Raw genomic sequence first — 72,089 nt, 5'->3', positions numbered from 1 at the left:
TCCAACTTATGGAGCCGTCTTTTCCTCTTCAAGACCTGCTCTCCGGGCACCAGGGGAACAGCAGGAGCATACTGGTTGTAAGTTTTCTCTTGTCTTTCCCTAGCTTGACAGAGACTACGCTCCACGCTCTCCTGTACTTTCCGGTACTGCTGCTGCCTCTCTGTGTCCCAGTCTGCTTCTGGTGAAGTGTCCTCGGGTGTCAGGACTCCAATCTCCAGGTCAACAGGTAGCTTACCAGGTCTTGCCCTCATCAGGTAAGCCGGGGTACAGTTAGTGGAACCTACCGGGATGTGGTTGTATAGGTCCACTAGGTCGGGCAACCTCTCGGGCCACAGACTGCGTTCTTCCAGGGGCAATGTTTTTAGAAGATCTATCACCACCTGGTTCATTTTCTCAGAAAGTCCATTAGTTTGCGGATGATAGGGTGTCGTCCTTATCTTCCGGCAGCCATACAGAGTGCAGAATTCTTGGAAGACCTCCGCTTCAAAGGCAGGTCCCTGATCCGTCAACACTTGGTCAGGGTACCCGTGTGGACGGCAGAAATGCTGCTGGAAGGCTCTAGCTGCTGTTCGAGCTGTTAAGTCCTTGACGGGGACGACAACCAAGAACCGGGAGTAGTGATCCACGATGGTTAGTGCGTAGACGTAGCCACTTCTGCTTGGGGTCAGTTTTACATGATCCAAGGCTACCAGTTCCAACGGCTGCCGGGTGACGATGGACTGCAGGGGAGTCTTCTGGCTGGCACGGTCCTTCCTTCTTAGGTTGCACGGGCCACAGTCTCTGCACCACCTCTCGATGGTTCCTCTCATGCCCACCCAATGGAACCGCCCGCGCAGCAGGAACTCCAGCTTCTTCCATCCGAAGTGCCCAGCTCCGTCGTGGTATGCCTCCATCACCATAGCTGCGTCTCTTCTTGGCACCACTACTTGCCAGATTAATTCATGCGTCCGGGAGTTAACCATTCTGCGGCACAACTTCCCCTTATAAAGGAACAGTCGACTCTTCTCAGCCCACAGTTGCTTGGCTTCCTCCGGAGCGTCTGGGTCAAGGCGTGCATCTGGCCGAGTCAGCATCTCCTTTACCAGTCGGACGGCAGGGTCACTGTCTTGCGTCTCCGCCCAGTTGTAATGAGGTAAAGGGTTGAACGTAGTGGATTTACTCCTTACACGGTGGGAATACTGGATAGTCCCATGACGGTGGAATGCAGGGAGTTCAACTTCTTCCAGTCCCTCTGAGTCTTCCCCTACGTCCGGTAGATTTGGCATCCTGGACAGGGCGTCCGCGTTGGTATTGGAGCGTCCTGCCCGGTATTTGATTGTAAACTCATAGTTGGACAAACGGGCCATCCATCTCTGCTCTAGGGCACCGAGTCTTGCTGTGTCCAGGTGTGTCAACGGGTTGTTATCCGTGTACACGGTGAACCGGGAAGAAGCGAGGTAGTGCTTAAAGCGTTCGGTGACTGCCCACACCACTGCCAGGAACTCTAGCTTAAATGAGCTGTAATTTTCAGGGTTTCTTTCGGTGGGTCGCAGTTTTCGGCTGGCGTAAGCAATTACCCGTTCTTTCCCCTGCTGAATCTGGGACAGTACGGCTCCTAGCCCGATGTTACTGGCGTCGGTGTAGAGGATAAAGGGCTGGCTATAATCAGGGTATGCCAGGATTTCATCCCCCGTGAGGGCCATCTTCAGCTGGCGGAAGGACTCTTCTTCCAGCTTCTCCCATCTGAAGGGTGGCTTCTGGTTCTTGGCCTTCCTGGACTGGCCTATCAGGAGGTCCTGCATAGAAGCTGCCTTTCTGGTGAAACCGGGAATAAACCTTCGGTAGTAGCCTACCAACCCGAGGAACTGCCTCACTTCCTTTACGCTGGAGGGGCTTGGCCATTCCTTAATTGCGGTGATCTTATCAGGGTCGGGAGCCACTCCGTCAGCACTCACCACGTGTCCCAGGTACTGCACCTTTGGCTTCAGGAGGTGACACTTAGAGGGTTTCACCTTCAGGCCATAACTTGCCAGGGCTTCGAACACTTCCGCCAGGTGTTTCAGGTGGTCCTCATAAGTCTTGGAATATACGATGACATCGCCCAGGTACAGCAGGACCGTCTCGAAGTTTCTGTGTCCCAGACAGCACTCCATTAATCGTTGGAAGGTCCCTGGTGCATTGCAGAGTCCGAACGGCATACAAGTAAACTCGCTAAGTCCCATCGGGGTGGTGAATGCGGTCTTCTCCCGGTCCGCCTCTGCTACAGGAACCTGCCAGTACCTGCTAGTGAGATCCAAGGTAGAGAAGAAGTTAGCAGATTTTAAAGCAGCCAAAGACTCCTCTATCCTTGGTAAGGGGTACGCGTCCTTGTGTGTGATTCGGTTGATTTTCCGGTAATCTACACACATTCTCATGGTGTTGTCTTTCTTTTTGACTAAGACTAGTGGGGCTGCCCAGGGGCTACAGCTATCCTTGATTACCCCAGCCTCCTTCATGTCTCTAAGCATCCCCTTGGCGTGTTGGTAGTGCGCAGGGGGTACGGGTCGATACCTCTCTTTTATGGGAGGATGGTCTCCCGTGGGGATGTGGTGTTCCACCCCCTTGACTCGCCCGAAGTCTAACGGGTGTTTACTAAACACTCTCTCGTACTCTTGAACCACCCGATAGACTCCCTGTTTCTGATGGGAGGGAGTGGAGTCAGTACCCAAATGTAGTTGCTGACACCAATCCTCCATTATTTTCTTAGAGCCGTTACCTTCCTCCGGGTGAGATGGAGGCAAGGGTTCCACAGACTGTATAGAATTTTGGTTGATGGTGTATAATTTGGCTAGCGTGGCATACCGCGGTAGGTACACTTCCCTCTTCCCGATATTTATTATGCGAACGGGCACCCTCCCATGGTGTACATCAACCACCCCCCGGGCTGTCAAAATGGTGGGCCTACTGTCTGAATAGGCTGGTTCTACCATTGCTTGGTAATCTCTACCTCTCAGACCAATAGCTGCCCGGCACCAAATCATCATTTCACTTTTTGGGGGCATGGCAATAGGGAAAGGGTCACACATTCTCACGCTACCAATCTCACCGCCGGAGAGTTCCACCTGTTGCCGTCGCATCAGTGCCCGGATCTCTTTCTGGGGCACTCGCTGCTCGCCGGAGCTGGCGTTCTTGGCAACCTGCTGTAAAATGAAAATCACCTCTGCAAGACAATTTTCAATCACATTAGTTCCTAGTGTTATCTTTGGGTGACTCTCGCGCTTGTCAATGTCTACAATGATCAGTCCCTGTGCTGCCAGTTCGACTCTACCGACTTTAATGGTCATCTCTTTGAATCCGATCTGTGGCACGGGTTGACCATTGCTGGCGATGATACTCAAGTCGTCGTCGGGGTAGCGGGTTATATCCGAGTTATTCCAGTACTGCTTAAAGAGCACGTACGGGATGGTGGTGACCTGTGACCCGGTGTCAAGTAGGGCACTCATAGGAATGCCATCCAGTACCACAGGCAAGACTGGACGTCCTCCCACATATTTGTCACGCCAGTTCGATGGGCCTGGTGATCTTATTCCTGGGGGTTGGCCCTCTACCCCAGGTTGTGCCAGTTTAAAGGACAGTACCTTGCCATATGTCCGGGTTGATTGCAGCGGCGGCAGATGGGTTGTCCGTCCTCGTTGTACCGGTCGCTGGGTCTTCCTCTGGCCGGTGGGGTCCTCCTTGGTCGACGCCACGGGATGTCCTCCGGTCCGTATGCCAGCTGGATCTTCCCTGGAGCAGAAACCTGTAACGACTGCACAGTTCGGGTTAGCGCAGCAACGCTTTTAGCTAGCTCTTGGACCTGATGGTGCAGGTCTGGAGCCGGGTCATTGATCAAAGCCTGCGCATCAGCTCCCACAGGCCCTGCCGACAAGGGCGCCGCCTCCTGGTGGTAATCGGTAGTAGGGCGCCTGTGGGTCACAACGCCACCCGGTGCCGGTTCTCGGAGCACCCGGATGGCTCTGTCCTTGAACTGTGCAAAGTCCAGATGAGGATCCTGTAAGGCCATTGCCCGCAATTGGGTTCGGTGGGCATTGCAATATAAACCCTCTATAAATTGTTCAGTCAACAGCCTGTCCTCGTCTCCCACGCTGTCGGGGTCGGTCTGCTTAATGGCTCTCAGGGCCTCTTGTAGGTTTAGTGCATAGTCCCTTATACTCTCATGTGCTCGCTGCTTGCACCCATAGAATTTAAGCTTAATCTCGGCTGAGGTGCGGGTATCAAAGGTGTCCCTCAGCCGGGTTAGTATCCCTGCGACAGTCCTCCTCCCAGGTGGCCAGGACTTTACCTCCCTTTGGGCTGCCCCGGTTAGTTGGGCCACCAGGATGCTCACTTTTTGCTCTTCTGTGAGGGGGTACACCTGGAAGAGGCTATCCAGCTTTTCTCTAAAGTCATTCAGGGTATGTGACTCCCCTGAGTATTGGGGTAGCCAGGCTGCTCCCGGGATATAGGGCATGGTGAAAGGCATGACTGCAGCAGCGCTGGCGCTGGCGGGGTTGAGGCAGTGAAGCTCTCCTCCGTATCCGACATCTTCCTCCCCCCCCAGTGGACCGTGGCCTACCTTGCGATGATCCTCTTCCGTAGGCCGCGGCTCCGCAGTGGATCGTCAGGGTCGAGGACCTTCCGTCGCGCTCCTGTGACGTCGGCGTCTGCTGGGCTCCTTCCAGGACCTTACGCAACGTCCGGACGTGAGGCGGGGCTTCAGTTCTCGCGCGCCTTCGGAGTCCACGCCCCTCTTCTTCCCGCGCGGCGTCTTCAAGATGGCGTCCAACGGCGGGAAAACTCCACGGATGGCGGGAAGAAGGCAGAAGATGGCGCCGGATGGCGGGAAAACTTCGCGGATGGCGGGAAGAAGGCAAAAGATGGCGCCGGATGGCGGGAAACTTCACCACTGGTAAGTTTGAACAGTCTTTTTCAGGCACGCAGTACCCGGTGGTTGCGGGCACGAAATCCTGCCGACTATGCCAAAAGCTGACGCGCCCCTGGGCCTGTGCTGAGTAGCGTTGCGCACGCGGGAGCTTACTCGGAGCCGGATCTGTTGAGGGTTGTAGTCTAGTGGCGGTGACCCGGTCCGTGCCCAGGGAGTCAAACTGAGCGGCGATGTATTAGCGGTAGATGTTGGACGACTACGCCACCCGTTGAATGCAGCGAAGGAGCTGCCGCTGCAGGGCAGACCGCTGAGGCCGGTGGTAGGATTGTGCAGCATGATAGTATCACCCCCAACGGGAGGGGTATGGCCTCAGGGCAGCCGACGTGGATGATGGGGGTAGCAGGAATCACTCAGAGACGATGCGGTGTAATTCAGGGTCTTTACTGGTGATAAAGATAGACCCTCCCGGAGTACTGGCTAGCGATCGGGGCCTGGTCAGTCCTTGAGCAGATGGGATCTCCCCTGGCCAGGCGGAGTTGTAGGCCTCCCAAACTGACTGTACTCTTCTGGCTACCTTGCTAGAGGCGGGTATAAGTAGCCCACGTCCCTGAGTGTACCGTGTGGTGCTCACCCGTATGGCCGGTGACTCGGGGCCTTCTAGTGGCTTCCGCTCCACGACGGCGGTGCTGGTCCCACGCGTGTGACCGTGCCTTCGGGTTTCTTGGCCAGAGGACCTGAAATCCCCTGCCGGGCGGTTTCTGCTGCTGGGTAAAGATTAGTCCCCACAGCCTCGGACTCCGGGTCCGGTGATAGCTTCTCAGTCAGGGCGAGCTCTGCAGCTGCCAGCCCCTGACTCCTTATAGCACTGCTCCCACAGAGCTCCTGATGTTCTTTTCCTAGATCTGCTTCTCTTCTCTGTCTCTACTTCTTCTCTACTCCTAACCCTGCCTCAGCCCTAGGTTTATATAGGGGAAGTTCTTCCCCTCCCAGGACTGGGCAGGAGGTGTGGCATGCACAGGATCCCTGACCAAGAGACCTCCCACCTGCTCTCAGACATAACATTGCTATTATTGTGGAAACCAGACCCCTGGGGTGCCACACATACAGTACAGATGAAAAGTTTGGACACACCTTCTCATTTAAAGATTTTTCTGTATTTTCTTGACTATGAAAATTGTACATTCACACTGAAGGCATCAAAACTATGAATTACCACATGTGGAATTATATACTTAACAAAAAAGTGTGAAACAACTGAAAATATGTCTTATATTCTAGGTTCTTCAAAGTAGCCACCTTTTGCTTTGATGACTGCTTTGCACACTCTGGGCATTCTCTTGATAAGCTTCAAGAGGTAGTCACCGGAAATGGTCTTCCAACAATCTTGAAGGAGTTCCCAGAGATGCTTAGCACTTGTTGGCCCTTTTGCCTTCACTCTGAGGTCCAGCTCACCCCAAACCATCTCGATTGGGTTCAGGTCTCGTGGCTGTGGAGGCCAGGTCATCTGGCGTAGCCCCCCATCACTCTCCATCTTGGTCAAATAGCCCTTACACAGCCTGGAGGTGTGTTTGGGGTCATTGTCCTGTTGAAAAATAAATGATGGTCCAACTAAACGCAAACCGGATGGAATAGCATGCCGCTGCAAGATGCTGTGGTAGCCATGCTGGTTCAGTATGCCCTCAATTTTGAACAAATCCCCAACAGTGTCACCAGCAAAGCACCCCCACACCATCACACCTCCTCCTCCATGCTTCACGGTGGGAACCAGGCATGTAGAGTCCATCCGTTCACCTTTTCTGCGTCGCACAAAGACACGGTGGTTGGAACCAAAGATCTCAAATTTGGACTCATCAGACCAAAGCACAGATTTCCACTGGTCTAATGTCCACTCCTTGTGTTCTTTAGCCCAAACAAGTCTCTTCTGCTTGTTGCCTGTCCTTAGCAGTGGTTTCCTAGCAGCTATTTTACCATGAAGGCCTGCTGCACAAAGTCTCCTCTTAACAGTTGTTGTAGATATGTGTCTGCTGCTAGAACTCTGTGTGGCATTGACCTGGTCTCTAATCTGAGCTGCTGTTAACCAGCGATTTCTGAGGGTGGTGACTCGGATAAACTTATCCTCAGAAGCAGAGGTGACTCTTGGTCTTCCTTTCCTGGGGCCGTCCTCATGTGAGCCAATTTCTTTGTAGCGCTTGATGGTTTTTGTAAGTGCACTTGGGGACACTTTCAAAGTTTGCCCAATTTTTCGGACTGACTGACCTTCATTTCTTAAAGTAATGATGGCCACTCTTTTTTCTTTACTTAGCTGCTTTTTTCTTGCCATAATACAAATTCTTACAGTCTATTCAGTAGGACTATCAGCTGTGTATCCACCAGACTTCTGCACAACACAACTGATGGTCCCAACCCCATTTATAAGGCAAGAAATCCCACTTATTAAACCTGACAGGGCACACCTGTGAAGTGAAAACCATTTCCAGTGACTACCTCTTGAAGCTCACCAAGAGAATGCCAAGAGTGTGCAAAGCAGTCATCAAAGCAAAAGGTGGCTACTTTGAAGAACCTAAAATATAAGACATATTTTCAGTTGTTTCACACTTTTTTGTTAAGTATATATTTCCACATGTGTTAATTCATAGTTTTGATGCCTTCAGTGTGAATGTACAATTTTCATAGTCATGAAAATACAGAAAAATCTTTAAATGAGAAGGTGTGTCCATACTTTTGGTCTGTACTGTAAATGTTTCAGATCACAAAACAAATGTAAATATTAGACAGAGATAACACAAGTAACACAAAATGCAGTTTTTAAATGAAGGTCTTTATCATTAAGGGAAAAAGAAATCCAAACTTACAGGGCCCTGTGATCTGAAACATTTAAGTGTGACAATTCGAACATGCAATAGAATAAGAAATCGGGAAGGGGGCAAACACTTTTTCACACTACTGTATATACAAAGTGACAGGTTATCTTTAACACAACCAAATATAAAGTTCAAACTTCACAATTTGAGTTTGAACTTTAATGAGATATAAATTCTAAAATACCAAAAAGATTCTAAAGAGAAAAATAAAAAAAAAATAGAAAATCCCCTTAACGTTGTTAACGTAAGCAGCGGTAACTTTCAGGTGATGTTTCCCAGGTTTATTTCTCTGCGCTCAGGAATATTCCCCTTCTCAGCGGCTGATGATTGAGTTCACTGTTTGGTTAGAAGTCGGAGCTTGACCTGGAATCATCTGTATAAATAAATCCGGCTGCTCGCGCATCCTTTATGATTACACCACCTGAAGTCAGGAACGGAAAACATCTTAAGTCACTTGAGCAATTTTCCTGATTTTAATTCATGCGTAGAATTTTCTTCATCACCACAGGGAACTAATCTGCAACATGTTTCCATTTGGTGCATTGAACTCCTCATCCCTTCTGCTCTAAAGAGGCAAATTACTTCTACACATTGCGTAATGAATGAACCAAAGGGCTGAAAGCTAAGCTTTTAAAGGGATCATCGTGTTTTTTTTTCCTTTTAAAAGAGATTTTTTTTTTATCAGAAACTTCAAAGTGTGATCGTCGTTTCAGGAGAACTTGCAGCAAAATGTCTGTGTCTGCCTCTTGCTCCTCCCCCTTTATTTCTGTGTCTTCATTTAACTCCTCCCTCCTTCCCTGCCCATAGAATTTTATGTGCACCAACTGTCATCTGCTTTCTCAGTAATGGGCACATCTGTCTTCACTGAGGTGAAGGATGGGGGGAATTTAATGGCAGCTTACTATCCTCCTTAAAGCATGTATAGCTGTAACAGGACACCTGGCTCAGTAGGTGGTCCAGCCACATTAACTAGTATCTAAGCTCCTACAGGAAGACCTCCTGTGGAACCCACGCTGTGTAATTGCTTTGTTCAGTCAAATAGGATTTCATAAGGAGATTTAAGAAGAATATGGAGCTATCGTAAGTCCTAGCCACACACTGGTTACATTTTTGAGATTTCTGGAAAGGGCCGAACACCTTCCAGGGTCTCGATCTGTTCTAGCATCCCAGGGTGGGGCGAGACACAGAACAGTTAGTAGGAGCCAGGTAGTGAAGCCATGTGTGGTCTCAATGCATAGCAGGGGCCTAGCCAGATCTGATGGCGCCAAAAACTCCTCCCTAGAGCTGTCCATTAAGGAGTTATGACCCATCTTAGATTTTGGAGTTTTTAGCTGCTAGATGCAAGGGGAGGGGATTTAGGTCCAGCCCAGGTGGCAGGAGGGTAGTGACCCCAAGGGGTTAAATACTTGTGTAAAGCATGACCTATTGCTTTTTTTTCAGGGGAGGTCACAATGACATATCGAGTGAGGTGAAGTCAAGTAACAGAGGGGACCACAAACCTCCCATGTGGCAGCCCCTCACCCACAAGCCAGGCCTTTCATCTGACTGGTAATTGACTCTTATATTCTGCATACTTTGTACTACCACTATTTGTATTTGCACATCTGACCATTATATATACAGTATATATAACCCTTGTGTATATAGTGTATTGTCTAGTGTGTCCCTAAGGTGATTACATATATAATTTAACCTTGGGCTGCTCTTTCATTGTGATCCACGAATCCACATGTCCGTGTTCTCGGCTTAACTTTCCATGCTACCGGGGCTGGTTTGTAGCCCGATATAATCCCGTTAACGGACTGGACTTATATATAGCGACAAACTGGTGGTGGCTCTACCGGGCTGACCAGGTACTGTTTCACTGGTGCTAGTAAAAGGGGCCTCTCAGCCTGTCAGGGTTGTGAGCGAGTGTGGTGTCACATCAGCGACTGCATTGGCCACATCCTCTTATGTGTTTAGAGACCGCAGGCTCCTTGTTCTGTGATGTTAAAGCTGCTGCTCCTATCTCACTCATACTGAAACTCAGAAGCTGCATCTCCCTCCTCCCCCTCCTGAAGAAATTTGTGGACTTCTATAACATGTAACATGTGGTACAATGAAAATTCAGTCCTGCTTTCCTGTCTTGTGTTCATTAGTTGTCAGGTCTGCAGGGGAGGGGCGTCTTGTGACTCTTAGATATGATTGACCTAGAGGATCAATAACAGACGTGACATTTGTAATTAGTCTTCCAGTTTTTTGTGAGTCCTTTTGAAGGGCCATTCAGTAATCACAAGAGCACCAACTAGATAGTATTGTGTTAAGTGTATAGGGGCCTTTAAAAAATGTCCTAAAATATTATTTAGAGAACCCAAACATTAAGTACAAATCATGTAGAAATTAAACTTCTAAGGACAATTTAATGATAGGGGATGTATCCTACTCTCTTCAGCACAAAATAAGAAAAAAATATTTTTGGAAATAACTTTTAGTAACAGAAACAGATTCTTATTTTAGTTACTGGCAGGATCAGAGGCTTTGTTCTCCTTTAATTTTGGACATATAGACAGATTGTACCTGCACCCGCTCCTACCTTCACCCGCAGGCATGAGAAGCCCTGAAAGAGCAGCTAGTATCAGAAAAGCACCTATTATTTAAAAAGCATTTAAATAAAAATTGACATTTTTTTATATCTTGATGTATGTTAATAAAGCAAAATTATGAATCTTGCAGTTTTCATACTGGCCACTAGGGCTAGTTTAGACCCATATTTCCTGTCCTACATACGAATCAGGTGATGTCACAGCTCACCTCCTCCTCCTTCTGTACAATGACTGATAACACCTCTATATACAGCTAATAGCCCAGGATCCACAATTCACAATAGATATGTCACAGCTCACCTCCTCCTCCTGTACAATGACTGATAACACCTCTATATACAGCTGAGGATCTACCATTCACAATAGATGATGTCACAGCTCACCTTCTCCTCCTGTATAATGACTGATAACACCTCTATATACAGCTGATAACACAGGATCCACCATTCACAATAGGTGATGTCACAGCTCACCTCCTCCTCCTCCTGTACAATGACTGATAACACCTCTATATACAGCTGATAACACAGGATCCACCATTCACAATAGGTGATGTCACAGCTCACCTCCTCCTCCTCCTGTACAATGACTGATAATACCTCTATATACAGCTGATAACACAGAATCCACCATTCACAATAGGTGATGTCACAGCTCATCTCCTCCTCCTGTACAATGACTGATAATACCTCTATATACAGCTGATAACACAGGATCCACCATTCACAATAGGTGATGTCACAGCTCACCTCCTCCTCCTGTACAATGACTGATAACGCCTCTATATACAGTATATAACACAGGATCCACCATTCACAATAGGTAGTGTCACAGCTCACCTCCCCCTCCTCCTGTACAATGACTGATAACACCTCTATATACAGCTGATAACACAGGATCCACCATTCACAATAGGTGATATCACAGCTCACCTCCTCCTCCTGTATAATGACTGATAACACCTCTATATACAGAAGATTACACAGGATCCACCATTCACAATAGGTGATATCACAGCTCACCTCCTCCTTCTGTACAATGACTGATAACACCTCTATATACAGCTGATAACACAGGATCCACCATCCACAATAGATGATGTCACAGCTCACCTCCTCCTCCCTTCACAATGATCTTTGCACACACTCATTAGATGCTCCAATACAATAGATAAGATCAGAGTCTGTTCATTTCATCGTAATATTTTTTGTGGATTTCCTGAAACAACATGAAATTAAGTCTAAAAAAAAGCCCCAGTGGTCGGTGTGAGAATTGTAAGATGATTTTTAGTTTATTTTATATTTTTAATACAGATTAAATGGATGGAAACAGATATATGGATAAGAAAGCACTGCCAAAAAAACTGTTAACACACAAACCTTATTTATACAGGTTCATATCCCTTTAAGAAAGTTTGTATTTTGTTTCGGACATTCCTCCTTCAGCATTTTTGCAATATCTTTCATTACTTTCCCATTCTGCTGCTGAGCCAAATTACCAAGCGTGTGAGTATTTTACTTACTTAAATGACTTTCTTCAGCCATGAATTTTACATTAGAAAAGAAATACAATGATTTGCAAAGCGCCATAAAAGCGGTGATAGCAATCAGGACGTGTGTTAAACAAATCAAGGCCCTAAGAGTAATGTAAGATAAACATGTAGCGATGGATCGGAATCGCCTTTGTTCTGCTGAGATTTGAGGACGGCTCAGGAGTCGCTTCAACACTCGGTTATCGCCTCCGAGATCTGATCACGTCGCAGACAGATTCCCTCTCAGACACAGTAAATTGTGATGAAAAACATTTCTTTTGTCCTTTATTCTTCAGGTAATGTGTAAGATGGAATAAGTGCGGAATAGAACACATCCACTCATCTTGGGGGCAACTCCAGACGTATGTGGACTCTCTTGGGTCATACCCTCTGTTACTCCTTTATCAGCTTGACAAGTATAGAAAATGCCTGTTGGGCTTTTATAGATTGATAAGGACATAAAAGTTCAGGGGACAAGAGCTTACGTAAGGTGGACTCCACCAGTAGCCTGTATGAGGTCCATGGAGAGAAGAGCCCCACGTCTTGTTGGTCCCTTCCACTTGTTTATGCTACAACTGAACACTGAAACATTGTGGATGACCAGTGACTTTTGCAGGATATACTGTACAAGTGACAAGTGGGTGGAAAACTGAACCAAGAGTCATATAAAGGGAAAACAAAAACTCACCCTGGGTGGAAAACTCTAAAGGGAGAATAAATCAATGGCGCGAGATACTGTAATAGCGAGATACTGTAATATCCCACTATCTGAAGAAGAGGTACTGTGCACTCGGAAGCTTGTCATATTGTTTGTGGTCCAATAGCTTGAAATCCGTGTTCTCCAGCTTTGGTTTCCATTAAAAATCATGTCAGATTCAGATCTATTTGTTTCTCACCAATTATCTTCCACTGATACATTGATGATCTTTTGAGGATTGTCGGCCACACTGTGACGACAGCGCCGTCCTCCATCCGCAATCACAAGCTGCAGTGTCTCTTCACGAGGAGGACAGACGGTGATTATTGCCCATTGTCTCCTTTGGTTTTACAACTGTAACCGCATAATGTTCTACTCGGTTCTGCATTTGTCTTTTCTACATAGAATCAAGCGCACAATGCAAGAAGAGACGGAGAATCCCTGAGTTATAAAGTGAATGGAGACAAGAGAGGGGGCACAGCATGGGGTCACCCTGCAAATTATGGATAATAACACGAAGGAAGGAAAGAATTCGACTAAAAAGGCAATAATGTAAAGAGGGAAAGTACGAAAAGCATCACTGATACAATGTGACTGATACAATGTATACCGAGAGGGAATGTTTCAAACCTTTTCAAACTTTCAAAGCAGCCTTGATAAAAGACCACGCAGGTCTGAAACATGTTGCCTGGGAGCGCAGCGGATATTTATTTTCTGCCTTTTTAATATTTGTGCTGTTGTGTTCAACCATTTTTTGTGCCTTTTATACTACTGGATCAATAAAGCAATTCTTTTAAGAAGATGTGAGTGCCGGCTATCGTTTGGAATGTTGTCTTCAAACATTCACATCATTTTACCATTTACATTAGGGCTTGTTCACATTTAGCAGCATTTTTATGTGTGTTTTTTTTACCTTCATTTTACAGTAACAGCAAAATGAATCTCATTCACACAGTGCATTTTTTCTCTTTGTGTTTTTTTTTGGCTCACCATGTCAATTATTTCAGTGTTTTTTTTACTGCAGTTTTTTCCCCATTGAGATTAAAATGACTTAGCACTAAAAACATGATTTTCCGTCTGGAATTTGCATTCTTCATGAAGTATAAAAATGTATGAAAAATGCTATGTGTGAACTTATCCTTAGCAGTTTGCCACATAAGCGCTGTGCACTACCCCTAGACCCATAAATCTCTACAGGTTCCCATTGTCCAGATTGAAGCCCCCTTCTAGTCATGGTTACCCCTTGATGTTACTATACAGCCCCCACTGAACCTCGATGCACAGTCGCATAACTTGAAGCTCATGGGCCCCAATGCAAAAGCTCCAATGGGACCCCCAATTTTTGCAAGTATTTATCAGCAATGTTTTTTTTATAGGGACTTTTTGGGCCCCTCAAGCTCCAAGGCCCCGTTGCGATTACAGCCTCTGCATCTATTGTGGTTTGGTCCCTGTCGATGCACAACCACATCCCCCGATGGTCATTAATGCCTGGTCCTAGTGCAAACCTCCTGCCGGCCTTCATCCTTCAGTCGGACGGTGATATTTCTTCCCTGCTGATATACAGAACCGGCCCTGATTTAGATGGCAGCACGGGGAGCTCATTCCCGGTAGTCCGCCGGCTGTTACAGGAGAGCGCTCCGATTCCACAGTGATAATTACCTGATTTCATCTTCTCGTCTCGAGGCGTCTTACTCACATTTGTAGCTTTATGTTTCCAGGCAGATGACAAATTCATATTTAATGCAGGAGCAGGAGGGATCAGCTCATGGAATAAATGCATTTTCATTATGTTTGCAGAATCTGAGCACCTTCGATAACTATTTTCTGTGATTTATCGCGACATTGAGAACGGAAGGAAATGAGGCAGAATGAAGATTAATGATGGGGTTACGGCGCTGCGTGCGCCATATCAATGCAGTCCCTGCGGTAGGAGAGGTAGGGATACATCTGTGCCCGGTTCCTCGCCAGCTTGTTTGGGAATGCCTTTTTCTGACTAATTCATTACATTTTTATCCTGATTTGAGCAATTATCTCTTACATGACTGCAGTCCTCCCAGGGTTTGTGTTTTGTTGCATCGTCTATTATGCATTAGAGCACAATGTCTGAGGATTAATCATGTATCAGCTCATTATATATTTAGCCTGAGACGAGGTAACGAACCTGAAAATAATCCTGCAGCTCCAAAACTAGATTTCAAGTTTAGAGGAACTTTCCTGTATATGACAAGATGCCACGACCCTTCTGCTCCGGCTACAGATCAACTGCATGCTCCACGCCTCAGAAAGGGAACCGAAAAGGTCCCCTTGTCACTGCCTCCTCCACCCCTAGAGCCAGCGCCACATGAATGTGATAAGCGCGCAGGTCTGGCCCATGCAGGAGTCTAACTAGAGACAAAATACAGGTTGTAGGCTTTCCTTATCATGGTGGTCAAGTATCGCCTTTGTGACGAAAAAGTGACATCTCCGCATATGTAGACAAAATTATTCGATTTGTTATTGCAAGAATAAGTCATATCTGAAAAAAAATATAGAAACATGTGAATATGCTAAGAAACTAAGGTAAGAAATCCTAAAAGTGTACATCTTACCCAGAGAGCATTTATAAAAGTAGATGATGCAACTGGAATTAAGATGACGTAATTCGAGCTGAGTTGGCGTTTTTTGATTGGCCGCCCTAAGATGATAGAAGGCTGAAGGCTCAATAGACTAAATAGAGGATGTAATAGACGAGCTACTAACAATGCAATAATGAGCAGGAAATAATAAAGACACAATGTTTCTAAAAGCAGCATGAGAGGTGTCATAAGTAATTGCAACCTCCTCTGGATCTTGAAAATTAGAGCAAATGAGCAAATTTAAGCATCAGATTCATTTTCAGCATCACAGCATTAGTTGAGTTCAATTGTTTTAATCTCTGAACCAATTTGGCTGTAGAACAGTGTTACCTGGTAAATGTGAACGGACAGCTTTATGAGAGAGAGAAGAAATTCTACAATGAGTACTCACTTCTCACCAAATGTCTCAGAAATGCAGGAAACAGCGGTCACCAGCACAGTCTGCTGCTACTTGTATGGATTTTATTCCAACATAAAACTTTTCATATTAAAAGTTATATATTGTTAGAATATATTTTTACTTTTTATTTTTTCTTACATTAATTTTTTTGTAACTAATTCATTATTCACCCCTAGTCCTAGCCCTAACCCTAAATTTAGCCCTAACCTGGTCCTAACTCTTGTCCTAGCTCTAATCTTAGTCCTAACCTTAATCTGATCCTAACCCTAACCCTAGTCCTAGTCCTAGTTATAGCTCTACCTAGTCCTTGCCTTAATCTGGTACTAGCCCTAATCTGGTCCAAGCCCTAACCCTAGTCCTATCCCTAACCCTAGTCCTATCCCTAACCTAGTCCTAGCATTAACGTAGTCCTAGCCCTAACCCTGGTCCTAGCGCTAACCCTAGTCCTAGTCCTAGTTATAGCCCTACCTAGTCCTTGCCCTAATCTGGTTCTAGCCCTAATCTGGTCCTAGCCCTAACCCTAGTCCTATCCCTCACTCTAGTCCTAGCCCTAATCTTAGTCCTAACCTTAATCTGGTCCTAACCCTAACCCTAGTCCTAGCCCTAACCCTAGTCCTAGTCCTAGTTATAGCCCTACCTAGTCCTTGCCCTAATCTGGTACTAGCCCTAATCTGGTCCTAGTCTTAACCCTAGTCCTATCCCTAACCCTAGTCCTATCCCTAACCTAGTCCTAGCATTAACGTAATCCTAGCCCTAACCCTAGTCCTAGTGCTAACCCTAGTCCTAGTCCTAGTTATAGCCCTACCTAGTCCTTGCCCTAATCTGGTACTAGCCCTAATCTGGTCCTAGCCCTAACCCTAGTCCTATCCCTAACCTAGTCCTAGCATTAACGTAGTCCTAGCCCTAACCCTAGTCCTAGCCTTCACCTTAGGCCTAAAACTTGTTAAGGTTGGATAAAGAGTGTGAAAATGTAACATTTATTATAACATTAGTTCTTCCTTTTTTTTTTTTACAGGGGACAATGTTTTGAATTTTGGACTCTTCCACCAGCAGGTCTCTGTCTCTCATCTCACAAAATTACAAGTGGGAGGAGAGTCAGAGAGCTGAGAGAGAGCACAGCACAGTGCACATGATGCAACACTGCCTTTCTTTAGCCTCTGTCATCTCAGTTGCTGCCTATGCATAGCCCAACATTACAGATCTGCTGCTCTGCATAGGCTGTGACCGAGATGATAAATGTACCCATTGCATTATACCGAGAGCTTGGTCATCTGGGTTCAGCAGCGGATGATAAACTGTTCTCGATTGCTCCGCTGTTCATAGGAACTGACAGAAGCAACCGAGAAGACTGCCCCTGGCAGCTTTACTCATGTAGCTCACCATCCATCTGATGCTCCAAGAAGAAGTGGCAGTGGGGGCAGGCGTAAGATTTTATCCCCCCTGTAGACTTTGGCACCAGAGACACCCACCACTGTGCTTCTTCCCCACGTTATGCCACAGCTTTGGGCTGCTCCATGCGTGAAGGATTGGGTGTGACTGCTGCCTCGGAGCCGCCTGCTGCTGCTCCCCTATATTTTTCTTTACAATTCTTCTATTTGCTATAAGATGCCATGTTTATTAATTGGTTTGTTTTGTGCTTTTTTGTCCGCTTTTTACTTTGTATACCATTTGACATTGAATCGTATTCATGAACTCACAATGATCGCAGCACAAAGTGCGTGATTATTTCCTAGGCAGCGGCGTGCTTGGAGTCGGTGGAAAGTCATTGTGTATTAATAGGATAAACTGTACTGAGGCTTCCAGTGGCTCCATTGTTTAGTTACTGAGAACCTAAAACTTTATAGTAAGAGTAATTTGAGGTCGTCGGAGTCGATCTTGTCGCTTGCGGAGTCATTGTAATATTTAATGGTTGCAAATACATTATCTTAATTGTAAAGCAAATGTAACGAGCGGGAACAGTTGTACCACACGTCCCGGATTGTGTCGCTCATAGTGGCAGAAACAGCAATTTTATGTTATTCTCGTTTTCTTTTTTTTAGCATTTGCAATAAAATACTGAAATTCTGAAAAATCAACAACTTTCAGAAAATCATTTAGTCCGTGCTCTGGGCATTCTGGTGAGGAAGTCGCAGCCCCGGCCATTGTGCGGGGTGGACGAAAACATGAGCAATAGCTCAAAGTACCAGTATAGTAAGAGAGGTCAAGTATATTATGTCACGTGCACCAATGAATACATTTGTTACAATATGTGCTGTTTTTACGCATATTTTGACTATATGGCAGCACAGGGGCTCAGTGGTTACCTCTGTACTATATATAGGTTAGCATGGTGGCTCAGTGGTTAGCACTGTACTATATATAGGGAAGCATGGGTGTTCAGTGGTTAACTCTGTACTATATATAGGTTAGCACGGTGGCTCAGTGGTTAGCACTATATATATAGGTTAGCATGGGGGCTCAGTGGTTAAATCTGTACTATATTTAGGTTAGCACGGCGTCTCAGTGATTAGCACAGTACTATATATAGGGCAGCACGGTGGCTCAGTAGTTTCCTCTGTACAATATATATGGCAGTATAGTGGCTCAGTGGTTAGCACTGTACTATGTATAGGGCAGCACGGTGGCTCAGTGGTTAGCACTGTATTATACATAGGTTAGCACAAGGGCTCAGTGGTCAGCACTGTGCTATATATAGGGCAGCACGGTGGCTCAGTGGTTAGTACTGTACTATATATAGAGCAGCACGGTGGCTCAGTGGTTAGTATTGTACTATATACAGGGCAGCACGGTGGCTCAGTGGTTTCCTCTGTACAATATATATGGCAGTATGGTCGCTCAGTGGTTATCACTGTATTATATATAGGGCAGCACGGTGGCTCAGTGGTTAGCAATGTACTATATATAGGTTAGCACAGAGGCTCAGTGGCTAGCACTGTACTATATATAGGTTGGCACGAGGGCTCAATGATTAGCACTGTACTATATATAGGGCAGCACGGAGGCTCAGTGGTTACCACTGTACTATATATAGTGCAGGATGGTGGCTCAGTGGTTAGCACTGTACTATATATAGGGCAGCACGGTGGCTCAGTGGTTAGCAATGTACTATATATAGGTTAGCACAGAGGCTCAGTGGCTAGCACTGTACAATATATAGGGTGGCACGAGGGCTCAATGATTAGCACTGTACTATATATAGGGCAGCACGGAGGCTCAGTGGTTAGCATTGTACTATATATAGCGCAGCATGGTGGCTCAGTGGTCAGCACTGTACTATATATAGCACAGCACGGTGGCTCAGTGTTTAGCACTGTACTATATATAGGGTAGCGGAATGGCTCAGTGGTCAGCACTGTACAATATATAGGGCAGTCCAGGGCAGCATGATATTTCAATTGTTACCTCTTTACAGTATATAAGGCAGCATGGTGGCTCAGTGGTTAACACTGTACTATATACAGGGCAGCACAGTGGCTTGGTGGTTAACATTGTACTATATATAGGGCAGCACAGTGGCTCAGTGGATAGCACTGTACTATATATAAAGAAGCACAGTGGCTCGGTGGTTAGCACTGTACTATATATAGGGTGGCACGAGGGCTCAATGATTAGCACTGTATTATATATAGGGCAGCACGGTGGCTTAGTGGTTAGCACTGTACTATATATAGGGCAGCACGGAGGCTCAGTGGTTAACACTGTACTATATATAGAGCAGCACGGTGGCTCAGTGGTCAGCACTGTACTATATATAGTGCAGCATGGCGGCTCAGTGGTTAGCAGTGTACTATATATAGGGCAGCATGGTGGCTCAGTGGTTAACACTGTACTATATATAGGGCAGCACAGTGGCTCGGTGGTTAACATTGTACTATATATAGGGCAGCGCAGTGGCTCAGTGGTTAGCACTGTACTATATATAGGGCAGCACAGTGGCTCGGTGGTTAGCACTGTACTATATATAGGGCAGCACAGTGGCTCAGTGGTTAGCTCTGTACTATATATAGGGCAGCACAGTGGCTCAGTGGTTAGCTCTGTACTATATATAGGGCAGCACAGTGGCTCGGTTGTTAGCGCTGTACTATATATAGGGCAGCACAGTGGCTCAGTGGTTAACACTGTACTATATATGGGGCAGCACAGTGGCTCAGTGGTTAACACTGTACTATATATAGGGCAGCACAGTGGCTCAGTGGTTAGCACTGTACTATATATAGGGCAGCACAGTGGCTCGGTGGTTAACATTGTACTATATATAGGGCAGCGCAGTGGCTCAGTGGTTAGCTCTGTACTATATATAGGGCAGCACAGTGGCTCAGTTGTTAGCACTGTACTATATATAGGGCAGCACAGTGGCTCGGTGGTTAGCACTGTACTATATATAGGGCAGCACAGTGGCTCGGTGGTTAGCACTGTACTATATATAGGGCAGCACAGTGGCTCAGTGGTTAGCTCTGTACTATATATAGGGCAGCACAGTGGCTCGGTTGTTAGCACTATACTATATATAGGGCAGCACAGTGGCTTAGTGGTTAACACTGTACTATATATGGGGCAGCACAGTGGCTCAGTGGTTAGCACTGTACTATATATAGGGCAGCACAGTGGCTCAGTGGTTAGCACTGTACTATATATAGGGCAGCACAGTGGCTCGGTGGTTAACATTGTACTATATAAAGGGCAGCGCAGTGGCTCAGTGGTTAGCTCTGTACTATATATAGGGCAGCACAGTGGCTCGGTTGTTAGCAGTGTACTATATATAGGGCAGCACAGTGGATCGGTGGTTAGCACTGTACTATATATAGGGCAGCACAGTGGCTCAGTGATTAGCTCTGTACTATATATAGGGCAGCACAGTGGCTCGGTTGTTAGCACTGTACTATATATAGGGCAGCACAGTGGCTCAGTGGTTAACACTGTACTATATATGGGGCAGCACAGTGGCTCAGTGGTTAACACTGTACTATATATAGGGCAGCACAGTGGCTCAGTGGTTAGCTCTGTACTATATATAGGGCAGCACAGTGGCTCAGTGGTTAGCTCTGTACTATATATAGGGCAGCATGGTGGCTCGGTGGTTAGCACTGTACTATATATAGAGCAGCACGGTGGCTCGGTGGTTATCACTGTACTATATATAGTTTAGCACAGTGGCTCGGTGGTTAGCACTGTACTACATATATGGCAGTACGGCGTGTTTGTGTGGGTTTCCTCCGGGTTCTCTGCTTTCCTCCCACACTTCAATGACACACTGATAGGGAATGTAGATTGAGAGCCCCATTGGGGACAGTGATGATGATATCTATACAGCGTAGCGGAATTAATGACGCTTTATAAACTATGGAAACATGCTGTACATTCCTCACTGAATTGTTAAAAAAATGCGTCAACATCCTGGAGTCTTCGAAATTCAATATAAACTAACAAAGCCATCCGGCGGAATCAAAGGAAACATTTAATATCAGCGACTTCTGTCATCAGAATTCTTTTAACAAATATCCTCAAAGCAAAGTAAAAATTCAACATCTGGGAATTCGCACTGGAAGACAAAAGCGAGAGAGCTGTGACCTCTGAGAGCGGAGGAAATGGGCGTCTGGTGTTTGAAGCCGGAGGACGGAGGTTTCTTGTTGCGGAGAGTCGTGACGCGCGCTCGGTATGTGAGCGATCAAGGAGCCGCAATAGGATAAATCACAGGTAAAAGAACACAGGGGGCAGCAGAGTCCAGCGCTACTAATAATGGGGAGATGGAGCCAAAAATATACGGGAAGAACAGCAATCATCATCATGACACTTACCGTGTTACTGATCGCGCCGCGGCGCAACTAATGCGACACGTCCGATGGCTGGGTCTATAGCGTGATAAGCGTCAGGTCAATGATTGCTACATAAGTCTGTGCATGGAGCCTGGGGGTTACAGTGGGGAAAAAAAGTATTTAGTCAGCCACCAATTGTGCAAGTTCTCCCACTTATAAAGATGAGCAAGGCCTGTAATTGACATCATAGGTCGACCTCAACTATGAGAGACAAAATGATAAAACAAATCCTGAAAATCACATTGTCTGATTAGGAAAGAATTTTTTTTCAAATTTTGGTGGAAAATAAGTATTTGGTCAATTACAAACGTTCATCTGAATACTTTGTTATATTTCCTTTGTTGGCAATGACAGAGGTGAAACGTCTTCTGTAAGTCTTCACCAGGTTGGCACACACTGTTGCTGGTATGTCGGCCCATTCCTCCATGCAGATCTCCTCTAGAGCAGTGATGTTTTGGGGATGTCACTGGGCAACACGGACTTTCAACTCCCTCCAAAGGTTTTCAATAGGGTTTAGATCTGGAGACTGGCTAGGCCACTCCAGGACCTTGAAATGCTTCTTACGAAGCCACTCCTTTGTTGCCCTGGCGGTGTGCTTGGGATCAGTGTCAAGCTGAAAAGACCCAGCCACGTTTCATCTTCAATGCCCTTGCTGATGGAAGGAGGTTTGCGCTCAAAATCTCACGATACATGGCCCCATTCATTCTTTCATGTACACAGATCAGTCGTCCTGGTCCCTTGGCAGAGAAACTGCCCCAAAGCATGATGTTGCCACCCCCATGCTTCACAGTAGGTATGGTGTTCTTTGGATGCAACTCAGCATTCTTCTCCTCCAAACACGCAGAGTTGTGTTTCTGCCAAACAGTTCTACTTTGGTTTCATCTGACCATATGACATTCTCCCAATACTCTTCTGGATCATCCAAATGCTCTCTAGCAAACCTCAGATGGGCCCGGACATGTAATGGCTTAAGTAGGGGGACACGTGTGGCACTGCAGGATCTGAGTCCCTGACGGCGTAGTGTGTTACTGATGGTAGCCTGTGTAGCGTTGGTCCCAGCTCTCTGCAGGTCATTCACTAGGCCCCCTCGTGCGGTTCTGGGATTTTTGCTCACCGTTCCTGAGATCATTTTGACTCCACGGGGTGAGATCTTGTGTGGAGCCCCAGATCGAGGGAGATTATCTGTTATGATCTGCAGCATGTACTAAGGAAAGATAGGGGAAAGCTGTCTCTACATTAAGACTAAGCTGAATCCCTACGATGTAGCGGGCTGCCTGTTCCTAGTGAACAGACCCGCCTTAGTTCTCGGCTAGTCTGAACGAAGACCTATAGAATTAAGGGAGGGGTCCCTAAAAGAACTAAGGACTGGGACAAAAATGGGACACCTCCTAAACAGAGAAGTTGCTGCAGAACACAAAAAGACAAACTGACAAAAATGTACTAGAGGTCCCAGAGGACCAAGCGAACTGACAGAGAAAGGCACCGAAGCACCTGGCTAGAGAAACAGTCAAACACTGAAGTCCAGCAAAGCAAGAAGGGCGGAGCTGGAATATAAAGGCAGATGGTCACGTGACTGCAAAACACAAGATGGAAAAAACAAACAGGAGGGTTCTAACAGTACCCCCTCTTTTATGAGGATCCTCCGGATCCTCCAGGCCCAGGCCTATCCGGAAACCTCCTGTGGAAAGCTTTAACAAGCCTAGGAGCAGAGACATCATCCGTCCTTACCCAGGAGTTGACTTCGGGACCGAAACCCTTCCAGGAGACAAGATACTGTAATCTCCCTCTATGCCATCTAGAATTCAAGATACGAGAAATTTCATATTCACCATCTTCCACCACAGGAGAAACTGTGACAGTGGCATCTCTATCAGATACATCAGCCTTTTTCAACAAGGAAACATGAAACACAGGATTAATCTTCCAGGAAGTAGGGACATCCAACCTAACCGCAGACGGGTTAACAACCTGAAGCACTTTAAATGGACCCACAAACTTAGGACCCAGTTTTTTAGAGGGAATCCTCATCCGCAGGTTCTTCGAGGACAACCAAACCATGTCACCCATAGTAAACAAAACCTCCTTACGTTTCCTGTCAAAATACTTCTTGGACTTCTTGTTAGCCTCTTGAAGGTTACAACGTACATTAGTCCAAACTCTCTCCAAATCACCGGAGAAAATCTCCTTCTCCGGCACCGCCGACCCCAATTTAGAGAACGAACCAAAAGACGGATGTCTCCCAGTACAACAAAAAAAAGGAGAACACCCAGCAGAAGAGGATGTATGACTGTTAAGAGCAAATTCTGCGAAGGGCAGAAACTCAGACCACACCTCTTGATTGTCCGCCACAAAGCAACGCAAAAACTGTTCCACATCCTGGTTCTTTCTTTCAGTCTGTCCATTAGACTCAGGATGATACCCAGACGAAAATGACAAATGGACTCCCAACCTGTCACAAAAAGCACGCCAAAAGCAAGCCACAAACTGAGGTCCCCTATCAGAAACAATATCCGTGGGAACGCCATGAAGCTTGACAATCTCCTTCACAAACGACTTAGCGAGTGTCTTGGAAACTTAATGAATGGAACCAAATGACACATCTTACTAAAACGGTCCAAGACCACCCAGATGACAGTGAAACCCTCGGACACAGGAAGATCAGTAATAAAATCCATTGCCAGATGCGTCCAAGGCGAACTAGAAACCTCCAGAGGACAAAGCAACCCCGCAGCAGGAGTATGTGAAGCCTTTGACCTAGCACACACAGTACACTGACGCACCCACCTGATGACTTCCCTCTGCCATCCAGACCACCAAAAACTGCGACTGATAAGTCTCTTAGTCTCCGAAACTCCTGGATGACCTGCCAACCGAGACTCATGACACTCCACAAACAAATCTCTCCTAAAGGCTCTAGGCACGAACAACCTCCCATGGGGAGTGTTAGATGGGGCATCATCTTGAGCTTTCAGAATCCCATTCTCCAAAACGGTGTCCAATGCCGCCACCACAACTCCTTTCTGTAAAATGCTCTCCTCCTCCTCGGCACCGACCGTAGGAGAGAAGCTGCGAGATAAAGCATCGGCTTTAACATTCTTCGTACCAGGGATATAGGTAACAGAAAAATGAAACCGAGAAAAAAAAAGTACCCACCTAGCTTGACGGGCATTCAAGCGCTTGGCAGCATCCAGATAGATCAAATTCTTATGATCTGTGAAAACCTGAATAGGAAATCTAGCGCCTTCCAAAAAATGATGCCAATGTTCAAACGCGAGTTTAATAACCAGCAACTCCCGATTTCCAACATCATAATTCAGTTCAGTTTCCTAAAATTTTTTCGAAAAGAAGGCACAGGGATGAACTCCATCCCTGTTCTCCTGAGACAAAACCGCACCGACCCCACCGATGAAGCATCGACCTCGACCAAAAAAGGCTTGGTCTCATCAGGCTGCATAAGGATGGGGGCAGAGCTGAACCTCTCTTTAAGATACTTAAACAGTCAAACACTGAAGTCTAGCACAGCCATAAGGGCGGAGCTGGAATATAAAGGCAGATGGTCACGTGACCGCAAAACACAAGATGTAAAAAACAAACAGGAGGGTTCTAACATTATCAGTGGTCTTGCATGTCTTCCATTTTCAAATTTTAGCTCCCACAGTTGATTTCTTCACACCAAGCTGCTTGCCTATTGCAGATTCAGTCTTCCCAGCCTGGTGCAGGGCTACAATGTTGTTTCTGGTGTCCTTCGACAGCTCTTTGGTCTTCACTATAGTGGAGTTTGGAGTGTGACTGTTTGAGGTTGCGGAGAGTTGTCTTTTATACTGATAACAAGTTCAAACAGGAGCCAGTACTACAGGTAATGAGTGGAGGACAGAGGAGCCAGTACTACAGGTAATGAGTGGAGGACAGAGGAGCCAGTACTACAGGTAATGAGTGGAGGACAGAGGAGCCAGTACTACAGGTAATGAGTGGAGGACAGAGGAGCCAGTACTACAGGTAATGAGTGGAGGACAGAGGAGCCAGTACTACAGGTAATGAGTGGAGGACAGAGGAGCCAGCACTACAGGTAATGAGTGGAGGACAGAGGAGCCAGTACTACAGGTAATGAGTGGAGGACAGAGGAGCCAGTACTACAGGTAATGAGTGGAGGCCAGAGGAGCCAGTACTACAGGTAATGAGTGGAGGACAGAGGAGCCAGCACTACAGGTAATGAGTGGAGGACAGAGGAGCCAGTGCTACAGGTAATGAGTGGAGGACAGAGGAGCCAGTACTACAGGTAATGAGTGGAGGACAGAGGAGCCAGTACTACAGGTAATGAGTGGAGGACAGAGGAGCCAGTACTACAGGTAATGAGTGGAGGACAGAGGAGCCAGTACTACAGGTAATGAGTGGAGGACAGAGGAGCCAGTACTACAGGTAATGAGTGGAGGACAGAGGAGCCAGTACTACAGGTAATGAGTGGAGGACAGAGGAGCCAGTACTACAGGTAATGAGTGGAGGACAGAGGAGCCAGTACTACAGGTAATGAGTGGAGGACAGAGGAGCCACTACTACAGGTAATGAGTGGAGGACAGAGGAGCCAGTACTACAGGTAATGAGTGGAGGACAGAGGAGCCAGTACTACAGGTAATGAGTGGAGGACAGAGGAGCCAGTACTACAGGTAATGAGTGGAGGACAGAGGAGCCAGTACTACAGGTAATGAGTGGAGGACAGAGGAGCCAGTACTACAGGTAATGAGTGGAGGACAGAGGAGCCAGTACTACAGGTAATGAGTGGAGGACAGAGGAGCCAGTACTACAGGTAATGAGTGGAGGACAGAGGAGCCAGTACTACAGGTAATGAGTGGAGGACAGAGGAGCCAGTACTACAGGTAATGAGCGGAGGACAGAGGAGCCAGTACTACAGGTAATGAGTGGAGGACAGAGGAGCCAGTACTACAGGTAATGAGTGGAGGACAGAGGAGCCAGTACTACAGGTAATGAGTGGAGGACAGAGGAGCCAGTACTACAGGTAATGAGTGGAGGACAGAGGAGCCAGTACTACAGGTAATGAGTGGAGGACAGAGGAGCCAGTACTACAGGTAATGAGTGGAGGACAGAGGAGCCAGTACTACAGGTAATGAGTGGAGGACAGAGGAGCCAGTACTACAGGTAATGAGTGGAGGACAGAGGAGCCAGTACTACAGGTAATGAGTGGAGGACAGAGGAGCCAGTACTACAGGTAATGAGTGGAGGACAGAGGAGCCAGTACTACAGGTAATGAGCGGAGGACAGAGGAGCCAGTACTACAGGTAATGAGTGGAGGACAGAGGAGCCAGTACTACAGGTAATGAGTGGAGGACAGAGGAGCCAGCACTACAGGCAATGAGTGGAGGACAGAGGAGCCAGCACTACAGGTAATGAGTGGAGGATAGAGGAGCCAGTACTACAGGTAATGAGTGGAGGACAGAGGAGCCAGTACTACAGGTAATGAGTGGAGGACAGAGGAGCCAGTACTACAGGTAATGAGTGGAGGACAGAGGAGCCAGTACTACAGGTAATGAGTGGAGGACAGAGGAGCCAGCACTACAGGTAATGAGTGGAGGACAGAGGAGCCAGTACTACAGGTAATGAGTGGAGGACAGAGGAGCCAGTACTACAGGTAATGAGTGGAGGCCAGAGGAGCCAGTACTACAGGTAATGAGTGGAGGACAGAGGAGCCAGCACTACAGGTAATGAGTGGAGGACAGAGGAGCCAGTACTACAGGTAATGAGTGGAGGACAGAGGAGCCAGTACTACAGGTAATGAGTGGAGGACAGAGGAGCCAGTACTACAGGTAATGAGTGGAGGACAGAGGAGCCAGTACTACAGGTAATGAGTGGAGGACAGAGGAGCCAGTACTACAGGTAATGAGTGGAGGACAGAGGAGCCAGTACTACAGGTAATGAGTGGAGGACAGAGGAGCCAGTACTACAGGTAATGAGTGGAGGACAGAGGAGCCAGTACTACAGGTAATGAGTGGAGGACAGAGGAGCCAGTACTACAGGTAATGAGTGGAGGACAGAGGAGCCAGTACTACAGGTAATGAGTGGAGGACAGAGGAGCCAGTACTACAGGTAATGAGCGGAGGACAGAGGAGCCAGTACTACAGGTAATGAGCGGAGGACAGAGGAGCCAGTACTACAGGTAATGAGCGGAGGACAGAGGAGCCAGTACTACAGGTAATGAGCGGAGGACAGAGGAGCCAGTACTACAGGTAATGAGTGGAGGACAGAGGAGCCAGTACTACAGGTAATGAGTGGAGGACAGAGGAGCCAGTACTACAGGTAATGAGTGGAGGACAGAGGAGCCAGTACTACAGGTAATGAGTGGAGGACAGAGGAGCCAGTACTACAGGTAATGAGTGGAGGACAGAGGAGCCAGCACTACAGGTAATGAGTGGAGGACAGAGGAGCCAGTACTACAGGTAATGAGTGGAGGACAGAGGAGCCAGTACTACAGATAATGAGTGGAGGACAGAGGAGCCAGCACTACAGGTAATGAGCGGAGGACAGAGGAGCCAGTACTACAGGTAATGAGTGGAGGACAGAGGAGCCAGTACTACAGGTAATGAGTGGAGGACAGAGGAGCCAGCACTACAGGTAATTAGCGGAGGACAGAGGAGCCAGCACTACAGGTAATGAGTGGAGGATAGAGGAGCCAGTACTACAGGTAATGAGTGGAGGACAGAGGAGCCAGTACTACAGGTAATGAGTGGAGGACAGAGGAGCCAGTACTACAGGTAATGAGTGGAGGACAGAGGAGCCAGTACTACAGGTAATGAGTGGAGGACAGAGGAGCCAGCACTACAGGTAATGAGTGGAGGACAGAGGAGCCAGTACTACAGGTAATGAGTGGAGGCCAGAGGAGCCAGTACTACAGGTAATGAGTGGAGGACAGAGGAGCCAGCACTACAGGTAATGAGTGGAGGACAGAGGAGCCAGTACTACAGGTAATGAGTGGAGGACAGAGGAGCCAGTACTACAGGTAATGAGTGGAGGACAGAGGAGCCAGTACTACAGGTAATGAGTGGAGGACAGAGGAGCCAGTACTACAGGTAATGAGTGGAGGACAGAGGAGCCAGTACTACAGGTAATGAGTGGAGGACAGAGGAGCCACTACTACAGGTAATGAGTGGAGGACAGAGGAGCCAGTACTACAGGTAATGAGTGGAGGACAGAGGAGCCAGTACTACAGGTAATGAGTGGAGGACAGAGGAGCCAGTACTACAGGTAATGAGTGGAGGACAGAGGAGCCAGTACTACAGGTAATGAGTGGAGGACAGAGGAGCCAGTACTACAGGTAATGAGCGGAGGACAGAGGAGCCAGTACTACAGGTAATGAGTGGAGGACAGAGGAGCCAGTACTACAGGTAATGAGCGGAGGACAGAGGAGCCAGTACTACAGGTAATGAGTGGAGGACAGAGGAGCCAGTACTACAGGTAATGAGTGGAGGACAGAGGAGCCAGTACTACAGGTAATGAGTGGAGGACAGAGGAGCCAGTACTACAGGTAATGAGTGGAGGACAGAGGAGCCAGTACTACAGGTAATGAGTGGAGGACAGAGGAGCCAGCACTACAGGTAATGAGTGGAGGACAGAGGAGCCAGCACTACAGGTAATGAGTGGAGGACAGAGGAGCCAGCACTACAGGTAATGAGTGGAGGACAGAGGAGCCAGTACTACAGGTAATGAGTGGAGGACAGAGGAGCCAGTACTACAGGTAATGAGTGGAGGACAGAGGAGCCAGTACTACAGGTAATGAGTGGAGGACAGAGGAGCCAGTACTACAGGTAATGAGCGGAGGACAGAGGAGCCAGTGCTACAGGTAATGAGTGGAGGACAGAGGAGCCAGTACTACAGGTAATGAGTGGAGGACAGAGGAGCCAGTACTACAGGTAATGAGTGGAGGACAGAGGAGCCAGTACTACAGGTAATGAGTGGAGGACAGAGGAGCCAGTACTACAGGTAATGAGTGGAGGACAGAGGAGCCTCTTAAAGAAGAAGTTACAGGTCTGTGAGAGACAGAAATCTTGCTTGTTTGTAATTGACCAAATACTTACTGTATTTTCCACCAAAATTTGAAAAAAAAATTCTTTCCAAATCAGAGAATGTGATTTTCAGGATTTGTTTTCTCATTTTGTCTCTCAGAGTTGAGGTCTACCTATGATGTCAATTACAGGCCGACCTCATCTTTTTAAGTGGGAGAACTTGCACAATTGGTGGCCGACTAAATACTTTTTTTCGCCACTGTATGTAGTCTTTTCATCAAGGAGGAGATCAGGTCCTCTAGCGCTCCTATTGAAGGTAGCAATACTACAGGTCAATATTCGAGCCGCATAAAGCCTTGACGTGTGACTCAGGATAAGAACCAATCTTCAGAGGAAACAGTCCTCCAGTTATAGACATATTTTTCATGGTTTTTTCCCCTTGGCAAGGCAAAGCAGGAGACTGGTTTGTTGGGTGAGAGGTCTTTGATGTAGGGTTTAAAGCGTAACGTTTCTACTTAAAGGGACACAGCACTGGACCCAAGTAAGGCACATTTTCTTTTATTTACACCAAACTAAGCCTGTGGGCAGAAGTTAGGTGAAACCAGACAACCCCATTTAAGGAGACCGCCAAGCTGGTGTAGGTAGATGTCTAGGCCATGTAATGCTGCATGGGAAATAAAATAAGCAATGAGCCTGTATACAGGGGAGGAGAGAAGAGCAGCAATAGAGACCTAAGTATTTGATACACCAATGATTTTTGCAAGTTTTCCTACTTACAAAGAATGGAGAGGTCTGTAATTTTTATCGTAGGTACACTTCACCTGTGAGAGACAGAATTATTATTATTATTTATTATTATAGCGCCATTTATTCCATGGCGCTTTACGTGTGAAAAAGGGGTATACATAGCAAAAACAATTACAATAATCTTGAACAAAACGTGATGGCGACTGATACAGGAGGAGAGAGGACCCTGACCGCGAGAGCTCACAATCTACAGGAGATGGGTGAGGATACAGTAGGTGAGGGCAGAGCTGGTCATGCAGCGGTATGGTGGAGCGAGGGTTACTGCAGGTTGTAAGCTTGTCGGAAGAGGTGGGTCTTCAGGTTCCTTTTGAAGGTTTCCATGGTCAGAGAGAGTCTGATATGTTGGGGTAGAGAGTTCCAGAGTAGGGGGGATGCACAAGAGAAATCTTGTATGTGATTATGGGAGGAGGAGATAAGAGGGGAGTAGAGAAGGAGATCTTGTGAGGATCGGAGGCTGCGTGTAGGTATGTACCGGGAGACTAGGTCACAGATGTATGGAGGAGACAGGTTGTGAATGGCTTTGTATGTCATGGTTACGGTTTTGAACTGGAGTCTCTGGGCAATGGGGAGCCAGTGAAGGGATTGACAGAGGGGAGAGGCCGGGGAATAGCGGGGGGACAGGTGGATTAGTCGAGCAGCAGAGTTTAGGATAGATTGGAGGGGTGCGGGAGTGTTAGAGGGGAGGCCACAGAGCAGGAGGTTGCAGTAGTCAAGGTGGGAGATGATGAGGGCGTGCACCAGTGTTTTTGCAGATTCATGGTTGAGGAATGTGCGGATCCGGGAGATATTTTTGAGTTGGAGTCGGCAGGAAGTGAAAAGGGCTTGGATATGTGGTGTGAAGGAGAGATCAGAGTCCAGGGTTACTCCGAGGCAGCGAGCTTGTGTTACTGGGGGAGAGCGGGCAGCCATTGACATTGATTAGGTCAGTTGGGGGGGTTGAGTGAGATGGTGGAAAGAAGATGAATTCAGTTTTATCCATATTAAGTTTTAGGAATCTCGCAGAGAAGAAAGATGAAATAGCGGACAGACATTGTGGGATTTTGGTTAGTAAGGATGTGATATCGGGTCCAGAGGGGTAGATCTGTGTGTCATCAGCATAGAGGTGATACTGAAAGCTGTGAGACTCTATGAGCTGTCCCAGGCCGAAGGTGTAGATGGAGACGAGCAGGGGTCCTAGGACTGAACCTTGGGGACACCGACAGATAGGGGGCGAGATGAGGAGATGGTGTGTGAGTGGGAGACGCTGAATGTCTGGTCTGTTAGGTATGAAGAGATCCAAGATGGGGCCAAGTCTGTGATGCTGAGAGATGAGAGAGTCTGGACTAAAAGGGAATGGTCCCCTGTGTCGAAGGCAGATGACAGGTCCTGGAGGAGGAGGATAGAGTAGTGTCGCTTGGATTTGGCGGTTAGTACGTCGTTGGTGACTTTAGTCAATGCAATTTCAGTAGAATGGTGCAGTCGGAAACCAGATTGTAGGCGGTCGAAGAGGGTGCAGAAGGAGAGGTGGGAGGACAGTTCAGAATGGACGGGTTGTTCCAGTAGTTTTGAGGCAAAGGGGAGAAGTGATATGGAGTGATAGCTAGTTAGAGAGCATGGGTCAAGGGAGGGATTTTTGAGGATGGGTGTGATCGAAGCATGTTTGAAGCATGAGGGGAAGAAATCAGTTGTTAGTGACAAGTTGAAAACGTGGGTTAGGGTTGGGATGAAGATAGTGGTAAGGTTTGGGATGAGGTGGGATGGGACTGGGTCAAGTTCACAGGTGGTGAGGTGTGATTTGGAGAGTAAAGAGGAAAATTGATCTTCCTTAATGGTGGAGAAGGTGGTTATGGAGGAGGAGGATTGAGTAGGAGTGGGGAGGGGCTGTGGGGACTTTAGGCAAAAGCTGTGTCTGATGGTGTCAATCTTCTGCTTGAAGAAGGAGGCAAAGTCTTCTGCTGAAATAAGAGGAGAGGGAGGAGGCACTGGGGGACGGAGGAGAGAATTGAAGGTGTTGAACAGCTGTTTAGGGTTGTGAGACAGGGAGGATATGAGAGATGAGAAGTATGTGTGTTTTGCTGCAGTGAGTGTGGACTTGAAGGTAGTGAGGGACTGTTTGAATGCGATGAAGTGCGCAATGGAGTGGAAGCTTTTCAATCTACGCTCAACAACTCTGGAGGCCCGTCACAGTTCTTTAGTTAGGCTGGTGTGCCAGGGTTGTCTGCTGATTGTACAAGTTTTGGTATGTGTGAGGGGGGCGACCGAATCGAGAGCTGCAGCGGTTGTGGTGTTGTATAAAGTGGCAGCAACATCTGCATCATGTAAGGAACTAATGTCTGTAAGAGGGAGGAGGGATTCAGAGAGTGAGTGTAGGTCAAGGTGTTTAAGATTTCTGCGAGGGTGTGCAAGTTTATGGATTGGGGATTGGTGCCCTGGAGAGGAGAGGGTAGAGAATGTAAGTAGGTTGTGGTCAGAAAGAGGGAGAGGTGAGTTAGAGAGGTTAGATAGGGAACAGAGGTGGGTGAAGATGAGGTTCAGTGTGTGGCCGTCTTTGTGGGTGGCTGTGGAAGACCGCTGATTAAGGGCGAAGGAGGAAGTGAGAGATAGAAGCTTAGAGACAGCTGAGAGGGAAGTGTCAATGGGGATGTTGAAGTCACCCATGAGGATAGTGGGGATGTCAACGGAGAGGAAATTAAGTAGCCAGGTAGTGAAGTGGTCAAAGAAGGTGGTGGTTGATCCTGGGGGGCGGTAAATGACAGCCAGTTGGAGATTGGAGGGAGAGTAGATGCGCACACAATGCACTTCAAAAGAAGGGAGAGTAATGGAGGGCAGCAGTGGGATTTGGGTGAAGGAGCAGTTATCTGATAGGAGGAAACCTATTCCTCCACCATGCTTGCCGGTGGGACGGCGGTGTGAGAAAGGTGGAATCCACCATACGAAAGTGCAGCATCTAAAAATAGAAATAAAAAACAGAAAATCACATAGTATAATTTTTACACAATTAAATTGCATTTTATTGCATGAAATAAGTATTTGATTACCTACCAACCAGCAAGAATTCTGGCTGTCACAAACCTGTTAGTTTTTCTGTAAGAAGCCCTCTTACTCTGCACTCATTACCTGTATTAATTGCACCTGTTTGAACTCGTTACCAGTATAATAGAAACCTGTCCACACACTCAATCACATTCCAACCTCTCCACAATGGCCAAGACCAAAGAGCTGTCTAAGGACATCAGGGACAAAATTGTAGACCTGCACAAGACTGGGATGGGCTACAGGACCATAGGCAATCAGCTTGGTGAGAAGGCAACAACTGTTGGCACAATTATTAGAAAATGGAAGAAACACAAGATGACTGTCCATCTTCTTTGGTCTGGGGCTCCATGCTAGATCTCGCCTCGTGGGGTAAGGATGATTCTGAGAAAGGTCAGGAATTAGCCCAGAACTACACGGGAAGACCTGGTCAATGATCTGAAGAGAGCTGGGACCACAGTTTCAAACATTAGTAACACACTATGCTGTCGTGGATAAAAAACCTTGCATTATTATTATTTTTATTATTATTATTTATTAGTATAGTGCCATTTACTCCATGGCGCTTTACATGTGAAAAGGGGGTATACATACAAAAACAATTACAATAATCTTAAACAAAATGAGTCAGCGACTAGTACAGGAGGAGCGAGGACCCTGCTCGCGAGGGCTCACAGTCTACAGGTGATAGGTGAGGATACAGTAGGTGAGGGTAGAGCTGGTCGTACAGCGGTATGGTGGAGCGAGGACCCTGCCCGCGAGGGCTCACAGTCTACAGGGGATGGGTTCGGATACAGTAGGTGAGGGTAGAGCTGGTCGTGCAGCGGTATGGTGGAGCCGTGGTTACTGCAGGTTGTAGGCTTGTCGAAAGAAGTGGGTCTTCAGGTTCCTTTTGAAGGTTTCCACGGTGGGCGAAAGTCTGATTTGTTAGGGTAGAGAGTTCCAGAGTAGGGGGATGCACGGGAGAAATCTTGTATTCTATTGTGGGAAGAGGAGATAAGAAGGGAGTAGAGAAGGAGATCTTATGAGGATCGGAGGTTGCGTGCAGGTAAGTACCCGGAGACTAGGTCACAGATATATGGAGGAGACAGGTTGTGGATGGCTTTGTATGCCGTGGTTAGGGTCTTGAACTTGAGCCTCTGAGCAATGGGGAGCCAATAAAGTGGATTGACAGAGGGGAGAGGCCGGGGAATAGCAAGGGGACAAGTGGATTACTCGGGCAGCAGAGTTTAGGATAGATTGAAGGGGTGCAAGAGTGGTAGAAGGGAGGCCACAGAGCAGGAGGTTGCAGTAGTCGAGGCGGGAGATGATGAGGGCGTGCACTAGTGTTTTTGTAGATTCATGGTTGAGGAATGTGCGGATCCGGGAAATATTTTTGAGTTGGAGTCGGCAGGAAGTGGAAAGGGCTTGGATATGAGGTTTGAAGGAGAGATCAGAGTCCAGGGTTACCCCAAGGCAGCGAGCTTGCGGCACTCAGCCATTGAGTTTTCATGGATAGGTCAGATGGGGGGGTTGAGTGAAATGGGGGAAAGATGATGAATTCAGTTTTATCCATGTTAAGTTTTAGAAATCTAGCAGAGAAGAAGGATGGAATAGCGGACAGACATTGTGGGATTCTGGTTAGTAAGGAGTTGATATCGGGTCCAGAGAGGTAGATCTGTGTGTCATCAGCATAGAGGTGATACTGAAAGCCGTGAGACTATGAGCTGTCCCCGGCCAAGGGTGTAGATGGAGAAGAGCAGGGGTCCTAGAACTGAACCTTGGGGGACACCAACAGATGGGGGGTGAGATGAGGAGGTGGTCTGTGAGTGGGAGACGGTGAATGCCCAGTCTGCTGGGTATGAGGAGATCCAGGATAGGGCCAAGTCTGTGATGCCGAGAGATGAGAGAGTCTGTAGTAAGAGGGAATGGTCCACTGTGTCGAAGGCAGATGACAGGTCCAGGAGGAGGAGGACAGAGTAGTGTCGCTTGGATTTGGCGGTTAGTAGGTCATTGGTGACTTTAGTCAGGGCAGTTTCAGTGGAGTGATGCCGTCGGAAACCAGCTTGTAAGCGGTCAAAGAGGGAGCATGAGGAGAGGTGGGAGGATATCCCTGTTGTGATCCCACAAGGCATGGATTTAGGGTTTGGCCATTCAGTTGCCCTTCCTATATTGCCAAAAAAGCCTCACTAGTGAGAGAAAGTTAAAGGGCTTTCCTGGTACCACAAAAATGGTGCCCTATCCTAGGTCATTATCAGACCTGAAGAGTGCAGCCAGTGCAGCACCACCCAATGTACAGTGCTGTGTCGGGGATAGAATAGGGCTGATTGCTGGGACTGCTACATCCTAGAAAAGCCCCGTAATGGTCACTGTGTCCTTTCCAAAGTAAAAAGCTGATGGTTGAGAAATATAAGGTACTCACTTTTTGCTAATTAATGGGAACCCATTCCATGTTTTGCTTAGTATAAGTTATGACTGCACGGAAAAGCTAAAGGTAGGAAATAATCTGTAACATAAGGTCTTGGCTCTATAGTGAGGGTTCAAGCAAAGAAAAGTCCTATTGCGTGACACCTCAAATTGGGGTATCAAGTGGAAGCAGCAACGAGAGCAATTCTGAAAAATATGAAACAATTTAATTTACTGCAAATCTCAAACTGGTGATGACCTCAAACCATCTTGAGGTTTTCACCAGGCCTCTGACAAATGACGTAATCAGGTACTGGTCCACTAATTGAAGACATCAGATTTTGGTTCTCAGTTGGTCAATCAGCTAGCAATCTTGTTGTATGTGAAGCCATAGGTCTGGTACCGGTGAAGTCATTGGTCACAAGTCTCATAGTGGTGATGCCAATGGCCACAGGTCTGGTTCCAGTGATGTCATTGGTGACATGTCTTTTACCGGTGAGGTCACAGGTATAGTACCAGTGAAGTTATTTTTTTACAAGTTTCGTACCGGTGATATTATCTGTCACCGGTCTGGTACTGGTGACATCATTGCTGACTGGTCTGATAGCAGAGATATCATTGTTTAAAGGTCTGGTACCAGTGAGGTCATTGGTCAAAAGTCTCATACCGGTGATGTTAGTAGTCACAGATCTGATACCAGTGAGGTCATTGATCAAAAGTGTCACACTGGTGATGTCATTTGTCACAGGTCTGATACTGGTGATGTCATTGGTTGCAGGTCTGATACCAGTGAGGTCACAGATTAGGTATCGGTGATGTCATTGGTTACAGGTCTGGTACCGGTGAAGTCATTCTTCACAAGTCTCATACTGGTGATGTCATTAGTCACATGTCTAGTACTGGTGTTGTCATTGGCCACAGGTCTTGCACTGGTGATGTCATTGGCCACAGATCTTCTACTGGTGAGGTCACAGGTCTGTTACCAGTGATGCAAAAGATAAAGAAAGGAGATTTATACCTATATGTTTGCCTGCTTTGTCCAAGAGTATATATGAATGGACAAACAAGAAAGAACATTTTGATTATGGTGAATATACCAAACTGGAAACTTGAAATGTGGTTTGTGATATTTTTAACCAATATTTGAGATCGTATAATTTTGTGCGGTAACCATATTTTTCACCTGTTACCACTGATGTCATTGGTCACAAGTCCGATACTGGTGATGTCATTGTCATAGGTCTGGTACCAGCAATGTCATTGGTTAAAGGTTTGTTTCTGGTGATGTCATTGGTCACATGTCTGCTACCAGTGATGTCATTGACCTCAAGTCTTTTACTGGTGAGGTCACAGATCTGGTACCGGTGATGTCATTGGTTCTCCACCATGCCCGAATGACACTTATGTGGAGAAGATCTTAGACTAATCGGCCTTAGGCTCATAAACCCTTTAGACCTATATAAGAACCAGTTTAAAGGCAGCTTTGACCCCCGCAGTCTCGTAACCCTATAAGACTTTGAGGATGTTCCCACTTTGCTCGTCTTAGATTTGCATTCCTTAGGAATAAAGAGAAACAATAAAAGGCAGGAGTGTCTGTGTTCCATTTCTTTCTACATTCTGATAAAGGGCTCGATGTCCCTCATGTGCCCGGGATCTGTCAGTGTTTGATCCTGACCGGCTGGAAACATCTCTTTAATGTCAAACAAAGACTTTAGTTTTCTCATTCACATTGCTACACCTGATCAAAAGTGAGCTAAGAAAAGAGCAAGGGGCAAAAAAAAGAAATCCGTGCAGGTGCCGGGCGCCCATAATGGCATTCATAGAACTATTATATATATTAATTATGCCTTTATTAAAAGACAGATAATTAATTACAATTATGTGCTGCACTGAAATGTGCCATTTGTCATGGTGCTTCCGGTTTTTCTGCTGCAATGTCGGAAATGTTTTAATTAAATGTCTCCCACTAAGAAAGTGAACAAAGAAATTAATATTATATCCGTCTAATGTATATAAAGTCCTCATTAATTGTGCAGAATAAAAAGAGTGCAAATCAGTCCGTAGCCGGCGCCCTCTGAACTGGGCAGGAGGGGGATGCTCACTGCTGACATCCATTAACTGCCCACAGTATAGATAATATCTGTCTGATTGTCGGGGGTCCCATTAGTGAGACTCCCACTGTTCACGGAAATAGATTCTCATCCTAGCTATCTGCATGACCGCGGGGGCTGCAGAACCAGATGTCGAACCCTCGCCGGGCTCATATTGATGATCTATCCTACAGACAGGTCATCAAAATGTTAGTCCCACAAAACCCCTTTAACTGTAATTCATTTTCTAATTAAATACTTGTATTATAGAATTATCTTACTAGGGCAGATGATGGAGGATTGTTATCACTGAGCTATCCCTTTAAATGTCACTAATGCACAGTGATAAGTAGAGGAGTCGTCCATTAGGGCCACCTCCTCCAATGCTGAGCTGAAATAGGAATATTGCAGCCCAAAATGCTCCGATCATTGTGTAACTACTAACTACCGTAGGTATAACATGGTCTTCAGACAATCTGTTATTTTATTGACCACGGAGCTGGTTTTTATGTATCCTAATAAACAAGAGTATCTAACATGGACCATCCCTTTAAGTGATTGTTACAAAGCAGATTGTTACAATGTGCTTTACTGCCATTGTGTTCAGGCTCTGTTCACATGTAGATTCAGAGCCTCCCCGGCAGTTTCTGCAGAAAACACAGGACAAAATGGCACCACAAGCGGATGCCACAACAAGAAGGCCCTATTAGAGGCAATGGGGTCTATCGAGTCTGGCAATATCTCTAATTATGTGTTTATGCCCCAAGATGGAACATAAAAACAGGATTAAATGGCGCTGATGTGAACGGAGCCTCAGCTCAGAGAGAAGTCCAGACTGATACATTGTAACAAATTAGGACTCAGATGTTTGTTGTACTAAATCTAAACAAGAAAATTGAGAAATAGAAACAGAACATTTATCAGAAAACAGCAGAACTTCTAAAAGTCTATAAAGGACTGTACAGACTGTGTCCGCCTCTGTGGCTCTGTACGGTTTTATCTCACCGCGTCTTGTAAGTAAATCTTTCTCCTCTGCTGGATTTCTTGTGTCGCAGTTCTTCATCATAGAAGTATCAGTTCTGGAGACTGTCAAAAAGCAAACACCGTCCATGTCGACCAAACAGGATGGAAATACGTCCATTATGGCGGACCCCAATTAGGTTTAAAAATAAAAAAGTGATTACCGTTCATTCAACGTTTCAAAAAACAAAGACTTTATTTCTCTTCTACAAATCTAATGGAGCTACAATAAACTTTCTCTCAAAAACTTGTCTAGAAAAAAAATCATAATGTTCCTATGTAGATTCTGCCCCTAGTTCATGCACCTCTCGGTGAATTATAGCATTGTTCATCCTGATCTTCTGATTCACGTGGTAGATACTGACAGACCTGAAGAGGGCGCTGTACATAGGAGATTCCACCCGCAAACTGACAGATGTGGAGCTGCAGCAAGGAGGAGCCGGCAAAGATGGCAAATTCTAGATGGTGGTCTGCGCTAATAGACCCCAAAAAGACTGAACTCACCAGAAATTCACAGAGGACTGCAGCAAAGTATAAGGGTGTGCAGATTTATGCAATCACATTATTTTACTTCTTTATTTTTCTTTTTACACCCGAAAACAGTTCAGTTTGTTTCTCTATGTGTCTGTACAGATTATGGGCCACATTAAAGTAAGAAAAAGTTCTGAAATGATTCTTGTTGGTGGGATTTTTACATTACAGAAACTTGGGATTAGAACAGGGGTATGTAGATTTTATATCCACTGTATGTGCAAAAACTCTGGAAACGGTGCAATAGGTCTGTAATAGGTCTGTAACGGTGACTATTAGAAGATGATGATGACACAGATATTATTGGCTTCCTACCAGAGGATGAAACAAGGACTTGTACTTCCAGATAACATAGAGAATCTGCTATTTAGGGAGCCCTTTATAAAGAAGAGCGTCATGTAAGGCTGCAATGCTCCCCGGGTATCTCCCGATGTATCTGCTAATGTTCCACAACTACCACAGTAACAGGCGGAAAGGCGGAGAATAAAGGATGTGATATGTAGCAATGAAGGATACAATATCTCACAGGAGAAGAATGATGGAGCTGTCGTATCAGGCTGCACAAAGAATAAGGAAATGGAAGCCCAGGACACGTTATATAAAGGTCTGAACACTACAAGACGGCACATGGCGGATAATCGAACTTACAGAGCAAATGTTATGTAATGGTAGTACGTGCCCAGTAAGGCTGTGTGCACACTATCCGTACTGTCAGTATACTTTATACTTTATGCTGCATCCACAGCGCTGCACGCAGGTGAATCCTATGTGTTCATTGATCCATTCACCGCACCCTACACATTGTACTGATAGAATTTCTCTTGTGGACATCAGCGACTCTGCAAGAGAAATTTACACGCTGCGGTCTGGAAAGACGCGCCACATGTCCGTGTCCGCGGGAATCCGCAGGTGCACGGAGACACATAGTGGGCATTTCTTGTAATCCCATCCACTTTGCTTATAATGTAGAACGCTGCGTCCAATCTGCAGCGTTTCCTGACCGTGTGCACATACCCTAATAGGGTGCAGAGTCTGACACTGTATATCCATTGGTGAAGAGTGAATCTGTCAGAATTCGAATTGAGCAGATTTGCTACAATTTGGCGAGGAAATTTGAATTGCAGATGGAATGTGTCTTATTCTGCTCTGAGGTCTCTCCAAGCACCAAAGCAAAATAACATATGGTGGCAAAAGAATTGAAAAAAAGTAGTGGGATGAAACTGAATGGGAGGAGACACAGATTAAATATTAGAAAAAACTTTTTGTCAGTGAGGGTGATTAATGAGTGGAACAGGCGGCCACGAGAGGTGGTGAGTTCCCCTTCAATGGACGTCTTCAAACAGAGGCTGGACAGACATCTGTCTGGGATGATTTAGTGAATCTGCTTTTAGCAGGAGGTTGGGCGAGATGACCCAGGAGGTCCCTTCCAACTCTACCATTCTATGATTCTATGATTCTCCCCGACCAGCATCCGGTCCACCCAGCTTCCGTTTTGGTCATTCTGTTCTAGTGATCACTCACAGGCTGCCGGTCTCCTTCGCACCACTAGGTCTTTCTATGTCATGATATACATCAGGCGTGACATCATAACACAGACAGATCTAAGGTACTGAATACCAAATGAATATGTAGCCCCCCACACCAGCACCTCATGTGTCCGCGGACACCAGCAGCTCATTTGCCCCACCGACACCAGTAGGTCATGTGCCCCCCTGACACTAGCAGCTCATGTGCCCTCATGACACCAGGGGATCATGTGCCCCGTGACACCAGTAGCTCATATGCCCCCCGACACCAGCAACTCATGTGCCCCCCAGACACCAGCATCTCATATGCCACCCAGACATCAGCAGCTCATGTCCCCTCCGACACCAGCAGCTCATGTGCCTCCATGACACCAGCAGCTCATGTGCCCCCCAACACCAGCAGCTCATGTGGTCCCCCGACACCAGCAGCTCATGTGCCTCCATGACACCAGCAGCTCATGTGCCCCCCCAACACCAGCAGCTCATGTGCCCCCCAACACCAGCAGCTCATGTGCCCCCCGACACCAGCAGCTCATGTGCCTCCATGACACCAGCAGCTCATGTGCCCCCCAACACCAGCAGCTCATGTGCCCCCCCGACACCAGCAGCTCATGTGCCACCCCCGACACCAGCAGCTCATGTGCCCCCCCGACACCAGCAGTTCATGTGCCCCCCAACACCAGCAGCTCATGTGCCCCCCGACACCAGGAGCTCATGTGCCGTTTGACACCAGTAGATCAAGTGCCTCCTGACACCAGCAGCTCATGTGTCCCCCCGACACCAGCAGCTCATGTGCCCCCCCGACACCAGCAGCTCATGTGCCCCCCCGACACCAGCAGCTCATGTGCCCCCTCGACATCAGCAGTTCATGTTCCCCCTGACACCGGCACCTGATGTGCCCCCTGACACCAACAGCTCATGTGCCCCCCAACACCAGCAGTTCATGTGCCCCCCGACCCCAGCTGCTCATGTGCCCCCCGACACGAACAGCTCATGTGTCCCCCTGCACACTGAAGGGGATTTTATAATCCCATGTCAAATAGGATTAGTGATGAGCGCGCATGAAAATGCTCGGGTGCTCGATGCTCGGGTCGAGCACATTGGAAACTCAGGTGCACGACCCGAGCAACGAGCCCATTGTAAGTCTATGGGAAACTCGAGCATTTTTCAGGCGGCACCCCCGACGGTCTACAGAGGGCCTAAAAATTGACCAAATCGATGGGAACAGTGCTCAAATGACATGGGAACAGCATGGGGAAGACCCCTGGAAGCATTTCTGACTCCCAGGTCACTGCTGTCAACAACGTTGTCAGAGTATTACGCCACTTTTACGGACTCACAATAAAACATACAAAAACAAAAACAAAATGGATTTTCCTGGGAAATATGTTAAGGAACTTCCTTTCCATGACAAGTACAATGTATATAAAGCAAAATAAATAACCAAAAACAAAAATACTCCTCCACACCACACAGCGGAAGAGGCAATGGTGCCACCTGCAGACACTGTTCCTGGACCCTGGAGTTCAGCCCACAAAGTCGGGTGCTTTGCTGCCATGTGCCTGATCATGATGGTGGTGGTCAGGCTGGTCTTTTTGCCACCCCTGCTGATGCTGGCCTGGCAGGTGGTGCAAATGGCCTATTTGGGGTTATCGGCAGAGTCTTTAAAAAACAACTAGACTCGGGAAGACCTAACAGTTGTACTGGTAACTTCCTTCGTGTTGGTGTTACGGGGAACGGTTGCCTGCCTTCTGTTTGCGGCCACCACACTGCTTCTTCCTGCCTGTTGGGGTGCTCTGCCTCCCTCCCCCTATGTGCTGCTGTCCTCGCTCTGCATGTCCTCCTGCCAGATTGGGTCAGTTACTATATCGTCCACCACCTCGTCTTCCACTTCCGCACCCTGGTCCTCCTCCTGACTTTCTGGCAATTGTGTCTCATCATCGTCCACCTCTTGTGACACTTTCCCACCGTCGCCTTCGTGTGACCATGGCTGCTCAAATATTTGGGCATCGCTACACGCGATCTCCTCTTGCCCCGCTTCAAGTGGACCGGACGAGAGGCCCGAATCTATAAATGGGAAAGTGAACAGCTCTTCAGAGTGTCCAAGTGTGGGATCAGTTGTCTCTGGTTACTCGGCATGGTGGGAGGAAAGAGGATCAGGGTGAGGAATATGCGGTCCAGACTCACGGCTACTGAGACTTGACCGTGTGGAAGACAAGGTGATGGTGGTGGTGGCTAAGTGACTGGAAGCAATATCCGCTATCCAACCAACAACCTTTTGACACTGCTCTGGGTTCAATAGTGGTGTGCTGCTGTCCCCTAGAAATTTGGACAGGAAGGTCAGGCGAGAAGATGTGGGTGTTTGTTGTGGCACAATTTGGGCTTGCCCATGGCCTTGTCCTCGGCCTCTGCATGCACCATCATCACCATCACGTCCAGTTCCCCGTCCCTTGCCACGTGCCGTGCCCATTTTAAATGGAGGACAGTATCTTCCACGCTCACTACAAATGACTGAGTTTGGAGCGAATTTATATGTAATCCGTGTGACGGAGAAAACAGAGTTTTAAATACCTGGCCTGTAGGTAAGTAGTTTGAACAGCAAACTGCTGTGAATTGCTTCACTGACACACTAAAGGAAATTTTTAATGGAGGCCAGAAATGACAGTATTTTCTGACAACGTATATGTGATCCGTGTGACGGAGAAAACACAGTTTTAAATAGCTGGATTTCTAGCGCTGTAATATGGAAAGGACCTGGCTGTATTCTGCAGTGCCAACAAGCAAATGGCGCAGAAAAACCGTGTTCTCTGGATTGCTTTTTAAGCAAATAATTAGGATTAAGATGCAAAAAAAATTATTCCGGGCCCCTGAGACCTGGGCCTTTGTATAGAAATATCTAACAGCAGCAGAAGGCAGAACTGGAATGGAGCCTCTTGTGCTATATACACTGCAGTCTGCTATATACACTGCCTGCCTGCCTATATACACTGCCTGCCTGATATCTCTGCAGATGGATTAGTCCTCAGAAGGACTGTTTGTTAAGATGGATATGTGTAATGTACGGTTTTTCTCCCTACACTACCTAATACACGATCAAATCTCTCCCTGACGCAGCAGCAGCAGCTCTCCCTACACTGTCTGATCCGGGGTGACTGTGACGAGCATGGCGGCGCCAGGTCTGATATACACGTGATGACGGTGTGCGGCCAGCCAATCACTGTAATGCCACAACCAACATGGCTATGGCATTACAGTGCATGACAGGCAATCCCTGCATGTTCATTGGCTCTCTAAAGAGCGCCAAACATGCAGGGAGGGAACCCGAGTTCCCACCCGTGCAACCCGGAAATACTCGCCGAGCGTCGAGCTTGTCGAGCACCATGATGCTCGGGCGAGTACCGAGTAGTGGCGAGCGCGTTCGCTCATCACTAAATAGGATACAAATGATTGACATAGAATTTTATCTCCATTATTCGTCACACCTCCCCCCCTTTAGAGGGCACTAGCGAGCACCACTTTCCGGTTTTCCCCACACGCCTGTCCACAACCTTCCCTCGTTGAGATAACCCATCGGCATTACCGTGGTTATGGCCCTTCTTGTGGCAAATGGCAAAGTGGTACTTCTGGAGCTCAAGGCTCCAGCATAGCAACTTCCAATTCATTCATTCAGGGGAACAACTAGCTAAATTAACAGGGGGTGAAATAGATCATTTCTCGGTCTCCAAAAATGACGTGAGGGACCAGTTTAGTAAGCTGGCCATTGGCAAAGCAGCAGGGCCTGATGGTCTCAGTCCACGTGTCCTCAGAGTGTGTGCAAATGAGTTGTGTACTGTCTTCCAGCATCTCTTTAACCAGAGCTTACAATCAAAGAGAGTACCAGTGCTATGGAAGACTTCCTGCCTGGTGCCGGTTCCCAAGACTACCTTCCCGGCTTCCCCGGGGGACTATAGACCGGTGGCCTTAACATCGCATGCGATGAAGTCCTTGGAGAGAATAGTACTTGCTCACTTGTGTCCGAGGGTGATGGCGCATACTGATGCTCTTCAGTTTGCGTACCGGCAGGGACTGGGGGTGGACGATGCTGTAGCGTCTCTGCTACAAACAGTACATTCCTTTTTGGACAATGATGGAACCACAGTGCGTGCTTTGTTCTTTGATTTCTCTAGTGCGTTCAACACATTACAGCCACTCTTACTGCGTGGAAAGTTGATTAAAATGGCGGTGGATGAGGGACTTGTGAATTGGATAATTGACTACCTGTCGGATAGGCCACAGTTTGTTAGGTGGGGGACGGCTACATCAGATAGTGTACTGAGCAGTGTCGGAGCCCCGCAGGGAACAGTGCTGTCGCCATTCCTCTTTACATTGTACACAGCTGACTTTCAGTATAAATCAGACCATTGTCACCTCCAGAAGTACTCGGATGACTCTGTGATAGTTGGCGGTATTGGGAAGGACCAGGATGAAGAGGAATATAGAAGGGTGGTTGCGGACTTTGCAGTATGGTGCCAGGCTAACCATCTAGAACTAAATGTTAAGAAAACCAGGGAGTTGGTGATGAGCTATGGAAGGTGCAAGAAGGTATGCCTACCTGTTACCATTGACGGTCAGGATGTGGAGATGGTGGTCAGTTTCAAATATTTGGGGGTTTACCTGGATAGCAAGCTAGACTGGAAGTGCCACATGGAGAAGGTCTACAAGAAGGGGATGAGTAGATTGTACTTCCTAAGGAAGTTAAGGTCGTTTAATGTGTGTGGCAAAATGCTTGAGGTGTTCTACCAATCCATTGTGGCTAGTGCCACCTTTGCGGCAATAATTTGCTGGGGTAACAGTGTGCGTGTTGCTGACGCCAACAAGCTCAACAAACTTATCAAGAAGGCTAGCGCGACGGTGGGCCTACAGCTTGGGACTTTTGAAGAGGTGGTAGAGGATAGGATTAAGAAGAAGTGCAGAGCTATAATGGGCAACAACACACACCCGCTTTATGAACTGTTTGCGAAACAGAAGAGCACATTCAGCAATCGCCTAATACAACTAAGGTGTAAAAAGGAAAAATACAAGAAATCGTTTGTTCCAACAGCTATGGGGGTGTTTAACAAATGTCTGAAAAGCAATGTCTAAAGCATTCCAAATGTTATGTTATCATATGTGTCATGTTCGAGATCTTTGTTCTGCTGCTGTGATACCGCAATTTCCTCCGGGATAAATAAAGTATATCTTATCTTATCTTATCTTATCTTATTCTGGATACGGTGTGTAACAAGCTGAGGGGGTTGTGATCCATTTCCACAATAAACTGGCATCCGTACAAGTATGGCTTCAGACACTGCAGGGCCACAGAATTGCCAGACATTCGTTCTCCATTGTGGAGTAGGCGACCTCCCTCGGCAGGAGCTTCCGGCTCAGGTACAAAATGGGGTGCTCTTGTCCTTTAGAGTCGATCTAGTTGAGCACAACACACAGGCCAAAGTCACTGGCATCAGTCTGTACTACAAATGGCTGTGTAAAGTCTTCTGCCTGTATACCAGGAAGCTAGAAAGGGCGGTCTGCAGTGCCCGGAAGGCCATCTCACAGTCATTTGTCCAATCACCTGCGGAGGGTAGACTCTTCTTGGTGAGATCTGTAAGGGGTTTTGCCAGCTACTATAGTAAGGGGCAAACCTCTTATAGTAGCCGGTGATGCCCAGGAAGGACATCATTTGTTTCTTGATCCTGGGGGGTGGGCCAGGATGCCATGGTATCCACCTTCCCCGGCTCCGGCTTTAGAGCCCCACTGCCTACCGGGTGTTCTAGGTAGTGGTCCCTACTCATACCTGTGCACCCTGACACCAGCAGTTCATGCACCCCCAGACACCAGCAGCACGTTTCCATCTTCATGGTCAAGCCTGCCCAAGAGATCCACCCGAACACCTGCGCCAGATGCCCACGTGATGGACGGCCGACTTTGTTCGTTCAGGTCTGTTGCTGAACAAATCCTGGAAGGGGTCTATGGATGCCCACAGCTGGTACCGTTGGGCCGACAAGAGCTGGTTGGAAACTTCCACATCCTCGATGGCCTATCCGCCCTAGCATGTCTAGGAGGGCCTCCGCCTCTCCCTCCTCTGGCAGGTTGAATACGGGGAGGATGTAGGACTCCCGCTCATGATGTACCTTCATCATATTTACATGGAAGGCCTTCTACCTTCCCCTGGCATGGTCCAGGGTGACCAGGTACATTATATCCCCTCCCCATGCCTGTGGCAGCTAAAAACTCCAAAACATCAGATGGGTCATAACTCCTTAATGGACGTTCCTAGGGAGGCAGTTCTGGTACCATCGTATCCAGCCGGGCCCCTGCTACACATTAAGACAAAATACAGTTTTGCTATCTGTTTCCTACTAGCTATTCCCCGTATCTCCCCACGCTGTGAGGCCAGAACGGGTTGAGACCCTGGAAGGCATTCAGTCCGATCTGGGGATCTCGGAAATCTTCACGATGTACGACTAGGGCATACGATAAGTTCATATTCTCCTTATGAATTCATAGCTGACTTAAGGCAATTTAGACTGCATGGTATCCACAGGGCAAACAAGCCTTTTGTTCTGCTCTGACCTGGTCAAGGTGTGAAATCTGTCATTCCCAGCCCTTTGACTCTTGACACCCTGCTGATGCTGGGTGTTCTGCTACAACTGCACACTGAAGGGGTTTTTAGAATCCCATGCCAAATAGGATACAAATGATTGATTTGGGATTATATCTCCAATATTCTTCACAGAATTTATGCTGAGGACTGTATATAAGGACCAAAATAAAAAGACGCCAAGTATCCCGCATGTTTTTGAGCAGTAATTAGATTAGGAGTCGGACGCCCTGAGAAATTTCCCGCAGATGTCGGCTTTGGTTGGGCTCAAGCCTTGATGTCCGTGCAGCAGGTACCGAGTCTCCGTGTCGCTCTTACTTTGTGAGAATTTTACATTTCTGTGAAGCATTGATAGATTTCTTCTCTTACTTCTATTTTGCACTTTACTTGTTACTCTTGGAGTTTTTTTTTTGCAAAGAAAAAAAAATAAAAAATCCGGGCACTTAGATCCGAGCTCTTGTCTGAAAGCATCAGCTGTCAGTAGACGGGAAGACTGTCATTAGGACAGCAGGAGTCGGCGTTAGCTCAGCTGTTATGTGTGATTTTAGGAAAATGTGATCTATATCATTACGTCTGCCGCATACATTCATCGCTGGATACAAGACGCTTCACTATTCAGGGGCTATTGAGTAAGTAGCGAGAGCGGCACTTACACGGCCTCTTCTGGGAGACGCTGTGTCATTATCTCCATTGATTTCCATATGTGAGGACATCGCAAGCAGATGATTTACTAAATTATATATAAAAAATGTTTATCCACAAATTATAGATGGAAAAGGATTAAAAGCTTCAGGATCTGTCACTCGAAGCCGCTCAGGACATTGGTAAAGTCACGATCATAAATTACATCCTAACCAAATATTAGTTCCACTTGTAGACGAAGCTGAACCAAACTCCAAAAATCCGATTCGAGCAGATTAATTTAAATGGGCGGTGAAGACTCAGTTCACATTGAATATATTCGGTGCAAATCAATTTTGCCGAAAAGGATTGAAAAGAGACACATTCTCCTCCCCCCCCTCCGCAGCCTGCCCCACCGCCCACAGATCGGCTCCTGTTCAGACTTCTCTTTCTGGACGTAATGAAAGTATAGGAAAATAAATAATAAACAGCAGAAGATTTTATTATTAAAAGGAAACTCCAACACGACCACATGTCCTCATCCCAGGCCTCCGGGACATCTGTTATCAAGATCCCATGATGGTGCGTGACATGTGCCATGCATCACGTGATGGTGTGTGACATGCGCCATGCATCACGTGATGGTGTGTGACATGCGCCGTGCATCACGTGATGGTGTGTGACATGCGCCGTGCATCACGTGATGGTATGTGACATGCGCTATTCATCACATGATGGTGTGTGACATGCGCCGTGCATCACGTGATGGTGTGTGACATGCGCCGTGCATCACGTGATGGTGTGTGACATGCGCCGTGCATCACGTGATGGTGTGTGACATGCGCCGTGCATCACGTGATGGTGTGTGACATGCGCCATGCATCACGTGATGGTGTGTGACATGTGCCATGCATCACGTGATGGTGTGTGACATGCGCCGTGCATCACGTGATGGTGTGTGACATGCGCCGTGCATCACGTGATGGTGTGTGACATGCGCCGTGCATCACGTGATGGTGTGTGACATGCGTCCTGCATCACGTGATGGTGTGTGACACGCGCCATGCATCACGTGATGGTGTGTGACATGCGCCATGCATCACGTGATGGTGTGTGACATGCGCCATGCATCACGTGATGGTGTGTGACATGCGCTATACATCACGTGATGGTGTGTGACATGCGCCGTGCATCACGTGATGGTGTGTGACATGCGCCGTGCATCACGTGATGGTGTGTGGCATGCGCCGTGCATCACGTGATGGTGTGTGACATGCGCCGTGCATCACGTGATGGTGTGTGACATGCGCCGTGCATCACGTGATGGTGTGTGACATGCGCCGTGCATCACGTGATGGTGTGTGACATACGCCGTGCATCACGTGATGGTGTGTGACATGCGCCGTGCATCACGTGATGGTGTGTGACGTGCGCCGTGCATCACGTGATGGTGTGTGACGTGCGCCGTGCATCACGTGATGGTGTGTGACATGCGCCGTGCATCACGTGATGGTGTGTGACGTGCGCCGTGCATCACGTGATGGTGTGTGACGTGCGCCGTGCATCACGTGATGGTGTGTGACGTGCGCCGTGCATCACGTGATGGTGTGTGACATGCGCCGTGCATCACGTGATGGTGTGTGACATGCGCCGTGCATCACGTGATGGTGTGTGACATACGCCGTGCATCACGTGATGGTGTGTGACATGCGCCGTGCATCACGTGATGGTGTGTGACATGCGCCGTGCATCACGTGATGGTGTGTGACATGCGCCGTGCATCACGTGATGGTGTGTGACATGCGCCGTGCATCACGTGATGGTGTGTGACATGCGCCGTGCATCACGTGATGGTGTGTGACATGCGCCGTGCATCACGTGATGGTGTGTGACATGCGCCGTGCATCACGTGATGGTGTGTGACATACGCCGTGCATCACGTGATGGTGTGTGACATGCGCCGTGCATCACGTGATGGTGTGTGACATACGCCGTGCATCACGTGATGGTGTGTGACATGCGCCGTGCATCACGTGATGGTGTGTGACATGCGCCGTGCATCACGTGATGGTGTGTGACATGCGGCGTGCATCACGTGATGGTGTGTGACATGCGCCGTGCATCACGTGAAGGTGTGTGACATGCGCCGTGCATCACGTGATGGTGTGTGACATGCGCCGTGCATCACGTGATGGTGTGTGACATGCGCCGTGCATCACGTGATGGTGTGTGACATGCGCCGTGCATCACGTGATGGTGTGTGACATGCGCCGTGCATCACGTGATGGTGTGTGACATGCGCCGTGCATCACGTGATGGTGTGTGACATGCGCCGTGCATCACGTGATGGTGTGTGACATGCGCCGTGCATCACGTGATGGTGTGTGACATGCGCCGTGCATCACGTGATGGTGTGTGACATACGCCGTGCATCACGTGATGGTGTGTGACATGCGCCGTGCATCACGTGATGGTGTGTGACATGCGCCGTGCATCACGTGATGGTGTGTGACATGCGCCGTGCATCACGTGATGGTGTGTGACATGCGCCGTGCATCACGTGATGGTGTGTGACATGCGCCGTGCATCACGTGATGGTGTGTGACATACGCCGTGCATCACGTGATGGTGTGTGACATGCGCCGTGCATCACGTGATGGTGTGTGACATGCGCCGTGCATCACGTGATGGTGTGTGACATGCGCCGTGCATCACGTGATGGTGTGTGACATACGCCGTGCATCACGTGATGGTGTGTGACATGCGCCGTGCATCACGTGATGGTGTGTGACATACGCCGTGCATCACGTGATGGTGTGTGACATGCGCCGTGCATCACGTGATGGTGTGTGACATACGCCGTGCATCACGTGATGGTGTGTGACATGCGCCGTGCATCACGTGATGGTGTGTGACATGCGCCGTGCATCACGTGATGGTGTGTGACATGCGCCGTGCATCACGTGATGGTGTGTGACATGCGGCGTGCATCACGTGATGGTGTGTGACATGCGCCGTGCATCACGTGAAGGTGTGTGACATGCGCCGTGCATCACGTGATGGTGTGTGACATGCGCCGTGCATCACGTGATGGTGTGTGACATGCGTCGTGCATCACGTGATGGTGTGTGACATGCGCCGTGCATCACGTGATGGTGTGTGACATGCGCCGTGCATCACGTGATGGTGTGTGACATGCGCCGTGCATCACGTGATGGTGTGTGACATGCGCCGTGCATCACGTGATGGTGTGTGACATGCGCCGTGCATCACGTGATGGTGTGTGACATGCGCCGTGCATCACGTGATGGTGTGTGACATGCGCCGTGCATCACGTGATGGTGTGTGACATACGCCGTGCATCACGTGATGGTGTGTGACATGCGCCGTGCATCACGTGATGGTGTGTGACATGCGCCGTGCATCACGTGATGGTGTGTGACATGCGCCGTGCATCACGTGATGGTGTGTGACATGCGCCGTGCATCACGTGATGGTGTGTGACATGCGCCGTGCATCACGTGATGGTGTGGGGTGCAGTGAACAGAAGCTCAGAAGAAAGATAGAAGATCTGATCGGCGGCGGCAGGACGGACACAGGAAGGGACCAGGAGCAGAAGATATTTCAACTTCTTCCAAGTCTTCCATCAATCAGCAAATTGTCGTCGGGTGACATTGTTGGGCGACTCCTTTTTTTTTTTTTTTTTTTTTTTAATTCCTGGCAAATTTGATTTGTTTTGATTGAAACGGTTCATCTGTATAAATATTACAAATATTCTTCTACTAAGCGCCCGATCTTCTGCTCCGTTGGCTTCTGGTTTTGGCACTTTTGCCTCTGAGCTTTACCTGTGAGTGAAAGACGCTGGATGAAATGCAGAGTCCGGACCATAAGGGATCGGTGCAGATCGGGCCGGCAGGGATCACACTTATACAAGTTGCATTCGCAACACACGGTCACTTTTTTCATGTTATTTTTATTTCAGAGATATTTTTTTTCTCCTGGTTGGATGAGATGAAGCAGCACTGACTATAGGAACTTGGGGAAATAAATGGAATTAATCCGTCCGGGATCCGCAGCTCTTAACCATATGTTCAGAGAGGAAAGTCAGAAAGAGAACTGATATTTAGAGGGAGAAAAAGATTATGCAGTCTCCATGAATAGCCGTGATTATCCCTGTGTGCAAGTCTATAAAACCCATTGAAACGGAGATATCATAATGTAGCTGTTTATAAAATAGGATCAGCGTTACATAATTGCCCATTATCCGAAAGTGATGGCTTTCTCGTTCTATGTGGTCGACAGTGCGGTAGTTATACATGATTCAGATACTTATGAATTATTGATGGGGAAGGCGGCCCCTGATCTCTGTAATAGATGGTTTTATCCATTATTCCCATTAGTCTTTTACTTTAGTGCAGTATGGACATAATTATATGGAGAGCACAAGTTTATATAGAGAGTCTTGTAAAAGAATGAGGAGATGAACTGCTGTGCAGCCGGTAAATGGAGCCCCGTTTGGGGATTGTAAGAATTAGTATTGAATCTGCAGGTATTATTAAATATCAAAATGATAAGACCCCCAGATGAAGCGTTTCAAGCGAAACACGTGACAGATTCCACTTCATAGGTCACCTTGACTGTGGAAACACTTGTTGATGTGCTGGATACTTCAAAGGATGTATCCACTATCACAACCGTTTCATGTCATTGATCAAGTGCAACTAATAAAAAAAAATAATAATAACAGTTAAAAATTGTGCTTACAACTGTTATGAAAATCAATGTGTCTCCATCGTAACAGACCGCAAACGTTGTGCTGTCAGATCCTGCAGACATGTGTTTCTCCACTACCTCTAATCTTGTTGTGAACATATAAATAGTAGAAGTTGGAGGGAGAAAGAGAGAGATAGATAGAAAAAGAGACACAGAGAAAGAAAGAAAGAAAGAAAGGAAGAGAAAGAAAGAATGAAAGAAAGATGGAGAGAGATAGATAGGAAGAGACACAGGGAAAGCTAGAAAGAAAGAAAGAAAGAAAAGAAGAGAAAGAAAGAATAAAAGAAAGATGGAGAGAGATAGAAAGGTAGAGAAAGAAAAAAAAGAAAAAGAGAAAGAAAGAAGAAAGAAAAGGAAGATGTAGAGAGATAGAAAGGTAGAGAACGAAAAAAAAGAAAAAGAGAAAAAAAGAAGAAAGAAAAGGAAGATGGAGAGAGATAGAAAGGCAAAGAGAAAAAGAAAAAAAGGAAGGAAGGAAAGATAGAAAGAAGGAGAAAAGAAAGGAAGGAAAAAAGATAGAAAGAAGAAAGAAAATAAAGATGGAGAGAGATAGAAATGCAAAGAGAGAAAGAAAAAAGAAAGAAAAGGGAAGAAAGGAAAGAAAGAAAGAAAAAAAGAAAGAAAGAAAGAAAAAGAGAAATAAAGAAAGAAGAAAGAAAAAGATGGAGAGTAAAATGCAGAGAGAGAAAGAAAACAAGAACGAAAAAGGAAGGAAGTAAAGGCAGAGAAAAAAGAAAAAATAAAGGAAGGAAAAAGAAAGAAGAAAGAAAAGAAAGATGGAGAGAGATAGAAATGTAAAGAGAGAAAGAAAAAAGAAAGAAAAGGGAAGAAAGGAAAGAGAGAGAGAAGAAAAGAAAGAAAGAAGAAATAAAAGAAAGATGGAAAGAAAAATGCAGATAGAGAGAAAGAAAAAAAGAAAGAAAACGGAGGGAAGGAAAGTTAAAAAGAAAGAAAGAGAAAAGAAAGGAAAAAAGAAAGTAAGTATAGTCATTATAGTCTGTAGCCATAGGAGCACATAGGTTTGTATAGGATCTGTTCATATAAAATTATAGCAGTTTTTTTGTCAATTTTCTCTTCTGATGCAGTGGAACTATCAAAATCTGCTACAAATATGTTCCTAATCCTTTCCCATTCTTGTTCCTGTTCAGCAATTCCTCTGCGGTCAATGACACCTACTGAAGTTCCTGTGCAATGGTGAATGGCCCCAGAAACACTATGTTCCTCCACAGGAGCTACAGGTCTCTCGGTACCAGAACTTCTAGAATTGCCCAATTCACACTAGTGACTGATGGCCAGAATCCTCCTCTATGGGCAGGATTAGATTCAGACCTTGCACATCCCTCCTCCTTATCCTCATTGATGTGGTGTCCAGCACCAGTGAGTAATTTAATTCCCTCTTCTGCCTTAATCTCTTACCTTGTCTATCTTTATGTAGAACAATACAATCCATATATAAACTGCACAAATTGACTTTCCCAACTTTTTCTATCCTTTTTACATAACTTTATGCTTCTCTCTTTTTCACATATTGTAACTTTTCCGCAACAATAAAGTTTATCTGTTTGATAGTAATAATTGCTGCAAAAAAAAAAATCTACCTACATTTAAGGGATTAAACTTTCATAAAAAAACTGGATCACTTTAATTCACTTCTGAACAGACATAGAAAAATATACAAAGTTTCATCTTCTGTCTCTGTTTTAGTGATGTAACATTTTACCAGCCAGATACATTGCAGCTCTCCCCTCACAAGCTACAAAATTATCAAAATGTATCAGTAAGAAATCCTACAGAAGGAACAGTGATGGATGGGACGTCTCAGATCCTAAAGGCATAAACAAGACGAATAAGTCATTCCATGGTGACCTGCTCCTGCTGCCGCCAGTCACTGTCTGCATTTCCATGTGTGGAGTGATGGGACGCGGTGTACTTCATATTCAAGTATTCAGCATTCAGTAATCTATATTTAATGGAGTACAGGACTGTAGCATAATATGGCGCTTATGCAAACCGCTTGTACTCAGGTGGAGGTGATCGCTGGGATAACCTGCACTCCCATTTCACTATTTCACTAAGCGACCGAACATCACACAACGAGAAATGGAAGAAACGATGGAAAATGACGACTCCGCGCGATATCAGAAAAGCCGCCAGGAAAAGAAAATACGTTTCTATGTCATTCAATGAAGGTAAACTAATAAATGTAAAAACATATCACATAATACACTGGCGTCAGCTCCTCTGTTCTGTCCCTGAGATCAGAAAGTTAATTATTGTGACAAAAAATCCAGAAGTTCAAAGAAGGTAAAAAAAAAAAAATGAAAGGAAATCTGAAGTTTTCTGTGTTGTGGAAACTTTGTTAAAAACTTCTTGGAATTCCGTTACATTGCAGTTAACTTTTCCTGGGAAGCCAATATCAATTGCTCATCCTGAGCTTCCTTGTTCCTTCCAAATATCCATCATTGTTCTGCTCTGATTCTGCAAACATGAACCTGAGTCACTTGGACGGAGCAGACGTGTAATTTTAGATACAATCTATGGATCTGTGCTGCACTTTTCATGCTGAAAAAACATATTTTACGCATCTTGGAAAACGACGGTAATTCAAGCTTGCACCACTCCATCTTTCATGTATAATTAAGGGATACTGGCGTCTTCTTTTTTTTTTACTAAAATGCTTGTATTTTGGACTAAAAATAATTTTTGCAATTGAATTTCATTAAAATAACTTTTGCAAGGTTTGGCTTTCAAGGAGTCTTTTTTTCCCTGCAGAATTAGTTAACTGAGAAACCATCAGTGAGCCCATTCTCAGGAGGAGTTTGTAGCTTATCTAACAATGTTCATCCCAATCTTCTTGGTTCATTAATTGCAATAAATGAGGAATACGGTGGTTCAGAGTCCACGCTGCCCAAGGTTCAAAGGTATGATCACACACAAAGGTGAAGCATGAATGCGGTTTATTGTGTCAACGCATTTCAAGGTTTTTCAAACCTTTTCATAGGGACCAAACCACAATGATTTTGATTTGCTAATTGAACAGTCATTCTATCCACCATTGTATACACTGCAGCACTTCTCGATTTGAATGGAACCTATAACAATTTTCTTCCCGATCTTCCTGGTTCTTGAATAATCGTTCTATCCACCAACTTCTTGTTAGAAAATAGCAAGATAATCTGAAAACCAACCGTCTGAAGTGTCTGGATTAGCAGGAGCCGATGCCAGAGACCATTGTACAAAGAAATACTTTAATAGACCTCCCACAGGTCATAATGGCCGATTCCAGCCTCCTGGCGTGCCATTTTCTATCTCTAACTCTTTCTGCCATCGCATCCTACAGCTCGGCCGTGTCTATAATGTCGGAGTGAGGATAATGGTTGTATTTATGATCTGACCCTTTTATGGAGGAGACGACTTTAATGGCGCCCATACATCGCTGCATCCCTGCAGGACGGGGGGGGGGGGGGGGTGTGATGTGCATGTGAAATAAACCTCCCACCACCACCAGCTCCCTGCACGTCGGCCGACATGTCTGCGGATCTGTAGGATGAGGAATATCGTGTTTGGGCCTTGGGGATCTGCAGAGATAAGCGTCTCTTCTGCCGCTGATCAGACAGCTGATAATAGCCCAATCCTGTAATCACTACCTGCTGCGGCCACAAGACTCATCTCATTCCTGTGCGAGGAATCATTATCTCTCTGCCCTGGAAGATGTAAAAACCCACAGAGCTCACTGAATGTGTAAATGAAGGGGTGTGAGCAGAGTGCATGGAAGGACACAGAGTATCTGGTGCTCGCTGAGGGCACAGTGATTTATGAGTCTCTCCAAGGTAAACGCTGGCATACGTGTATGTGCTATGTGTAATCATATACTTATATGAGGCGGTTACAAAGAGAACAGAGGGCACAAAAGTAAAAATAATAATATAAAAAAAACAACTCTTCACAATGGGTTCAGAATGCAGGGAAGGTGAATGTGCACCACTGTCCTGACATATGTGCTTCATGTGCTCCTGTGAACCCAGAGTGCTGGTTCTGAGCTCAGTGGGTGTTCCCTGTGCAGCTGCTGGCTCTGAGCTCAGTGTGTTTTCCCTGTGCAGTAACACCCAGGGAACACCTACTCAGCTGGTTCAGAGCTGAGTGGGTGTTCCCTGTGCAGCTGCTGGTTCGGAGCTGAGTGGGTGTTCCCTGTGCAGCTGCTGATTAAAGGCTGAGTGGGTGTTCACTGTGCAGCTGCTGGTTCAGAGCTGAGTGGGTGTTCCCTGTGCAGCTTCTGTTTCTGAGCTCAGTGGGTGTTCCCTGTGCAGCTGCTGTTTCTGAGCTCAGTGGATGTTCCTGTGCAGCTTCTGGTTCTGAGCTCAGTGGGTGTTCTCTGTGCAACTGATAGTTCTGAGCTCAATGGGTTTTCACTGTGCAGCTGCTGGTTCTGAGCTCAGTGTGTTTTCCCTGTGCAGTAACTGCCCTGATGGCTCTCATTGCTCAGTCACTTTGTCTCACTCTTTCTCTCTCTGTTGTCTCTCCTTCTCTCTCACTCTCATTGTTTCCTACTTTTGTTCTCTCTCTGTCATTTGTTCTCTCCCATTCTCTCCCTTTTTCATTCTCTTTATTTATTTTGTTCTCTCTTTATCCCTCTTTCTCTCGCTCTCTCGCTTTCACACTATCTTTTTCTCATTCTCTGCCATAATTCTTTTGCTTATCTATCTTTTTTCTTTCTCATTCATACTTTATCTTTCTTTCTTTCTCATTCTTTCTTTCTATCTTTCCTTCTCATTCTTTCTTTGTCTTTCTTTCTTTCTTTCTCATTCTTAAATATATTCATACAGTTCGATGCATATTCATAATGTCATGCTAAAGCCGAACCAGTCCCCAAAGTCCTAGCAGAGTGAAGAGACGGACACTGGGCAGAGCGGATGCCTTTGGTAGTCAGTGGAGGACTGGCGAGAGCTGCGGGGCAGGGATAGGCGAGGGGTAGGGGTAGGCGAGGGGCAGGGGTAGGCGAGCGGCAGGGATAGGCGAGGGGTAGGGGTAGGCGAGGGGCAGGGGTAGGCGAGAGGCAGGGATAGGTGAGGGGCAAGGGTAGGCGAGGGGCAGGGGTAGGCGAGGGGCAGGGGTAGGCGAGAGGCAGGGATAGGAGAGAGGCAGGGATAGGCGAGGGGCAGGGATAGGCGAGGGGTAGGGGTAGGCGAGGGGCAGGGATAGGTGAGGGGCAAGGGTAGGCGAGGGGCAGGGGTAGGCGAGGGGCAGGGGTAGGCGAGAGGCAGGGATAGGAGAGAGGCAGGGATAGGCGAGGGGCAGGGATAAGCGAGGGGCAGGAGTAGGCGAGCGGCAGGGATAGGCGAGGGGCAGGGGTAGGCGAGTGGCAGGGATAGGCGAGGGGCAGGAATAGGCGAGAGGCAGGGATAGGTGAGAGGCAGGGATAGGCGAGGGGCAGGGATAGACGAGGGGCAGGGGTAGGTGAGCGGCAGGGATAGGCGAGGGGCAGGAATAGGCGAGAGGCAGGGATAGGTGAGAGGCAGGGATAGGCGAGGGGCAGGGATAGACGAGGGGCAGGGGTAGGTGAGCGGCAGGGATAGGCGAGGAGCAGGGATAGGCGAGGGGCAGGGATAGGCGAGGGGCAGGGGTAGGCGAGCGGCAGGGATAGGCGAGGGGCAGGGATAGGCGAGAGGCAGGGATAGGCGAGGAGCAGGGGTAGGCGAGAGGCAGGGATAGGTGAGGGGCAGGGATAGACGAGGGGCAGGGATAGACGAGGGACAGGGGTAGGTGAGCGGCAGGGATAGGCGAGGGGCAGGGATAGGCGAGGGGCAGGGGTAGGCGAGGGGCAGGGATAGGCGAGGGGCAGGGATAGGCGAGAGGCAGGGATAGGCGAGGGGCTAGGTGACAATGATATTTTATTGTCCTTCTTACTTACTCCTGACCCATCCTTTTATTAAGCTTTAGGGTCAGGAGACCTTAGTGCACTTTAAGAAACATTTTTTTTTTAATTTTTACAACAATCAGGACCCTTTAGTTTTACATCAAATACATTTGAGCCAATTAGATTTTTCTCAGATCCTCTCATGTCTTTAGATCGCACAGTACATGATATACTGTGGAAACAGAAGTAATGTGAAGGCTTATGTTGGGCCGTCAGGATACCTGCTATGGTATGAAATTGAAAAAAAGAAGATTATTTGACGTTAGAACAGCATTGTAATAATGTACTATTGGGGAGAAAAATGGAAAATCCCTTTAACATGAAAGACATTTTTGGAACGATTTTGATAAGAGCAGAATAATTTGGATCTTCGTTTAGATATTTGGTAGCAAGAGACCTCTACAGCCTCCTACACAGATGGCTGGAGAACCTGGTGAGAGACATAGGAGACTCGTGATAGCTAATATGACCGACAGGAAGCAGCTATTTGCATTGGTGTACTGCTAATTGCAGAAGATCACGCGTTCACTACAGCATCTCATTTTCAACAACATCTGCATCCTATGGACTGAGCCGCCATTCACCGTTGGTGCGTCTGAGTCTCAGCGCAGCAGGCGCAATGAAGTCCATAGATTGTTGCTGCTGTGCGGAGCCTCAGTCTTCACGCTGCACAGAGCAGAGCATCAGGGAACTGGGAGAAGTGGGCAGACTTCATTCCTTTTATTTTTTTTCAGAATTTGTGAGTCAAATCTGTGGGGGGAGGCATCATACAAGGTGTCGGGGGAACTGCATGGCCATGGTACTGTGCTGGGTGTACTACAGCGTCATCATACTCTGCGTGGGCAGCATTTTTGGTTTCATCATACTTTAGGGCGGCTATGAAAGGGGGTATCGTAGAGTCTGGTATCTAATCCAGAAACAGCCGACTCCAGGAGCGGAAAGATGTGAGATGAGAAGGAGACTTGACGTGAGGAGTGAGGAGCGCAGGGAGGAAGGAGCAGGAGATTCACAGTCTCGTTCTGCTTATATCGGGATCATACAACATTTTACTTAATTATGAAACTAAATCATAGGCGCAAGTTTATATCCTTTCACCCCAGCGTATTTCATCATAATTAGTGTCCCAAAATACACCCATCAGGTTACATGTGAAGTCATTCATTAGCGGTTAATGACGCCGATCCCCGGCTCTGAGCATTTCACAATCAGCACCGTATTTATAGAAATGAATAATTAGCAGAAATTTGGAACGGTTTCGTGTTTTTGCTCTGAAGATTATTCTAAAATCTCCATAAAATGAAGTTTTTTTTCTATGAAAATGGATCATTTATATGTCGTAATTGCTAAAGATTCTAACAACAATTTGCAAATACTGCAAAGCCTCCGACTGCCCTGAAAAAATGTGTGTAACAATCTGACATCTCCTAGGACTGCATCCAACCTCTTCCAAGCTCTTTATCCTTAACAGCCTTAGTAGCGCCCAAGTGATCTCATCATGTCTTGCTTTGGATAAATGAATAGTAGCTGTTTATCACTGCTGTGCTGTCACACACTATCTTTAATATTTGTTCAGTGTTTTATGCCTTTCTCTATGAATCATCTGTGAGATGTGACTCCTATTTCTATCCAGATTCACCCAAAAAAAAAAATGGTTGCTGCATTCCCTACCTTGGCTTTTATACTGGCTCCTTTTGTCTTTCCTGATTGGCTGTGCAATACCATGTGATGTTGTAACTGTAAGGCAATATAAGGAAGCCATTGCAGTTTAAGTTATGTGAACCTTCTCCGGCAAATGCAACTTTTTGCTTTGTGTAAAATGGCGGCAATCATTTTTTTGGGTGATTCATGCCAAATTGTTTGACTTGGCCAGCTCCAGCAAAATTTCCTTAAATTTGACATGAATTCAATTTGCATCAAATCGATTCAGCTTATTTTAGAGAAAAAAAATCTAAAAAAGTTTTAGAGTTTTTTTCTCGGCGACAAAGCAGCTGAAATCATCTTTTATTGCAGATTCACTTTCCCCTTTGAATATATTTCTTATATGAAGAAAAGTAAAGTGTCTTTTCAAGACAGATATTCATTAACATAAGAACTTTTTTTTTTTTGGCTCTGTGAAATCTCCATTCTGCCAGAATATACACTAGTGGCCAAAATTAAGGCAACACCCTCAAGATTTCTGAATTTTTATCATTTTGCCAATACAAATCCAAATTTCATGAATGTTTTTGATTTCACAGTAAAGTTTTTTTAAGTAGAAATAACAAAATCTCATATAGAAACGCAATATTAGCAGGAAATTTGTTCATTTGTCAACAAATTGGACATTATTGTCCCTCAGATGACTGTGGGGGAAAAAGTCATTTATTTGTCCTATTTCCATATCTAACACTAAATGTTAATACTTAGTTGGATAGTCCCTGGCCTTGATGACTGCCGGGCATCTACTTGGCATGCTATCTACCAGTTTGTGTCAATCAGATGATGTGATGATAGGAAACCATGATTTGATGATGGCTGTGATGAGTTCTGCTGTTTTGACGCCGCTCTTTTGAGCCGAGCCCAGAGATTCTCGATAGGATTGAGATCTGGGCTGTCTCTTGGCCAATTCAATAGCTGGAGATTTTTGTCATTTTTGACATTTTTTAGCTGTATGGCATGGGGCTCCATTTTGCTGAAAAATAAACGGTGTCCCTTCACCAAACACATCACGTGCCGAAGGAATCAGTTTAGGCTGAAGGATTTCCTTGATGCACTTTTCAGCATTAACTGTTCCTTCAATTACCTGCGGCCGACCACCTGCATCTCTGGTCCCGCAGCCCCCTACCATAACACTCAGAGGAGGCTTCATGGTGGGTACTGTACCCTCTGGCAACCAATCCTCTCCAGGTCGTCGTCGAACGTAGCGGACACCGTCGCTGCCAAAGATGGGTATGGTTGTCTCATCGCTCAATAAAACATTTTATCCATTGTTCAATGGTCCATTTAGAATGTTCTTTGGCCACTGCAGACGTTTCTGACGCTGTGAGGCATTCAAAAATGGCTTTTTTACCTGGTATTCTGGCTCTTAACCCCGCGTTTACCAATCGTCGTCGAACCGTCCAGTCGGACACTGTCACTCCAAGTGTTGACAAGCTCCTTGTTGATGTCAACAGCAGTCGATTTAGGGCGATTCTAACAATTCTTCTATCAGTCTGAGGAGTTGCAGCCTTCTTCCTTCCTCTACCTGGTTTATTCTTGAAACCGCTTACACACTTTGAGATTCATTTTCCAATTCGTGCTGCAATTTTCCGGTAACTGTACCCTTCTTCTCTTAAAGTAACAGCTTTGGCTCTCTTCTTAGGTGACCATTCCTCTCTAATACTGCTGCCACAATATCGGTCTTAAATCACACCCAGGTCACTATAAACAAACATAGAATACACATCGCAGAAGTGTTCAAGCAAGTATGTCAGTGAAAACTTTCATTAAATATTGGTGATGGTGAAAAACTGCAGGTGTTGCCTCAATTTTGGCCACTAGTGTAGAGAAATGGCAATTTTGGCATCAGTATCTTCTGTCACGGGGCCAATTAGCAAACAAGACACAGTAGAAATCATGCCCTGCAGGTTCAGCCTTTTGGTCCCCATGTTTCCTCTCCGGATGACGCTTCCTCAGGGTTCATAATTGCTAGAATTGTAGGACAATGTTTTACAAAATAAAATTGTATCTGACACGAGATCTCAATGTGATAAGAATAATCTCTGTCCATCAGCGAAAGGAAATTCTGCAAAGTTTTTTGGATGATTTTTACAATTGTATTATCTGCATGGTGACTGGTGATTTACATATTCATCATCTACTGAACAATTACAAACCAATTGATTAAAGTAAAACTCTGATCAGAAGTGACGCTGTGTTACATTTAGTGCAGAGTCCAGGGATTCAGTCTTCTGCTTCTTGTGAATCCCTGCATCATACACAGTCCTCCCAGGTTCTATGTTTGCACTTACACAATGTATCACTTGTATCTGCAGAGTTCTATAAAGTAACAATGTATCATTAATCACAAAGAAGAACATACACCCAGTATACAAGCCAGGTGCTACTGTAACAAAGACGATCTTTATATTTAAGGTCTTGGTTATTCTGCTATTTTGTGTTTACACATTCTTTGTAGAATTATGTGTCTCCAATGGTAACAGACTATAGGTATACTTACAGGTCCATTCATTAGTTTAGCGCAGAGTATAGAGAGATTTGGATGGGATTGTGACTGCAGGATCCGACTACTGATGGTTTGCTTGTAGTCTGTAACCATGGAGATGCATAAGTTGGCATCGGAGCTGTAAGTACAAAATGAGAGGAGATTTCAAATTAGTAGTATTTGCAAAGGAATGAAAAGCATTAACTGTAAATGTGAATGAAGGCTTTAAGGTGGAACATTCCTAACAAACAAGTATAAAAAAATTACTTATAAAGTAACTGATTTACCTTTTTTTTTTTCCAAATAAAAAGCCTTTAGTAATATGGCCAGTGTGCAAAATTATATAAAAAAAACTTTTACAAAAAAATTCAGGGTAATTTTTTTTAAGCAAATTAACTGTTTTTTTTTTGTTGCTACTAATAATCAATTTTTTATTTAAAATGTTTTTTAATCTATTTTTATTTATTTTTTGCAGGTATTTCTATTTTATATTTTGCTGTTCGTGCAAAAAGAGGCAGCCATGCTCCTAAACGTCTCGTTAATCTCAAGCGCCTGATGTTACTGACTGACTTTTATGGTAGGATGTAGTGAGCATGCTCAGGAGTGAGCACACTTTATGTTATGTGCCGAGGTCACTATGGAAGGAAGAAGCAGCAGCCATTCTGTCCTCTTCAATTGTGAATAGTGGAGGCCAAGTTGCTCATAAAATCACCACCATAAGTGAAAAAAAAATAATCTTAGATTTATTTTTTTGACAAAACATTCCCTTTAATCTAAAATTCATTTAGAAACTGTGCAGTTTTAATTTAGAAATTGAACAAAATCAAACTCAGTTACATAAAAAAAAACATTAAGTATCACATGTAGATTCTCAAGCCCTCGGTCATGAACAGATGGTGTCAGGACAGCAAGAGGGTTGTATCTGTGATGAAACAGGCTGTAAATGAGATGCCAAGCTGCTATAGCAGAGCTGGAAAAGAGATGACTGATGTAATAGAGCTAGAAAGCAAAAACTAATATGAAAGCGCTGGAACAGCAAAGACTAATATAGCAGAGCTGGAACTGCAAAGACTGATGTAGCAGAGCTGGAACAGCAAAGACTGATGTTGCAGAGCTGGAACACTGAAGATTGATATAACAGAGTTGGAACAGTGAAGACTGAGGTAGTGAAGCTGGAACAGTGGAGACTGATGTAGCAGAGCTAGAACAGAAAAGATTGATGTAGCAGAGACGGAACATTGATTACTGATTTAGCAGCTATGGAAATACAAAAAATGTATGTAACAGAGCTAGAACAGCAATGTCTGATGTAGCAGAGCTGGAAAAGTAGAAACTGACATAATAGAAACATTGAGGACTGATTTAGCAGAACTTGAACAGTGATGGCTATAGAGTAGAGCCAATTTAATGATATGTAAATGTAAAAGAGCTGGCACAAAACTCCCAGTGGAACAGATTTGTAATACTGGAATAGTGATGTAGCAGAGTAGTGAGGAATACCAGCACTAAGCAGTGGCTGTACGCTAACCACCTGGCATCCTGACCCAGGCTGATGATGGGACTGGAGTGTGTTGGGTAGCACTGGCAACTGAATACGCAGGAGAGAAGACGGGAACTGGGACAGGTGAATAACTGTACGGTTTACAACATCCATCATGATCCATCAAGGACGAGGGAAGAAAAAAAAAAACTAAAATAGAAAAAAATAAGATTAATAAATAAAATATAAAATCCCCATTGCCGTTTGGCTGCCCCATTGAATTTTCCTTGTTTTCTGCTTTTTTATCTTTTGCTTTTACATTATAAAACGTATTCTTTGTGATTCTTTTTAATTACCACCTACTCATTTTCACTTTCCACACTCACAGTTTATAGTGAACTGAAGCTTTGCATTCAGGAGCAATGAAGTTGTGAATAATTCGGTCATTTAATGAACCAGTGAAGTGGACGCTGTTTGGATAAATTTGCTTTGCATGATTTGAATTGTTTTTTAGCTGTTTTAAGCAAAATAAGTTATTTTATTATAGGAGCAAAAAGTAAATTGTCAGCAAATGTTTCCACGGAAATCCAGTAATGAGTCTTTTAGCAATGTGAGTTTTACATCGCTGCGGTCATTGTTTCTGTTCCTCTTGTGCTATTACAACATTTTTTGTAAGTTAACAAAATCTAAAGGGAAATGTAAAGTTGATTTTAAGAAAATTGGTTTAATTAAACAAATGCAAAGACTCGGATAAACTTCAGTCGAAGACGTCAAAGTAGCTATGGCGAAGGTAGAATAAATGTGACCTGGGAGGAAGTAAAGAATAATATTTGAAAAAAAAAAACACTCATTAACCAAAACAAAAAAGCTTCCAAAACATCATTCATTCATTTTTCTCAAATTACTAATTACTAGAGATGAGCGAATACTGTAGATTCTAAGCAAAACAAATTCACCACAAATTACTCCAAAAAAAAAATCTTACTTTAAAAATTCAACTTTTGGGGGTTTTCATTTTGCCCAATCAAACAAAATGACAGTCAAGAAGGGGTTAAAAAAAAAACAATAAACCATTATATTTGCCTCTCCTCGTCCGTCCTCGTACCTGTCACACTGCCTCCCAGTCCTCTACGACCTTCCTCTCGTTCGGGGCCTCCTGCACAGCTTCTATTCACACCGTTGTGGGAAATTGGGCACAGGACCGGTGAATAATGGCAAAAGTGGAGACTCGGAACAAGAGGAAGGTTTCAGGAGGACTGGGCGGTACAGGGAGGGCCGAGGAGAGGTAATAATATCAGTTTGGTGTTTATTGAACCCCTTCCTGTTCCTTAGAATCCAGCAAAATCACTGTCACCTTTTTGGTGAAATTTGTAGCAAATTTGATTCATTTAAATGCCAAGAAGAAGAAGAAACTAGAAGACAGAAGAATCAATTGGAGAACTGGCGATGACTTTAGAGAAAACATTTTGAAATTCGAATTCACCAACTTCGTCAAATTTTTCCCCAAAAAATTGATTCTCAATTAATTCAAGTACTGCAAGGCCTCCAGTCATCCTGAAAAGACGTGTGTAACACTCTGAGGTCTCCTAGGACTGTACTGAGCACTTTTCAAGCCCTTTAACACAAACATCTTTAATAATGTCCAAGTGACCTCAACATATATGAATACAAGTAAATGGATGATAGCTGTTTATCACTGCTGGGGTGTCACACACTATCTGTGATGTTAATTCAGTGTTTTATAGCTTCCCCATCTTATCTCTATTGCTGAGCTGTGACGTCCTCTCACTATCCAGATTCACCCTAAAATATCTGCTGCATTCCCTGCCTCACATATCACATAGACCGCGATAGTCCCTCCTGATTGGCTGCACTGTACCATGTAATGTGATAACAGCAACTGCTGCCCCTTTGACTAATGCGATCTTCAACGTCATGAAAAATGTCGCCAGACACTTTTTAGCGATTTGCGTGAATTGGATCGCAAATTGTTTGGTCCCTCGAATTTCCTAAAATCCAACACAAATTAAATTTTGCTCATCTGTACCGCCCCATCTGTACCGCCCTCATGATGTCTACTTACTCCGCTCTTCCCATCACTTCTACCCTTATAATAAAACTAGATGGTGGCCCGATTCTAACGCATCAGGTATTCTAGAATAGGTATGCGGCCGACCGGGCGCAATCAGCAGAGCGGTGTTTAAATTTGGCGCCAAAATCGCTGATTGGTCGAGGCCGGCAACCGCGACCAATCAGCAGAGCGGGGTTTAAATTTGGTGCCAATAATGCTGATTGGTTGGGGCCGTTGGTCGCGACCAATCAGCAGAGCGGTATTTAAATTTGGCGCCAATAATGGTGATTGGTCACAGCCGCGACCAATCAGCAGAGCGGAGTTTAAATTTGTCGCCAATAATGCTGGTTATTCGTGACCGGTAACCGCGACCAACGAGCAGAGCGGTGTTTAAATATGGCAACAATATCACTGATTGGTCGCGGCCAGCCACCGCGACCAATCAGCAGAGCGGGTTTACATTTGGCGCCAAAATCACTGATTTGTCGCGCCTGGCGGTTGCGACTAATCAGCAGAGCGAGGTTTAAATTTGGCGCCAATACTACTGATTGTTCGCGGCCGGCGACCGCGAGCAATCAGCAGAGCGTTGTTTAAATTTGGCACCAAAATCGCTGATTGGTCGCCGCCGGCCACCACAACCAATCAGCAGAGCGGGGTTTAAATTTGCCGCCCATATCGCTGATTGGTCGCGGCTGGCAGCCGCGACCAATCAGCAGAGCATTGTTTAAATTTGGCGCCAATACTGCTGATTGGTCGCGGCCGGCGACTGCGACCAATCAGCAGTGCGGTGTTTCAATTTGCCACCAAAATCGCTGATTGGTCGGGGCCAGCCACCGCGACCAATCAGCAGAGCGGGGTTTAAATTTGCCGCCCATATCGATGATTGGTCGGGGCCGGCGGCCACAATCCATCAGCGTCATATTAGTGAGGACCGGGGAGCGGCGCTGCCTGTGCGGGTACTTCCGCTGCGATCAGCTGGGAGATGAGCGGCTGCTCGCAGCAGAAGCATCCCGACCGGCGGCGCCGCTCCTCGGTCCTCCGTTCACACTTGCCGTCGGGAGATCATAGCGCTGTTTAAATTAGGTACCAATCTCGCTGATTGGTAGCGGTCGGCTGGCGGCCGCAACCAATCAGCAAAATGTTGTTTAAATTTGGCGCCAATCTCGCTGATTGGTCGCGGTCGGCTGGCGGCCGCGACCAATCAATAGAGCGTTGTTTAAATTTTGCGCCAACCTCGCTGATTGGTCGCGGCTGCCGTCCGCGACCAATCAGCAGAGCGTTGCTTAAATTTTGCGCCAATCTCGCTGATTGGTCGCGGCTGGCAACCGCGACCAATCAGCAGAGCGCTGTTTAAATTTGGCGCCAATCTCGCTGATTGGTCGCGGCTGGAGTCCGCGACCAATCAGCAGAGCGTTGTTTAAATTTGGCGCCAAGCTCGCTGATTGGTCGCGGCTGGCATCCACGACCAATCAGCACAGCAGTGTTTAAATGTGGCGGCAAGATCGGTGATTGGTCGCGGCCGCTATTTAAATGTGGCGCCCAAATTTGTGATTGGTCGCGGCCGCTGCCCGCGACCAATCAGCAGAGCGGTGTTTAACTTTAGCGCCAAGATCACTGATTGGTCGCGGGCGGAGAGCGCGACCAATCAGCGAATCGTATTGGTGAGGACCAGGGAGCGGAATCGTATTTGTGAGGACCGGGGAGCGCCGCTGCCTGTGCGGCTACTTCCGCTGCGAGAACCCGGGACATGAGCGACTGCTCGCAGCAGAAGTATCCCGACCCGCAGCGCCGCTCCCCGGTCCTCCCTTGACACCCTAACCGCTGATGTCCCCACAGTATCCGCATGGTGTTACAAAGGTTCGGACATTTGTGTTAAAAATCGCTGATTGGTCGCTGGTGCTGACCGCGACCAATCACCGATTTGGGCGCCAAATTTAAATATCGGCCGCGACCAATCACCGATTTTGGCGCCACATTTAAATAGCGTCCGCGACCAATCAGTACAGCGGTGTTTAAATGTGGCGCCAAGATTGGTGATTGGTCGCGGCCGATATTTAAATTTGGCGCCCAAATCGGTGATTGGTCGCGGGCAGTGTCCGCAACCAATCAGCACAGTAGTGTTTAACTTTTGCGGCAAGATCAGTGATTGGTCGCGGGCCAAGACCGCGACCAATCACCGATTTGTGCGCAACATTTAAATAGCGTCCGCGACCAATCAGCACAGGGATGTTTAAATGTGGCGCCAAGATCGGTGATTGGTCGCGGCCGATATTTAAATGCGGCGGCCAAATCAGTGATTGGTCGCGGGCAGCGCCAGTGACCAATCAGCGATTTTTAACACAAATGTCCGGACCTTTGTAACACCATGCGGATACTGTGGGGACATCAGCGGCTAGGGTGTGAAGGGAGGACCGGGGAGCGGCGCTGCGGGTCGGGATACTTCTGCTGCGAGCGCCCGCTCATGTCCCGGCTTTTCGCAGCGGAAGTATCCGCACAGGCAGCGCCGCTGACCTCCATGCGGCTAGGGTGTGAAGGGAGGACCGGGGAGCGGCGCTGACATCCAATTGGTTGCGGCCGCTATTTAAATGTGCCGAACAAATAGGTGATTGGTCGCGGTCTTGGCCCGCGACCAATCACTGATCTTGCCGCAAAAGTTAAACACTACTGTGCTGATTGGTCGCGGATGCTGCCCGCGACCAATCACCGATTTTGGCGCCAAATTTAAATATCGGCCGCGACCAATCACCGATCTTAGCTCCACATTTAAGCACCGCTGTGCTGATTGGTCGCGGACGCAATTTAAAAGTGGCGCCAAAATCGGTGATTGGTCGCGCCCGGCGTCGGCGACCAATCAGCACAGCGGTGTTTAAATGTGGAGCCAAGATCGGTGATTGGTCGCGGCCGATATTTAAATGTGGCGCCCAAATCGGTGATTGGTCGCGGGCAGCGTCCGCGACCAATCAGCACAGTAGTGTTTAACTTTTGCGGTAAGATCAGTGATTGGTCAGGTCCGAAGACCGCGACCAATCATCGAATCGTCTTGGTGAGGACCGGGGAGCGGTGCTCCCTGTGCGGGTACTTCCGCTCCGAGAACCCGGGACATGAGCGGGCGCTCGCAGCAGAAGTATTCCGACCCGCAGCGCCGCTCCCCGGTCCTCCCTTCCGCATGGAGGTCAGCGACGCCGGCGGTCCTTCCGCTGCTACCGGCCGGGACATGAGCGCCTCGCGCCGCTCATCTCCCGGCTGCATCTCCGTCCCGCAGATGGGTCCAGCCAGGGCCGGCTCCAGGTTTTTGTGGGTCCCGGGCGAAAGAGTCTCAGTGGGCCCCTTTAACACATACCACGATTCATGATGCAGAGATACCGCAGAGAAATATATATATATATATATAGTACAATGCAAAGATTTCACTTCTTACATTACATGAGTGATATCTACTGTAAATTCCACAATAGCTCAGAAACCGGTGAATCGCTCCACACAGAATAGTGGCCCCCATATAACGCTTCATACGGAATACTGGCCCCCATATAAGGCCCCATACGGAATACTGGCCCCCATATAAGGCTCCATGCGGAATACTGACCCCCATATAAGGCTCCATGCGGAATACTGACCCCCATATAAGGCTCCATGCGGAATACTGGCCACCATATAAGGCTCCATACGGAATACTGGCCCCCATATAAGGCTCCATACGGAATACTGGCCCCCATATAAGGCTCCATACGGAATACTGGCCCCCATATAAGGCTCCATATGGAATACTGGCCCCCATATAAGGCTCCATGCGGAATACTGACCCCCATATAAGGTTCCATGCGGAATACTGACCCCCATATAAGGCTCCATGCGGAATACTGGCCCCCATATAAGGCTCCATACGGAATACTGGCCCCCATATAAGGCTCCATACGGAATACTGGCCCCCATATAAGGCTCCATACGGAATACTGGCCCCCATATAAGGCTCCATATGGAATACTGGCCCCCATATAAGGCTCCATACGGAATACTGGCCCCCATATAAGGCTCCATACGGAATACTGGCCCCCATATAAGGCTCCATACGGAATACTGGCCCCCATATAAGGCTCCATATGGAATACTGGCCCCCATATAAGGCTCCATGCGGAATACTGACCCCCATATAAGGTTCCATGCGGAATACTGACCCCCATATAAGGCTCCATGCGGAATACTGGCCCCCATATAAGGCTCCATACGGAATACTGGCCCCCATATAAGGCTCCATACGGAATACTGGCCCCCATATAAGGCTCCATACGGAATACTGGCCCCCATATAAGGCTCCATACGGAATACTGGCCCCCATACGGAATACTGGCCCCCATATAACGCTCCATACAGGATACCGGTCCCCATATAATGCCCCATACAGGCTGTCCCCCCCTTATAATGCTCCATGCAGGCTGTTACCCCCCACATAATGCCCCATACAGGCTGTTACCCCCCACATAATGCCCCATACAGGCTGCCCCCCCCCTTTATAATGCCCCATGCAGGCTGTTCCCCACCTTATAATGCCCCATGCAGGCTGTCACCCCTCCTCTTTATAATGCCCCATGCAGGATGTCACCCCTCCTCTTTATAATGCCTCATGCAGGATGTCCCCCCCCTCTTTATAATGCCCCATGCAGGATGTCCCCCCCTTTCTTTATAATGCCCCATGCAGGATGTCCCCCCCCTCTCTTTATAATGCCCCATACAGGATGTCACCCCCTCTCTTAATAATGCCCCATGCAGGATGCCCCCCGCCCTTCTCTTTATACTGCCCCATGCCTCCATACATTAAAAAAAAAAAATCAAATACTCACCTCCCTTCTCCTCACCTGCTACCTGCTGCCTGCTGCCCGCTGCCTGCTGCCTGCTGCCCGCTGCTCGGGTCCGAACTCCAGCGTTGTCGGCGTCTTCCCGCTCAGCGCTCCCTGTGACGGCTCAGGGGAGGGCACGGTGTAAAGGCGTCACCGCGCCCTCTGACCTGAGACGTCACAGGGAGCGTAGAGCAGGAAGACAGCTGATCTGCGGAGGCACGGGGAGAGGTAAGTATCCAGGGCCCTGAGCAAGCAGCGGAGAAGGGCGGGCGCTGACACCGCTCTCCTCCGCCCATAGCCCAGCGGGGTGCGCGACCGCCAGTGGGCCCCTCTGCCTGCTCAGGGCCCCGGCATTTGCCCGGGTGCGCCGGGTGCTGACGCCGGCCCTGGGTCCAGCGGTCGAGGTCCTTCTGCTGGTACCGGCCGGGAGATAAGCGCCTCGCGCTGCTCATCTCCTGGCTGCATATCCGTCCCGCAGATGGGTCCAGCGGTCGAGGTCCTTCTGCTGGTACTGGCTGGGAGATGAGCGGGCGCTCGCAGCAGAAGTATTCCGACCTGCAGCGCTGCTCCCCGGTCCTCCCTTCCGCATGGAGGTCAGCGACGGCGGCGGTCCTTCCGCTGCTACCGGCCGGGACATGAGCGCCTCGCGCCGCTCATCTCCCGGCTGCATATCCGTCCCGCAGATGGGTCCAGCGGTCGAGGTCCTTCTGCTGGTACCGGCCGGGAGATGAGCACCTCGCGCCGGTCATCTCCCGGCTGCATCGCCGCTCAGCTCCGTCCCGCAGATGAGCCGCTAACGGCCGCCATCTTTTTTCAGAATCCCGCGGCGCTG

Source organism: Phyllobates terribilis, unplaced genomic scaffold (genome assembly GCF_046119375.1).
Source record: "Phyllobates terribilis strain yellow unplaced genomic scaffold, ASM4611937v1 Scaffold_9__5_contigs__length_417890890, whole genome shotgun sequence".
NCBI lineage: Eukaryota > Metazoa > Chordata > Amphibia > Anura > Dendrobatidae > Phyllobates > Phyllobates terribilis.
This window is presented reverse-complemented; position numbering follows the sequence as displayed.